Source organism: Pogoniulus pusillus, chromosome 14 (assembly GCF_015220805.1).
Source record: "Pogoniulus pusillus isolate bPogPus1 chromosome 14, bPogPus1.pri, whole genome shotgun sequence".
Lineage (NCBI taxonomy): Eukaryota > Metazoa > Chordata > Aves > Piciformes > Lybiidae > Pogoniulus > Pogoniulus pusillus.
This window is the reverse complement of record NC_087277.1, coordinates 31,523,267-31,593,599: the sequence shown is the minus strand read 5'-3', so window position 1 is coordinate 31,593,599 and position 70,333 is coordinate 31,523,267. Positions and strand designations below refer to the sequence as shown.

Below are 70,333 nucleotides of genomic sequence, written 5' to 3'. Positions count from 1 at the left end.
CAAATGCAGCCCCAAGGAAGTGCTGAGGAACAAGGCAAGCTTCCTTACCTTTATGAGTTCAGTCTGACCTCCAGGTGAAAGGTTCTGTCACATACTCAGAATGTGGTTTCCTTTAGGGTGTAGATTTTGGAAGTCTACCAAGACAAATTTTACTTCCTTGTACAATTCAAACCCTGTTTGCCACACAAACTTTACTTTGTTCAGCTCCTTCCATAAACTCAGCACTGCCACAAAGACTAGACAAAAAGGAAATTACTCTTTCTGATTCACAGGAAAATGTGATATTGATCATTTTCTACATCCTTCCTCACCTGAACAGGATTTTGCCTCCTTTGCGAAACACCAGCATGGTACAGAGTAGAATGATAGAGTCATAAAATGCTTTGGCTTAGACAGGACCTTACAGATCCTGCAGTTCCAAGCCCCTGCCATGGGCAGGGACACCTCCTAGTACATAAGGTTGCTCAAGGCCCTATCCAACCTGCCTTGGAACACTTTCAGGCTTGAAGCGCCCCAGCATCTCTAGGCAACCTGTTCCACCCTTCTGGGGAAGAATGGGCTGCCCAGGGAAGTGGAGGAGTCCCTGTCCCTGGAGGTGTTTAAAAGGAGGCTGGATGAGGCACTTAGTGCCATGGGTTTGTTAATTAGAAGGTGTTAGGTGACAGGCTGGACTCGCTGATCCCAGAGGTCTTTTCCAACCTGGCTAATTCTGTGATTCTGTGAATAAGCCAGAGCACAGGGTGCCTCCTGCCCACCTAACAGGAGCAAGAGGACGCTGAAAGCACTCTAAGCATGTTTGCAAAAGGACAGGAGAAAGAAACATGACAAACTGCAGTGAGATTCAAGGGTTGTCTGAGGAGTGAATCACAGAACCCTCTGGGCTGGAAAAGACCTTTCAAGATGATCAAGCCCAACCATTAACCCAACACTACCAAGTGCACTGCTAAACCGTGTCCCTCACCATCACATCTACATGCCCTTCAAGTCTCTCCAGGGATGGATGATTTCACCAGTAGTGGTCCAGGGCTTGACAACCCTTTCAGTGAAGAAACTGCTCCTCCTGCCTGACTGAAATCTCTCCTGGTGTATTCAGGCCATTTCCTCTTGTCCTGAGTTCGTAAGGACATATAAGTGGTACTGCTTTGGGAAGTTCTAGGGAGCCAAGGAATTCAAGCCACCTGGAACCAAGTATGCCACTGTGAGATGTTTGCCTTCACAGTCTTGGCTTCATGAATACTTCTCCTACACTCCTTCAGAGTTTGCTGAAAAGTAGAAGAAAGTTCTCTTTGATGCCACTTAAGGCAACTTTCTTCATAGATTTATAGATCCACAGAATGGGTTGTGTTGGAAGGGGCCTTAAAGCTCGTCCAGTTCCAACTCCCTGCCATGGGCTGGGACACCTCCCACCAGTCCAGGTAGCTCAAGACCTCATCCAGCCTGGCCCAGAACACCTCCAGGGAGAGAGCATCCACAACCAATCTGTGCCAGTGTCTCCCCACGCTCACTCTCAAGAATGTCTTCCTCATTTGCAGTCTCAGTTTTCCCTCCTCAAGCTTCAATCCATTGTCCCTTGTGCTGTCACTCCCAGCCCTTGTCAAAAGTCCCTCCTCAGCTCTCCTGGAGCCCCTTCAGGTACCCAAAGCCTGCTCTAAGGTCTCCCTGGAGCCTTCTCTTCTCCAGACTAAACAGCCCCAACTCTTCCAGCCTGTCCCCACAGTGGGAGGTTTTCCAGCCTCTGTTCATCTTCACAGCCTTCCCTGGACTTGCTCCAGCACCTCCAGGTTCCTTCATCATGCACCTTCTAAATATTTTAATTTTCTAACCATTTTGATAGTGTTTCTCCTTCTGCCCTTACTAGTGCCAAGATGGTCTCTGTAAGACTGCCACATCTGTAACTTTGGGGGGGGGGAAGCAGTATTTTACCAGTCAAATATTTCACCAAACTAATTAATGTGAACTTCAAAGCTATTAACTTATTGAAAAGCTATTAATGTACCTTCATTACTCTGTCTTGCAAATTAAGTATTATCTAGGAGACTCCAGCATCAGGTCTCTATTCTGAGAGGGAATGTCTCTGCTAAGGAGATTCATTACTTCTTTTTTTTAATTAGTAAAAGAATCACAGAATCACAGAATGTCAGAAGTTGGAAGGGACCTCCATAGATCATCCACCCCAACCTCCCTGCCAAAGCAGGATCACCCAGGGTAGTCTGCACAGGAATGCATCCAGCTGGGTTTGAAAGTCTCCAGAGAAGGAGACTCCACAACCTCTCTGGGCAGCCTGCTCCAGGCCTCCAGCACCTTCACTGTAAAGAAGTTTCTCCTTGTTGAGGTGAAACCTTCTCTGTTCCAATTTTAATCCATTGCTCCTTAGCTTACTGCTGTGCACCACCAAAAAGAGCTTGGCCCCCTCCACTTGACACTCACCCCTCAGATATTGATAGACATTGCTCAGGTCCCCTCTCAGCCTTCTCTTCTCCAGACTAAACAGCCCCAGGGCTGTCAGTCTCTCTGTGCTCAAGTCCGACAGTCATTCTCATGGCTCTCCACTGGACTCTCCCCAGCAGGTCCCTCTCTCTTGAACTGGGCAGCCCCAAAGTGAACACAGTATTGCAGGTGTGGTCTCAGCCAGGCAGAGGTGAGGGGGAGAAGAACCTCCCTAGCCCTCCTGGCCACACTTTTCCTGATGCCCCCCAGGACGCCATTGTCTCTCTTGGGCACAAGGGCACATTGCTGGCCCATGCAGAGCTTGCTGCCCACCAGCACTCCAAGGTCTTTCTCTATGGAGCTGCTTTCCAGTAGGGCAACTCCTAACCTGTACTGGTGCCTGCTGTTATTCCTCTCTAGGTGCAGGGTCCTGCACTTGTATTGCACTTCACCCTGCTCTCGGCCTGTCCAGATCTTGTTGGATGGCAGCACAGCCTGGGAGGGCCTCAGCCATCCCGCCCACCCCCCCCCAGTTCTGCACCATCAGGCAGCTGGACAAGGGTGGGCACATCTCTCTTGCACATCTAAGTGGTGTCAGTTGTACAGTAAGGGTTTGAGGGCAGCAGACTTTGCCCAGTTCTGAAATCTTGCACTGCAGCCCCCAAGGAGACAAATCTGTGACTGAGATCCTTCTTATGCTCAGCCTAGACTGCAGTTCTCATTGCTTTACTAAACCAAGGGAAGAACTACATACATGGATGGCAAGGGAAACATTGCCTCCACGTCAGAAAAGAAGCTCAACAGAAAGAATTTGCCCTTATTAAAAGAAAGGAAACGTTTTGCCTAAAAGCTGAGGTGTATGGGCTGAGCTACCTCCAGACTGGGCTGTCGTGCACCCTGCAGACCTTCTCCCACCTCTGTGAACCTCTGCAGTTCACACTTTGCATACGCTCAGCACAAGGCTCCCTCCCAAAGTGAAAAATAAAAGCCTCCCCAGAGTGTATTCTCAGGCTGCAGCTGAAGGAGCTAATCCAGCCCTTTGTAGTTGCCTCTGTTCCAGGCTGGTACAATGCCAAAGACAAGAACAGACAGCAAGGGAACATTTCCTTCTGTGCCCTTTGTTCTTTGGCTAATTGAGCACCCAGAGTTCACAGATGAGAGAAGCACTGAAGAGGGAAGAAAGGCCAAAGACAATTAGGTAGATTAGACAGACAACTGCTGCTGGAACAACGACACAAAAGGGCAGAGAGGGGAAAAAACCACCAAAACACAGCAGAAGGCAGAGAAACTAAGATGAGCTGGTTTAAGACCCGCATTTGCTCATGAAGGACAAGGAGCAAGGTCAGGAGAGAAAGCAGGGTGAGGCTATGGCTGCCACAGGCTGTGGCCTCTCTCTCAGCCACAGAGATGAGTCCTGCGGAGTCGCAGAGGGCACAAGCAGCCAAACGGTCAGGCCCGGCGGGTGGGCAGGGGAGTTGTGGCTTTCCATTCCTGTAAGGCTTGCATCTCTCCTGCTGCAGAGTCACTTCTGCCCCTTCTTCTCCTCTCCCTTCTCCATTCCTGGCGGCGTGGGGCACTGAGGGTTGGTTTGGCCTTGGAAATGCTGCCAGCTGGGGCCTGGATGTATCCAATGTATCCAACCCTGTGTGCAGTGCTTTTAACTCCATTGGGAAGGGTTCAAGAGCTCAGTCTCGCTCCTTAAACCAAGGCAGTGGGTTAGGCAGTAGGAGGAAAGCAGCCAGGGAAAGAAAAGCTGTGTTCAACAAGAGGCATGCAGCCAGATGTCAGCAGCTGAGAGCAGGCAGAGGACAGTCCTTATCAGCACCAAGCAACCTGCTCAGAATCCAGAACTGAACCCGAGTTTATAGCCCCAGCAGCTTACAGCGGCCAGCAGAGCCTTGGCCCTAAGCACCTGCAGGAGCTCTGCTAGCTCTCTGCCAGCACTCTGCTAGCTCTCTGCTAGCACTCTGCTAGCTGAAGTAGCAGCTGTGTGCACCCACACCATCAACACAGCTCCACAAGCTCTCTGAGTGATAGCTTTCTAACTGGACCATGTTCCTCAAGTTACATTTATCTGTTCCTCCATGGCATAAATCACTGCTAGAGAGGCACCAGTATTGTATCTGCACTGACAAATAGCTGAGCTGGCACCACCAGGAATGGGGTGAAGACTTTTTAAAGATCTTCTGAGTGCTCTGCAGGAATTATCACCAGCACTACCCTAAGCCAATAAGCAATCCTGTGGTGGGATAAAGCAATTAAGAAAATGACTGGGAGGTGCTGGTGGATGAGCAGCTCAACATGAGCCAGCAGTGTGCACTCGCAGCCCAGAGAGCCAACCAGAGCCTGGGCTGCAGCAAGAGCAGTGTGGGCAACAGGGCAAGGGAGGGGATTCTGCCCCTCTGCACCCTCTGGTGAGACCCCACCTGGGGCCCTATGTCTAGTTCTGGCATAGTACAAGAAAGAGCAGGAGGTCCTGGAAGGTGTCCAGAGAAGGGCCACGAGGATGATCAGAGGGCTGGAGCTGCTCTGCTGTGAGGACAGGCTGAGAGAGTTGGGCCTGTTCAGTCTGGAGAGGAGAAGGCTCCAAAGAGACCTTATCATGGCCTTCCAGCATCTGAAGGGGGCTAGAAGATGGGGAGAGACTTTTTAGGGTGTCAGGTAGTGATAGCTCTGGGAGGTATGGATCCAAGCTAGAAGGGGGCAGATTGAGATTAGAGGTTAGGAAGAAGTTCTTCCCCAAGAGGGTGGTGAGAGACTGGCACAGGTTGCCAGGGAGGTGGTGGAAGCCTCACCCCTGGAGGTGTTTAAGGCCAGGCTCGATGTGGCTCTGGGCACCCTGATCTAGTGCGAGGTGTCCCTGCCCCTGGCAAGGGGGTTTGGAACTGGATGATCCCTGAGATCCCTTCCAACTCTGACAGTTCTGTGACTCTGTGAAATACTGAATTTGTCCCTCCAGAGAATAACCCATACTGAGGACACCTGAAGTGCCAAGATCCCTCAGACCATGCACAATGAGGCGAGGTAGTTCCCTTACTAAACAGAAAGTCACTTAAAAAATATCCTGCCCAGCAAGCCAAGTTTTATTAGAAGTAAATCAGTACTGTAAAAGCCATCTCGGCATTTAGCAGGGCTCCCCAGAGCAGACACTCAGATCCACTATGGGCAGACCTGGCTCTCTTGGGTGCAGCCTCATCTTTTTAGTTCAGACGTTTTTAGGTTGTTTTTCACAGCAGCTCCTCCCCCTCAGCTGGACACAATACTAAGCTGAAGTGTCCAAAGAAGGTTAGATTTGAAAGCTGATCTTAGTATTAGCATCAAATATAATCATAGGATGCTTTGGGTAAGGACACTTCATGCTCATCCAGCCCAACCACCCTGTAGGCAGCAGGAACATCTCTGGTTCAGAGCCCCAGACATCACCTGGAATGGCTCCAGGGATGGGGCAGCCCCCACCTCTCTGGGTAACCTGGGTTGGTGTTTCATCACCCTCAAAATAACAACAAAAAAAAAATCTTCTTTATTATACTGCCTAAATCTTCATCTTTGAGCTTAAAACCATCACCCCTTGTCCTGTCACAACAGCCCTGCAAAAAGTCTGGCCACAGATTTCTGATCACCCCTTTAAGCACTGGAAGGCCACCAGAAGGTCTTCCTGGAGCCTTCTCTTCTCCAGGCTGAACAACCCCAACTCTCTCAGCCTGGTCTCACAGCAGAGAGCTTCCAGCCCTCTGATCATTGTTGTGGCTTCCTTTGGCCCCACTCCAACAGGTTCACAGAACCACAGAATGTCAGGGGCTGGAAGGGACCTCCAAACCTCATCCAGTCCAAACCCTCTGCAGAGCAGGATCATCTAGAACAGATCATACAAGAACACATCCAGGCAGGTCTTGCATATTTCCTGAGAGATTCCACAACCCCACCTGTGCAGCCTGCAAGCACACGCTGCCAGCTCACATCCAGATTTTCACCCATCAGCATCCCCAAGCCCTTCCTCCTCCAGCCTGTACTGCTATTGAGGATTTCTCTGACTCAGGTGTAGGACCTTGCACTTGGCCTTGTTGAAGGTTCACACAGTCTCACTCCTCCAGCTAGTTCAAGTCCCTCAGGACAACGTCTTGCCCCTCAGCTTGCCATCATCTGAAAACTTGCTGCAGTGCATTCAAAGTAAATGTAGCATCGAATGCAGTGCAGCCACCCTGTAGTGTCCCTGCTCCTGGGAAAAGCTGCCCAAAGCAGAGACACTTCTACTTTGAGCTTAAGCTAATGCATACAGTGCTGCAAGATCAAAAGGGACACAGGATTCAAAGCACCTGATGTGCAAAGCTTCAACTGAGAAGCACACTCACCCAAAGACGGTCTGCCCAAAAGAAAAGGAGAGACACAAACAAGAATCACACAATACCAGGGATTCTGTCACTCCAAGGGCCTCCAAGGATCACCTGGTCCAACCCTTCTAGCTGATGGTGGAGTTGACACAGCTGGCCCAGCACCCTGGCAAGCTGAGCCTTACATGGGAGAATCCACCACTTCAAATGTCTGACTGTTCTCATGGGGAAACTTTTTCTTCTGAAGTCCAATGGGAATCTCCCCAGCAGTAACCTGCCCCCATCATCCCTTACCTTCTCCACACGACTCCTTGTACAAAGGGAGTCTTCACCCTCTTGGTAGCCACCCTTTCTGGACTAGTCCATGGCAGTCCAAGGTCTGCCCCAAGCCTTCTCTTCTCCAGGCTGCACAAACACAGTTCTCTCAGCCTGTCCTCACATGGCCAAGGGCTGCCAGTTCCCTGCTCATTCTCCTGGCCTTTTTCTGGACACCTTCCAGCCTGTCCCCATCTCTTTTTGTGCAGGGGGGACCAGAGCTGCAGACAGCACTCCAGGTGTGGCTACTGTTCTAAAGAACCTCAGGCCTTACAGCAGAGTAGTGTTGCCTGCCAAGCACAGCAAGCCCACCTGCTGCATTCAGAGGCACTGTGTGAAAGGGCTGATTTTCAGATCAAAACTGCCCTGTACAGTGATGTGGAGAACTGCAAAGCTGAGAAGGGAGATGATGAGACAGGAAGAGGACTCCTCACTTTAAGGAGTGCCCTCCAAGGAGATTTACTTCATCTGCCATTCAGCATGTCAAGAGTTAGGCTGCTCCTGCCCCGGCAGCTAAACACCCCAACACTTTTCAGATTACCATGTGCCACAACAGCAACCCTTGGCACTAGCCTCCATTAGCTGTCAGCACCTTTAAGATAGAAAGGAAACCTTTTATTCTTGCAGTTATTACAGGAAAAGTGCACAGCTGATCTATGTAGAGCAAGTGCAAAAATGTTTTGTGTTGTAACAATAATAATAATTTGGACTATCTGGGCTAGAAAGTGTACTACTGTTAGTGTCAGTCAGGAACACCACATCCATCCATTACAGCCCTCTCTGTCACTCAGATATGTTCTTCTGTACAAATCTAGCATCAATTTCAGTTTTAAATTGGCAGAGGCTGTAAAACATTCTTCTGCTGTGATCTAAGTTGCTGTTGATATCAGAATACAACCCACATTTCTGCTCAGATCTGCTTGTGCATAGCACTGATGGGAGAACATCAAAAGCCACCTGAAGCCCTCCTTTATGACATGCTGATGGTGCTCTAACCCCAGCCAGCAACCCAGCACCACGCAGCTGCTCACTGGCTCCTCATCCCTCTCAGTGGCATGTGGAGGAGAAGCAGAGAACTGCTTTGGTTAGAAAAGCCCTTTAAGGCCATGGAATCCAACTGCTCTCTAACTCTACCAAGCAGACTTGGCATATGCAACAGTTTTGTGGAATGCTTCTGAGGGGGTGACAGGATTCTAAGCTCCACAGGAGCTCTGGAGGTAAGTTTGAATAATTTGCTGCTGAGATCTCAGAATCACAGAATTAATCAGATTGGAAAAGATCTCTGTGATCATCGAGTCCAACCTGTCACCTAACCCTTCTAATGAACTAACCCATGGCACTAAATGCCTCATGCAGCCCCCTCTTAAACACCTTCAGGGATGGAGACTCCACCACCTCCATGGGCAGCACACTTCAATGCCAATCACTCTTGCTGGGAAGAACTTCTTCCTAACATCCATCCTGAATCTGCCCTGGCACAGTTTGAGGCTGTCACCATTTGCCTGGCAGAAGAGACCAACTGGCTACAGCCTCCTTTCAGGGAGCTGCAGACAGCAATGAGGTCTGCCCTGAGCATCCTCTTCTGCAGGCTGCATACCCCCAGCTCCCTCAGCCTCTCCTCACAGGGCTCTGCTCCAGGCCCCTCCCAAGCTTCATCACCCTTCTCTGGACACATTCCAGTACCTCAACATCTCTCTAGAATTGAGAAGCACTCAAAGTATGGCCTGACCTGTGCTGAGCACCCGGACAGAAGGACTGCCCCAGTTGTGCTAGTTTGAAGCTAGCTAGAATGTTTAGGTGAGAAGAATTAGATTACAGGCTGTGGAAGGGAAACAACTGTGATGTCTACTTCGCTCATAGGCTTGCTGAGATGTATAACAAGAGTAAAAACACAGATAAGGCATTTGGGGACAACCTGGGCTTTGAGCTGCATTTTCTTTAACCTCACCTTCTGTCTCTCTGATTAATCCACCTGCTTCCTAACCCCCCTGGCTGACCCTCCATTCTTCCTTGGGCACAAGGCAATGTCTAGGATAACGCAGAGGGGTGGGAGAAGGTGGAAGGGTGGTTGGGAGCCCCTCCTTGGGAGTCAGGTGTCTGGGAGGACTGTTGTGTTTCTGTATTACCTTTTACCTTGCATGTTTCTGTATGTAACTGTACATACTTGACCTGGAGTCCTGTACCCCTAAATTCCTCTCCTGCCTGGACTTCGGGGGCAAAGGGGAAAAGCCGCCTGGTTTCCCCCCACCTTGCCTGCCCTGCAGCCATGAAGGGGGGGAGGACTGCCCCGTGAAGGGGGCGACTGCCCTGTGAGTTCCCGCGCTGGAGCCAGGCTGGGATTGGCCGTGCGCTTTCGCGCCTAAGGTGTGGTAACTCTGCCCTTTGTCTAGCCAAGGTTATAACTATTGGGGGTCTTCCTGCCTTTGGGGGTTCCCGCTTTGGAGTTTGCCTGTGCCTGGACGTATGTCTCTGCCTGAGCTCACACACTCCCCTGTGCCTGGACTGCAGAGACCTTCAGGAATTCGCTTTCCTACTGACACCTTTGTGTGCCTAACGACCCTTAACAACCCTTAACGACTCACCTGCAGCTGCTGGAGGAGGAACACAGACCGCAGGAGCCAGCCTGAGTGAGTTATTTGGCTTAGCTTAATTTAGTAAGAAACCGCTATTAATTAATAGCCGACGCCTTTTCCAACTTCTGACTTCCAATATAGTCAGAGTATTGATGGTATCTGTGTAGGTTAATTCTCATGCAACTGAATCTGCTTATCAAACTAAATTAATCTTTCTATATATAGTTGTGGGGGCGGGTTTTTGGAAAAATAAAAAATATCTATTTTTGATAATTTCTCAACTCAGCCACGAATTAATTCCTGCCCTCCGCAACAATACTGTAACTATCTGCTTGTATGCTGTGCTAGCTGGAAATATAAGATTCATCCAATTTCCAGAGCTGGCTGAGTCTAGTCTGGGCGATTTACAAAGTCGGGGTGGGGGGGCAAGGAACACCCAAACCATCACACTGGTCCTGCTGGCCACACTGTTCTTGATGCAGGCCAGGATGCCATTGGCTCTGCTGCCCACCTGGGCACACTGCTGCCTCATCTTCATCTACTGTCTACCAGCACCCCCAGCTCCCTCTCTGCCTGGATGCTCTCAGCCACTCTGTCCTCAGCCTGTAGCACTGCCTGGGGTTGCTGTGGCCAAAGTGCAGAACCTGACACTTGGCCTTGTTAATACTCCTGGCACTGGACTGTGCCCATCTGTGCAGCCTGTCCAGGTGCCTCTGCAGAGCCCTCCTGCCCTCTAACAGATCCACACTTGCTACTACTTGGTGTTGTCTGCAAACTCACTGATGCTGGACTCATCCAGATCATCAATAAAGATATTAAACAGGACTGGGCCCAGCACTGATCCCTGGGGCACACCACCAGTGCCAGCTGCCAGCTGGATGTGGCACCATTCACCACCACTCTCTGGGACCTGCCATCCAGCCAGTTCTTAACCCAGCACAGAGTGCTCCTGCCCAAGCCAAGGGCTGCCAGCTGTGCCAGGAGTTTGCTGTGGCACAGTGGCAAAGGTCTTGCTGCAGTCCAGGCAGACTACACCCACAGCCTGCCCCACACCCACCAGGCAGTCACCTAGGCATAAAAAGAGATCAGGTTGGTCAGGCAGGACCTGCCCCTCCTAAATTTGTGCTGGCTGGGTCTGATCCCCTGCCCATCCTGTAGGTGCTCTGTGATTGCACTCAGAGTGCTCTGCTCCGTTATCTTGCCTGGCACTGAGGTCAGGCTGACAGGTCTGGAATTTCCTGGGTCCTCCTTCTGACCCTTCTTCTGGATGGGCACCACCCTGGCAGCTTCCAGTCTGCAGGGATCTCTCCAGTGAGCCAGGACTGTTGATAAATGAGGGAGAGTGGCTTGACCCATCTGGTCCCATGGACTTGTGAGGATCCAAGAGGCTCAACAAGTCCTTAACTACTTCCTCCTGGATTAGAGGGAGGCTGCTCTGCTCCCTGACCCCACCTATAGCTCAGGAGGCAGATGGCCTGAGGACAACCTGCCTTGCTACTGGAAATCAAGGCAAAGAAGGTGCTAAGGTCCTCTGCCTTTTCCTCATCTCAACTCACTACATTCCCCTCCTTGTCCAGTAAAGAGTGGAGGTTATCCCTGCCTCTCTTCTGGTTGTGGAGCTATTTATAGAAACACTTCTTGTTCCCATTCCCAGCAGGGGCCAGGCCAAGTTCTAACTGGGCTTTGGCCTCTCTAATTTTCTTCCTACACAACCTAGCATCATCCTTAGTTTTTCCTGAGTTCCCTCCCCCTCTTCCCCAAGGTGATCTGCCCTCTCTTTTCCCTTAATCCCTTCACAAGTCCCTCACCCCCCCCCCAGGCAGGTCTCCTGCCCCGGAGCCTCTGCTTTCGGCACATGGGCACAGCCTGCTCCTCTGCCTCCAACAGCTCTTCCTTGAAGTAGGTCCAACCTGCCTGCACCCTTCGGTTTTTAAGGGCTTCCCCAAGGTACTCCTCAAGTCAGCTCTTTGAATGAGCTGAAGTCTGCCCTGCAGCAGTCCAGTGTGGATGTTTTGTTGATGCCCCTCCCAGCTTCACTGCATACTGAAACTCTATTATTTGGTGGCCACTGCACTCCAGACACCCTCTGAGCACATCTGCCACCAGCCTTTCTCTATTTGTAAACAGCAGGACAAGCATAGCCTCACCAGTGGCAGACTGGCACAGCAGCTGTGTCAGGAAGCTATCCTCCATACTCTCTAAAAACCTTCTAGACTGCCACCTCTCTGCTGTGTTGAGTTCCCAGCAGATATCTGGCAGGTTAAAGTCACCTACAAGAACAAGAGCTGGCAATCTTGAAACATCTTGCAGTTGTTTATAGGCTAACACATGCACCCCTTCTCCCTGCTTGGGTGGCCTGGAACAGACTCCAACCAGTGAGTCAGTCTTATCAGATTGCCCTCTGAGTTTTACCCACAGGCACTCAACCTGCTCATCATTGGTTACAAGCTCCATGTTGCCAAGGGCTTCCCTAACACACAGGTCACCTCTCCACCCCTCTTCCCTCTCCTGTCTTTCCCGAAAAGCCTGTATCTGTTCACTGTAGCATTCCTGTCGTGTGATGCATCCCACCACATTTCTCTGATGGCAACCACATTCTCGCCTTCCTGTTGCACCAAAGCTTCCAGCTCATCCTGCTTGTTGCCCATAGTGCATGCATTAGTGCCCATGCACTTTAGCTGGGCTGCTGATTTTACCCCTGACACTGGCTTACCACCCTCAGCTTCCTTTGTGAAGAGCCTGGGTCCATCCCCTACTGCCCTCAAACCAGGTTTAATGCCCTTTCTGTGAGGACTGCCAACTCATGGACCAGAATTCTTTAGCCCTTTTGTGATAGTTGTGCTCCATCTAAGTTTAGCAGAGCAGGACCAGTAAAGGTTGCTCCATGGTCCAAGAACCCAAACTTTTGCTTCAGGCACCAGCTCTTGAGCCACTTATTGATGATGCTGTGTTCCTGTGCCTTTCAGCATCCATCCCTGCCACAGCGGGAACAGAGCAGAACACCACCTGTGCTCCTACCCTGTCAATCAGTTGACCCAGAGCTTTGAATTCACTTTTAATTACCCTGGTACCCCTTATGTCAATTTCATCCTTGCCAGCCTGGACAACCAGCAGCAGGTAGCAATCAGAGGGATGAATTATCTTGGGCAGCCTCCTTGTGATATCCTGTACCCGGGCCCCAGGGAGACAACAGACCTCCCTGTGGTCTGGACGACATACAGGGCCCTCTGTTCCCTTCCAAAGGGAATCACTGAGTACTACTACTTCATTTCTTTTTAGTACCAGAGGTTGCAGTGCAGGGGGCTCTTGGCCTAGGCTTCGGTGACACCTCTAAGTTGGAAGAGCCATCGCTCTCGTCCCCCTGTACCTGTCATCGTCTCCATTCTCATCCTCCTGGCTGTCAACGCCCAAAGCCCCATACCTATTGTACAATGTCAACTGGGTAGGTGAAGGGGGATGAGGAGGTTCTCACTTTTTCCATTCCTCCTTGTCCCTTATGTCCCCTCCTTTTGTCTGGCGATAGGAGAGGGAGTCCTGTTTGCACAGCCTCTTCCTGCTTCCTTGCCCCAGGGTGTGGTTCCACCAATCTGTCTCGTTTTCACACTCCCTGTTCTCAGCCTCCCTTCCTCCTCAGTTCAGCCCCCTGCCTGCGCAGGTCGTTTCTTTGGTCACACCGTACAAACGCAGTGTCTTTCACTCTTCTGGTTCAAGCGCCAGGCTCAGGCTCTCACTGCAGCCAGGAGCCTGCACAGCTGCACGTTTGTGCGGGAGCATGGTCTGAGTTCCCACACTCTTAGCCTTGTTGTGACCATGATCTTCCCTCTGCCCGCGAAGGAACCAACCCGATTGCTGCCTCCCGCTCGCCCGGCTCCCTCGCTCCGGCTCCCTCGCTCCGGCTCCAGTAAACTGCAACCAGCTGCAGCGCCCCTCGGGGTACAGCCAGTCACCGTCCGGGGTGGAGTAGTGTTTGTAATGCTCCCAGCCCCGGCGCTGCCTCTCCGCACGGTGCTCTGCTGCGGGGCCGGCCCCACGGCTGCGGCAGCGCCGCGCAGGCGCCTGAGGGAGCCCCCCCCGTGCCCTCCCCCCCGTGCCCTCCCCCCGTGCCCTCCCCCCGTGCCCTCCGCCCGCCTGCGCCGCCGCTGCTCCGGCCGGGCCCCGCACCCCCACAGCAGAGCTGCGCATTGCCGCGGCGGGGCCCGCTGCCGCTGACGCCGGTGCCGGAGCTGAGCACGATGCCGGAGCTGGCCCCGGTGCCGGAGCTGGCGCCGGTGCCGAAGCTGGGCCCGGTGTCGGAGCTGGCGCCGGTGCCGCTGCCTCCCCGAAAATGCTGTCACCAATCTCACTGCCGCTCGGGGAATGTTCAGACAAACTGCTATCCGGATGGCATCACCCAGCTCTTTTCCACTGGCACTGCTGCCCTAACACCTACAGTCCCTACACCAGGCAGCTGTTAAGGGGAGCTGCTCTAGAGCTGGCCAAGCTCGCAGCAGAGGCAGGGAAACACCAGGGCAGCTGACAGGGAGCTCCTGGGAGAGCGGCCGCTGAGGCCTGCGGGGCCCCAGCCGCCACGGCCACTGGCACACCTGTGAAACACTGCCAGGGGCAGCGCAGCCAGAGCAGGCAAAACCGAGCATGGGATGGTGTCCTGGGTTCTAATCCAAACTCCCAGAGACTCTAATAGATAGACCCAATAACAATTAATAGAGTGCCCTCCCCTCTTCCCCCGCCTGTCCCAAAGGGAGGGATTAGATACCGGGAGAGAGAGAGCTAAGCACACCGAGTACATCAATCTCACTCGGTCTGGAAGTTAAAAGGAAAAGTTTAACAGTCACTTAGACAGGTGTTGGAGGGAGGGAAGCTTACAAAGGATAGGGAAAGGGAAAGAGCCAAATACAAAAGGTACAAATACAACCCGAGTTGGTGGCTTTGGCTGCCTCGTGTCTGCCCCGGGGCACGGTGGTATGCAGGCAGGGGTGTGCAGAGTGCGGTGTGCGGCGAGAGCCAGGAACGGGGAGCCCCCTCCGGTACAGGTCAGGAGGTGGGGGGAGTGGGCTCACCATCACCTGGGGAGGGGTCAGGACCCCTAGGGTCAGGTTCAGGGCTACTCCCCCTGGAGGGTTAACCTTGTACAGATGGCAAGTTCAACTAGTGGGCAGTGCATAGGTTAGCTGTGGTGTCCACGCAGCAGGAAGCTCACCCCTGTGGCTGTGGCAACCCAGGCGGAGCTCCCACACAAGCACACAGCCGTGCTGGTTCCAGGCTGCAGGCTGTGCCAGAGCTGGGTGGCAGCAGCTGAGCAGTGAGCGGGGTGACCTGGGGAAAATCTGGTCAGCCTGGTAGCAGAGTTGTGAGGGCAAGGAGGAGGATTAAGGAGCATCATGGAGCCTGAGCAAGAGATAGACTGGTGGAGCCAAACTCTGCCCTCCCTGAGCCAGGAAGAGGAGCACCCACCAGAAAGTATTCAAGATCAAGGGTACCCTGCATCCTCCCCCTGCCAGGCTGGAGGCAGCAGCCTAAATGAAAGGAGTGAATGGAGGCAAGTCCATGCTTAAGATGGCAGCCAAATTCCTTCCTTGCTCATCCTGCTCCCTTAAGCTCCTCTGTGCAACAGGTGTGAGGCTCTGAGTGTGGCAGGCCAGTCAGCAAAGGATGTGGACCATGGTCCATCTACACCAGAGGTGCCTCCAAGGTCAGAAAGGCCTCATCCTCCATACCATAATGACCTCCACAAGGAAGAAGGGTTAGAGCTGTAGGTAACTCTCTTCTGAGTGGAGCAGAGCCCAATATGCCAGACAGACCCACTTGCTGGGGAAGTCTGCTGCCTCAACACCTCAGCTTCTCAGTAAGCGAGGTCATATTTCTGCAGCTCAGGTACAACCCCACTACTGTATCTCAGAAAACCTCTTGTAAGGTCTACTTCGTCCTGTTAAAACTAGGAACACAATAAAACAAGGAACTTATAAGGCAATTGAGAGGTTACACAGAAAAATAAACCACAGGTCATTACTGCAATGAATGTTGATAGAATCATAGAACAGCCAGGTTGGAGGAGAGCTCCAAACTCATCCAGTCCAATGCTGCTGTGGCAGGGGGCCTGGCCTGGATAACCTTTCAAGGTCCCTTCCAAGGGCTGACATTCTGGGATTCTGTGATCTTGTCCAACTTCCCCACTCAAAGGAGGCTGTTAAGAGTTGTGTCCAGTTGAGTTGTAACTGTCTCTAGGGATGGAGACTCCATGACAAGTCTGGCCAATGTGCTCCAGTGTTCAACCACTCTTAAAATACAGGGGATAGAACAAATCCCTCCCAGTCAAGCGTTATACTGCCTAGAATAATATAAGCACAGTTGTGAAAAGTGTGTGTGTGTGGAGGAATTGAGTCCCTTGGAAGGTGTTCTGCTTGAGAAACTGGTCTACAAATAATAGAAACAAAACAATAGAACATTTCTCCCTCCCCAGAAGCTTCCTTTCCGAGGGGGCAGTTGCTCCATGCTAAAAACACAGAGGGGCAGCCGCTGTCTCTGAGACTTTACAGCATACTGTGAGCAAAGGCCCTCAAGTACATAGAAGCACACCTAAACCATGGAATGAGAGCTAAACCAGACCTGCTCCTATTTTTATGGGAAAATATACATACAGAAACTGCAATCAGATGAATTCTGGGTTAATTTCAACTGTCCTTAACAATATTCCACACAGCCTCAGCAGGACACTGCTAGGAATGACTGGTTCTGCCTTGAAAGGAAAGAGAAATGGCAAAATAATCACAGATTACTACAAGACCCAAAGAAATTAATGTTTGAAATTAATATCTGGGGGAAAGTTTTGATCAAACTGCACCACTCGTGCTGGACAGGAGTAAAATGAGAGGCAGTGCATATGCAGAGCCATGCGCAAGCTGTCCCAGGTGATTAAAGGCCTGCAGGCATTACCCTCAGGTTCTCGGTGGAAATGATGTGCTTTCTATAGAGACCTTGTCCTTACAAAACAGAGCAATTATATAGAGCAGCAGCAGTGTGGCCAGCAGGACCAGGGCAGGGATTGTCCCCTGTGGGTAGCCACACAGAATTACACAGAGTCACAAAATGTTATAGGGCTGGATGAAACCTCCAGAGATGACTGAGTGCTGTCCCCCTGCCAAAGCAGGGGCAGCCAGGAACATGCCCAGGTGGGGTTTGAATGTCACTGGATTTGGGTTTAGGACCCCCACTCCAAGAAGGACATTGAGGTGCTGGACAGTGTCCAGAGAAGGGCAACAAAGCTGGGAAAGGGTCTGGAGAACAGGGCTGGGGAGAAACAGCTGAGGGAGCTGGGGGTGTTCAGTGTGGAGAACAGGAGGCTGAGGGCAGACCTCATTGCTCTCTACAGCTGCCTGAAAGGAGGCTGTAGGGAGATGCTGATTAGACTCCATAGTAACAAGTGATAGGACAAGAGGAAATGGCCTCATGTTGAACCAGGGGAGGTTTAAGTTGGATCTTGGAAGAAAATTCTTCACTGAATGGGTTCTCAAAGCCTGAACCAGGCTGCCCAGGGAGGTGGTTGAATTCCCATCCTTGAGGTGTTCCAAAGAGGCAGGGATGTGGTGCTGAGGGCCATGGTTTAGCTCCAGGCTTGGTAGAGTTAGAGAACTGTTGGACTGGGTGATCTTGAAGAGCTTTTCTAACCAAAATGATTCTTTGATTCTCTACATACATAAATCCTCCAGTAAAAGAGAACAGATGCAAGATGTTCCTGTGGCTCCACAAACAGCAAAACTGAAGCACAAAACTGAGTTTATAGAACACCTATAACAGCTGCTAAAAGATACAGACTTTAAGTGCAGCTGTTACCACCTAAACCCTCCTTTTCCACTAAGATGTGCCACTTCCCAAGTCTCCAAAGAAGTTGTAAAGGGTTAACCCTCCTGGAGGCGTGGTCTTGACCCTGACCCCAGGTGGTCCTGATCCCTCCCCAGGGGTGGGTGTGAACACTACCAAGTGTGGTGGTTAGCCACTCCCATGTCCTGTCCAGCCCTCCTCCCCCCCCCAATATAAGAAGCAAGCCTCCTGCTTGCCAGCATCACCATCCTGTTCCTGTTCCTCTTTCTGTTACCACGTGGCCATCACCCATGAGGTGGACAATCCATTGCCACTGAATCTGGTTGTATTTACACATTTTGTACCTTGCTTTCCCTTCCCTACACCTCTGTAACTTCCCTACCTCATACACCTGTTATTTATAGTTGAAGTTTTCTTCTTTTAACTTCCAGAGTGAGATTATTTATTTGGGTCTGCACACCTTTTCTTTCTCTCCAGCTAATTCCTTTTCTTTGGGAAAGAAGGAGGAAAAGGGAAAGGCATCCTATGAATGGTTATTGGTTCTATTAACTATGTTTGAGTCGCTGGGAAACTTAAATTAGAACTGAGAAGTCTCCATCTTGGTTGGTTTTCAAGCATCTGGAAATAGTCATGGGATACAGGAGATGAAGTTTTGGTGGTAGTCAAATGATAATCCCATTTTCACCAAATGGCAGGCTGCTGGGAGTTGGAAGGCATCTCTGGAGATTATTTAGTCCAACCCCTTCCTAGAGCAGGGTCCCCCAGAGCAGGCTGCACCCAGGTGGGTTTGGAAAGTCTCCAGAGAAGGAGACTCCAACACCTCTCTGGGCAGCCTGCTCCAGGCTTCCTCCCAGGGAAGATTTCATTCCTTCTGTTCAGGTGGAACCTCCTGGGTTCCAGGTTGTGCCCATTGTCCCTTGTCATGTCATTAGGCACTGCAGAAAAGAGTCTGACCCCATCCTCTTGCCCCCCACCCTTTAGCTATTGACCAGCATTGATTGGATCCCCTCTCAACTACTGTTCCCCAGGCTCAATGGGCCCAGGGCTCTCAGCCTCTCCTTATCAGAGAGATGTTCCAGCTCCCCACACCTCTCCAGCATCTTTGTAACCCTTTATTGCCTTTTCTTGTCACTCATGTGACTGATAAAGATGTCACATCTCTGCATTTGCCAGTTGGACAACCTCTTCCACAACCTCTTTGCCTAATGCAGCAAAAACGACAGCACAGACCCAGTTCTCTCAACAGCTCTGCATCTCCACCCTTTCTTCTGCCTGGATCATAGAATCAGTCAGAGTTGGACAGGTAGGTACCAGGATTTTTTCCCTCCTCCTGTGCTGTCACAAAGCAGTTGGATGTCCCAATCTTAACATTTCAAAGCACAGAAGCCATATTAATTTCTTTCTACAGCAAGCAGGTATTTTACAGGCTGGGAAATCAAAGAAAGGTGAAGTGCTTTGTCTAAAGGCACTTGGAAGAAATGAGTAACAAAGCCATAATTAAAATTCAACATCAAGCTTTGTGTTAATCCTCTCGACCTGCCACTTTCAAAGGGCATGATTTGGAACATCAAAAATACAAATCAGCTGAGTCCTTTGCTCAATGCAGGCTTTAATGATAAAATAAAAAGCTGCCTTCAGCTTCTCTCTCTCTGCTGGCACGAGCAGTCATCTTCCTTGGGAATTAAATTCATCGCATCATCTTGGATTGAAAACAAGTATTAAAAAGGAGGCTGAATCACAGTTAACATTTCAGTTCCACATTTCATTTGGCCTCTTGTCCTGCTTTCTGTTACAATACAACAGGTTTTGTTCAGTGCTGTCCCTTCCCAGCTCAGGCTCTGCTCAGGGCCAGCACTTCCTGCAGCTCAGGGCAGCTTTGCACAGCCAGGGGCTGCTGCAAGCAGGCAGAACTGATGGGGAGAGCTGCTGCCAAGGACACTGCCACATCTTGTGTGCCACCCTGGGCTGCAGAGGAGGTGGCCGCAGCTGTGGTGAGGAGCGGACAGCTCAGGTGAGCCTGAACTGCCCAACAAAGGATCCCAGCCATGGACATTATGCTCAGTGTCCAGCTGGGGGGGTCACCATGTGTCTTGGGTTCTAATGCAAGTTCCCAGAGACTCTAATAAATTTGATAGACCCAATGACAATTTATAGAGTGCACTCCCCTCTTCCCCCTCCTTTCCCAAAAATAAGGATTAGATATAGGGAGAGAGAGAGGTGAGCACACCCAAATAAATCAATCTCACTCGATTCGGAAGTTAAAAGGAAAAGTTTAACAATAACTTAGAAAAGGTATTGGAGGTAGGGGAGTTTACAAAGGATAGGGAAGGGAAAACAGCAAAATACAAAAGGGTATAAATACAGCCCGAGTGGTGTCTCGTGGCTGCCACGTGGTGTGCTGGTATGCAGTGTGGGGGTGTGCCGAGAGGGAGTGAAGCCAGAGAGAAAAACAGGAAGCTTCTCTCTTTTTATAGCACAGGAAGTGGGGGCAGTGGGCTAACCATCACCTGGAGTGTGGCCCACCCCTGGGGAGGGGCCAACACCCCTAGGGTCAGGTTCAGGGTTACTCCCCCTGGAGTGTTAACCCTATACACCATGGTCAAACCTCTTCTTTTCTTCAGTGGCTGCTATCCAAGGATAGCTCTGTCACAGATTCACAGATTGCACTGGGTTGGAAGCGACCCTTAAAGGATATCTTGTCCAACCCCCCTGCAGTCAGCAGGGACACATCCAACTAGAGCAGGCTGCCCAGGACCACATCAAGTCTGATCTTGAATGTCTCCAAGAATGGGGCCTCAACCACACATGCTGCTTTGAGGCTGATTAGATCAAATGAGATCATTTGGTGTAAAAGAATAATAATGCTAAAGTCTGTATCATTCATTGGGTTGCCAAAAGGGATAGAAAGCCAAAGCGTGAACAGTTTGTTCTTCTGATTCAGAGCCCTTGCTCCTTTCACTTCCCCTTTGTCTGCTCTGCTCTACAAGGGATCCCAGCCCATGGATGTCATGTTTGGTGTGAAGCTGAGGGGTCACCAGGGTCAAGCCTCTCCTCCAGTGGCCAATGTCTGAGGAAGACTCTGTCCTTTCTGCCTTCAATCCCAATCCATGAGCTCCTGAATCCAGTTCCTATCTGTCACTGAGTCCAGTCTGGGACTCCTGCCACAGCATCAGTGGTGATGGTGACCAGTGTTACCAGGGGTTGGGCTCAGTACTGGTTTGTGTTTATTTGTGTGTTCTCCATCTGTTTTTATTGAAGCAGTTTTAGTTTCTTTTCCACTCCATCAGTCATTCTCCCTTATGCCCTTTGTCCTCCCTTTGGGAAGAGAGAGGGGTTCATGGAGAGCTTCTGCCAGTCATTCAGTGGCCAGCCCAGCCCTGACCCCTGCCCACTCCCTCAGCATACTGCGGTGAAAACAGACAACACAGGTATGCCAGCAAACAGCTTCCACCAGGCTGACTTAATTAGGCTGCTTTCAATGCAGAGGTGCAGCACCTCAGCAATTAGGAGATCCTTAATACAAGAGAGCAGAGAAGCACCTGCAATATCTGCCTAACCTCTAGGCACAGGCACAGCTCCCATCACAGCTCACAGCAGTCACATGAGTGCACCCAAGGCAGAAAAGACCCATTAAACCCCACACAACCTCCCCACTCATCTCCAGGTCACTCTTGGAGTTAAACATTGCAAAGCTGTTCATGAACAGGACTCACTAGGTATGCACAGCAGCTACCTGCAGCTTAGGATGGACCCCTGAGCAGCTAAGGCCATGGGAAATGTCTGCTTTAAAAGCATCTCCACATTTCAAGTAGTGACACAGAAATTCCAGAGTGCTTTTCTGCAGGCAGGGGGAACGTTTTTCTGTAATCTCCTGGAAGAATTAGAAGGATAGAAATGACAGAGAAGGTTAGCTATGAATGAACACCTTGGACAAAGGTATGCTCCAGCTTTTTGTTTTCCTTCCCTCCCCCACGTTCCCTTCCCGCTTCTGTCCCTTAGCTGTGCTTTGCTGCTTCAGGAAAAATACTGGCTGCAGTGACTGAATTCTTCATCCCTGCAGCCTGCTAGGGAGACACTACAGGTAAGAGTTCGACTGGTTAATCACCAGCAAGCACAACTCCTCAAGCATTGCTGGCAGGAGGAAGGGGTGCTTGGAGTTGCTCAGTGCCAATGGTGCCCTGGGCTCCTTACCCATGCGTGCAGCTCAAACCTTCACTACTGCAGCATACTTTCTAAGCAGCCATGCCCCTTTCCAGCTTAGAAAAATGTTAAGGCTTTAAAATCAATCTGATCAGCAGTGAATTCACTGCCTTCAGCCACACCAAGTCCTGGAGGAGAGAGACATCCCAGCAGCCAGGTGATCTCCATGTGACCAGAGCAAAGGCAAGAGCAAGGGGAAATGCACGTGTCAGATGAGTGCAGAAATTAGGAGAAACCTCAGATATGAACTACTTCAGTTGGTTACTGCTTCTTTCAGGAACTAAAGTGCATGAAGAAAGGTGGCTTCACTAACAGTTATTCATTAAATGGTTTGAGGCTCATCTTGCACAACTTGTGTCAAAGCTCTTCTTCAGCGTCTGGGACTTGCTCAGCACTGCCTGGTTACCCTTCCCTTTACCAGCTCTGCTATTTACCTTCCAGGTATTCTCACACTCACAGAATGGCTTGAGTTGGAAGGCACCTTAAAGATCATCCAGTTCCAACCCCCTTGCCATAGGCAGGGACACCTCCTACTAGAGCAGGTTGCTCAAGGCTCCATCCAACCTGACTCTGAACACTTCCAGGCATGGAGCCTCCACAGCTTCTCTAGAAGACCTGTTTGAGTGCCTCAGCACCCTCCTGGGGAGGAATTTCTGCCTAAGGTCTAATCTCAATTCAGCTGCTTCCAGCTTGAAGCCATAACACATTTGTCCTATCACTCCATGCTTTTCTGGAAAGTCCCTCTCCAGCTTGCCTGCAGCCCCTCTTCAAATATTGGGAGGATGCTTTATGGTGTCCTGGGAGCCTTTCCCTCTCCAAGTTCAATGATCCCAACTCTCCCAGTCTGTCTTCACAAAAGAGCTGCTCCAGCTCTGATCATCTTCATGACCACCTCTGGACCTGCTCTAACAGTTTCATGTTCTTCTTGGGGGTGGAGGGCTCCAAAGATGGCCACAGGACTCCACGTGAAGGTTCATCAGATGAGAGGGGGAGAATCCTCTTCACTGACCTGCTGCCCACACTGCTGGGGATGCAGCCCAGGATTTGGTTGGCTTTCCAGGCTGCAACTTAGTACTGGAAGCTTTTGTTCAGAGACCTCTTGTCATGGTCATCTGCATCTGGAGTGTCAGGTCAAAATCCAGACAAGAGCCTGGAGAACAGCCTCCCACCCAGAAAGCATGGCTCCCAGAGACAGTCACAACATCAGCCCCACCAAGAAAGAGCACAGTGCTTCAGTCTTGGCTTGCAGGTCCTGTGCTGCCTTTCTCTGCTTTTATCACATCACACATGGTCTCACTTCACAGCATTCTAAGATGTTGCAACCCCACTGCCACAGGCTGGGAACACAGCTCTTTAGAGCGCCCTGCACAAAGAAGTTTTCTAAGTCAGTATGCAATGATAAACATGAGATAATAAACAGATTCATTCCATGAGTCAACTAAACAAATTACTCCTCAGCAGAAACGACTGCATGGTTTTGTTTCCAAAACAAAGTCAAAATTGCCCCAAACAGTTTGGCATGGATGTTAGCTCAGCAGTTGGGGCTGAATGTTTTCCTTTTATTAGCAGCTGTAAGCCTCCCACTACACAGAGTAAAAATCACTCCCAATAGCTTGGTGTGGATGTATCCCAATAGTTGGGGCTGATCATTTTCCCTTTATTATAGAATCACAGAATGGTTTAGGTTGGAAGACATCTCAAGCATCATCCAGTTTCAACTCCCTGACATAGGCAGGGACACCTCCCACTAGAACAGGTCTCTCAAGGCCTCATCTAACCTGGTCTGGGAGGGAGCAGCCACAGCCTCCCTGGGCAACCTGTGCCAGTGTCTCACCACCTTCACTGCAGACAACTTCTTCCTAACATTCAGTTTGAATCTTCCCTCTGCCAGTTCAAACCCATTCCTCCTCATCCTGCCATTACCAGACATTGTCAGATGTCCCTCCTCAGCCCTCCTGTAGGCCCCTTCATATACTGGAGGGCCACTCCAGGGTCTCCTCAAATCCTTCCCCTCTTCAGGCTACAGAGCCCCAACTCTTGTAGCCTGTCCTCAGAGCAAAGCTGCTGCAGCCCTCAGAGCATCTTCATGTCCTCCTCTGGACTGGCTCCAACAGTTCCATGTCCTTCTTGTGCTGGGGGCTCCAGAACTGCACACAGGACTGCAGGTGGGGTCTGAGAGAGCAGAGCCAAGGGGCAGAATCCCCTCCCTTGCCCTGTGCACAGGGTTGTGTCTGGGCTGCACTCACACTGCAGGCTCCTGTGGAGCTTTGCATCAGCCCAGACCCCCAGGGCCTGTTCCTCAGGGCTGCTTTCAGCCATTCCCCACCTAGCCTGGATCTGTGCTTGGGATTGCTCCCACCCAGGTGCAGGATCTTACACTTGGCCTTGTTGAACTTCCTGAGGCCTCTCTGGATGGATCCCTGCCCTCTAGCAAGTTGACAAGCCACACAGCTTGGGGCCATCTGCACACTTGATGAGAGCGCACTGATTCCTCTGTCCATGTCTGTCTCAGTTCTAATTTAGCTTCCCAGAGACTCAAATATAGTTGGTAGACCAATAACAACGTACAGGATGCCCTTCCCTCTTCTCCCTTCTTTCCCAAAAGGAGTTAGCTGGAGAGAGGAAAGGTAAGCAGACCTATATAAATAATCTCACTGTGATTTGGAAGTTAAAAAAGTTTAACAATAAATAAAAGTTATATGAGGTAGAGAAGTTACAGAGGTGTAGTGAAAGGAAAACAAGACATAAACCACGTAAATATACAACCAGAGTTGATGGCAATGGGGTTTGTCTGCCTCGTGGTGATGATGGCCACGTGGTGAAACAATAAGCAGCAGGAAACAGGAATGGTGATGCTGGCAGGCAGGGAAGAGTAGAACAGGAGGTCCCCCTGCTTTTATGGATCTTAGGCAGGAAGGGGGAGTGAGCTAACCACCGTCACCTGGTAGTGTTCAGACCCACCCCTGGGGAGGGGTCAAGACCACCTGGAGTCAGGTTCAAGCTCACTCCCCCAGGTGGGCTAACCCTGTGCAAAGTCACTGACAAAGACGTTAAACAGCACTGGTGCCAGCACTGGTCTCCAGGTGGACACTGCGCCCTGGATCACAACTCTGTGCCTGCCATCATGTAGCCAGTTCTTTAACCAGCAGTGCTCCACCCATCAAGTCCATGCTTTTAGTGGTCATAAGCCCTGTCGTTCTGTGAGGCAAAAGATCTGTCCTAGCTCAAAAGTTCTTGCTTAAAATGCAGCTCGCATGTAAAAGTATCTCCCCGGTTTTTGTCAAATGAGCCTCACTCCACTCAAACGATCCCTTCAAAAGAGGCATTCCTCCTTGTAACAAAGGAGAATGCTGTGTCGCTGCAAAAACTGACACGCAACTACTCAGTGAAGCTGTTCTTTCACGATCATCGTTTTCATAAGGGGCTGTATCCTGGTTTGTGACACCAGAAGCAGCCTAGAAAAAAAATCCAATCAAACAAAAAAACCCCAACAAAACAAAACCCCACAACAACAACAAAAAACTGAGCTAGAATCCATCAGTCCTCGCTCATGGAATCCCCCCACAGCCTCCTTAGCACTGAGATCCCAGCAAAGAACGTGAAGAGCTGTGACCATCAGTGCCTCCTGTGACCTGTATTCACGGATGTGCCCAAACTAAAGAGTCTGGAAAGAAATCCATCACTATTCGAGTTTCGAGTAGCTTTTATAACAAACAACACAGATTCCTCTCGCCCTGGTCATACAGTCACATTCCAGCCCGCTCCTTTAATTTGCTTCCTAGAGCTGCAGCAGACAACTTTCTGGCGCAGCGTTCCTCACTAGCTGGGGAACCTTCACATACTCCTTTTGGGATCACCAAAACCACTTTGGAAGAGGTGCAGGAGGGCTTGGCTCTTACTAACTACAGTGACCAACTAATCAACCCCCCGTCGAGCAGGGCTGAATCAAAGCTGCTGCAGAACTGCCTGCCTGCAGTACTCAGGCTGCATTGCCTCCCTTGCCTGCCCAGCTCCTTCTCTCACAGCCCTGTGAACCCTGCCAGTAATGCCACAAAAGCCCCTCACCCCCCACGGGGCGCTGCCTTCCGCTCCCGCGTTGCTCGGCCTTGCCGCCCGGGCACGGCCCCAGGCTGAGCAGGCAGTCGGCTGCCGGCGCCTGCCGAGCGGAGCCTGGCGAAGCGCCGCAGGGCCAGGGGCTCGTCCCCGCCCTGCCTCCCCGGCCGCAGCTCGCTCCGCCCCGCAGCCGCCCCCTCCTCCTGCTGCTTTCCCCATTGGCTCCTCCTCCGCACTGCGAGCCGCTGACTTGCTCTTTGGCCTGTCACTCAAGTGATGCCGCGTGACCCGGTCTTGGCGTACTTCCTGCGGGAGCCGCTCTAGACTGTTCCCTGTCGCGACTCGGGTTGTGGTGCAGCCGCTCTAGGCAGGAGGCGCCGGCTCTATGGCCCGCGGCGTGTGCTGCTAGGCCGGTGCCCCTCGGCGGGGGCGGCAGCTGGGTGACGGCCAGAAGAGTCCTCGGCGTGGCCCAAGGAGGTTCCGTCCGCGCAAGCTCCATCCGCGCAGGCCTTTGCTAGGAAGCGAGAGGCAAGAACTCGTCGCAGCTGCAGGGCTGCAGCGTCCCGGCGGCCTGGGCCCGGCGGCAGCGCAGGTCAGTCGGGGCGCGGGACGGAGTGAGGCGGGGATGCTGCTACCGGAGCCGCTGCTGCTACCGGAGCCGCTGCCGCCGTATGGCCAGGTGGGTCCTGCCGCACGGCAGGCCCGGGGAGGCTGGCCGGGGCGCGGCGGTGAGCCTGTGGGGCTGGCGGGGCAGCCCGGGGCAGCGCTAGGCGCTGTGGGCAGAACCTGCTGTTCCTCCTTGCGCACTCTCCGGGCTCCTCCGTGTGCTCAGTCCCGCTGGCAGTCTGCCTCCTGTTGCGTGCGGAGGCTGCTGGGCTTACAGCTAGCCAAGCGTTAGGTAAGCAGACAGAGCCTGGTAACACACCCTTGAGAGAGAAATTGTAAAATCATAGCATCATTTCGATTGGAAAAGCTCTTTCAGATTATCGAAGCCAACCGGTCTGTGACTCTACCGTAAAGGCTGGGGCTAAACCCTGTCCCTCAGCGCTACATCTCTGCCTCTTCGAAACACCTCCAGGGGTGGGAATTCAGCCACCTCCCTGGGCAGCCTGGCAGAGGGTGTTTGAATCCGAACTGTTACTCTGATGTCAGAAGAGTGAACGGTTTATAGACTTCCCAATGCCTCTCCTTGCCTGCTTGGGTACTGCCTGCTGAAGGTGGCAGTGGCTCCTTTTCTCTTGCTGTTAATAAAGTTCTGTGCGACCTCTAAGCAGCAAACGTTTTGTTTGCCATGAAATTACTGTCGATACAGTCTGGAGGGCCAGCATGTTTTGGCAGAGGGATGAGTTCCACTTATGCTGTAGTCCATACCAAACACACAGCATTTAAAATTGCTTCAAATCCCTAGGTATACTTTTTGTACCACGTTTCATCTTTCACAGGAAGTATTCACCAAGGTCAGAGAAGAAGTATGGCCAGTCTGTCGTCCTAATCTGGGCCCAGCTGTGTGCTTAATTTACTGGAAGTTAGTGAGTTCTTGTCTTAACTTTGGAGCTGTGAATGAACACAGTTAAGCAACAGTTGCTGATGAAGTTTTCATTTTAAGGCTTGTGGCCCAGAAAGCCAAATGTATCTTGGACCAGCAGGTCAGGGGAGAATTTGGCACATCCCTTTGGAGATCAGTTTGCAGTTTGACATAAGGAGAAGGAAGACTAGAAAGAAAAAGATGGGGGAAAGAGAGAGAAGAAAAATGATTGAACATAAAGAATGGTTTGGGCTAAAGGGGATCTTTAAAGGTGATCTAGTCCAATTCCCCAGCAGTCAGTGGGGACATCTGCAACTACAGCAGATTGCTCCGAGCCACAGACAACCTGTCCTAGAATTGTTCCAGGGATGGGGCATCTCCTCCCTTTCTGGGCAAACTGGGACAGTGTTTCATCACACTCAAAGTGAAAAAAGTATTCCTTATGCTTGCATCTAAATCTCCCTCTTTTTAGTTCAGACCATCACTCCTTGTCCTGTCACAACAGGCACTGCTAAAAAGTCTGTCCTCAGATTTCTGATCACCCCTTTAAGCACTGGAAGGCCACCAGAAGGTCTTCCTGGAGCCTTCTCTTCTCCAGGCTGAACAACCCCAAGTCTCTCAGCCTGGTCTCACAGCAGAGAGCTTCCAGCCCTCCAGTCATTGCTGTGGCCTCCTTTGGCCCCCCTCCAACAAATTAATGTTGTTCTTGTGCTGAGGACTCCAGAGCTGCCCCAGCACTGCAGTGGGGGTCTCAGCAGAGCAGAGTAGAGGTGCAGAATTCCCTTCCTGCCTCTGCTGCCCACACCGCTGGGGATCAGCCCAGGTCACAGCTGAGGGTAGTCTGGGAGCACTTGGTGCTGGCTCATGGCCAGCTTTGCACCCACCTGCCCCCCCAAGTCCTTCTCTACAGGGCTGCTCTCCAGCCGTTCATCCCCCAGCCTGGATAGATGCTGAGGACTGTTCTGACACAGGTGCAGGACCTTGCACTTGGCTGTATTGAACCTCAGGAGGTGCACACAGTCCCACTTCTCAGCGTGTCCGGGTCCCTCAGGCTGGTGTCCTGTCCCTCAAGCATGTCAGCTGTACCACTCAGCTTCTTCTGCAAAGACAACTTGTTACATACTCATCTTCTGATTTACTCTAATAAAGGGAAGTTAGGGCCATGTCCCAGAAGTTGTTAGGAGGGTGCTGTTGATAGGCTGTGAGGAATGCAAATGTACTTGGTAATGAGAAGGTTCCAAAGCTCCATCACAGGTGTTCAAAGGTGGTATTTTAAGTATTAGCTATGCAGTAATTAGTCTATCAGATCTAACTGTTGGCATCTAACAATCTGTCTGGTGAGAGTGCTGACTGATCACACATTTTTTCTGAGCTCAGTGGGAGCTCTTAAAATTCAGAGCGTCTTTAACAGTGGCCAATAATCGTCTTGCTTGCTGGCGTCTATCGAGAGAATGTATTGCACTGACATGGGATTTTCAGTTTCCATCAGGTGATGTACAGCTTCAGACAGAGCAGCCCTTTCCTACTGTTCCTCATTACTGGTTTATCAGTTCTGGCTGTTCTGAGCTGGGTTTGATTCTGTAACTTGAAGCCCTAATATTTTGACTCTGGCAGGTTGTTTGTGGAGGATCAATCAAGGAGCTGTCCTTACGTTTTCTTGCCGTCTCCAGGCATTTGGCAGTGGCTGATCTGTATCCTATTTGCATGCAGTCACAGAGTGGGTTGGGTTGGAAGGCACCTGAAAAATCATGTGGTTCCAGCCCCCTGCCATGGGCAGGGACATCTACTAGAGCAGATTGCTCAAGGCCTCATCCAGCCTGCCTCAGCATGTTTGCAGGCTTGGAGCTTCCACAGCTTCTCTGGGCAACCTGTTCCAGTGTCTCACCACCCTCTAGGGAAGAGTTTCCTTCTAATGTCTGGCCTCAATGCAGCTGCCTCTTGAAGCCATAACCCCTCATTCTGTCACTCCCCAGCTCTCCTGTAACCCCCTTTGGGTACTGGAAGTCTGTTAGAAGGTCTTGCTGCATTCTGTAGGTTGAGCAACCCCAGCTCTCTCACCCTGTCCTCGCAAGAGAGGTGCTCTGCTCCTCCGTTACTCTTTGTCCTCCTTTTGACCCACTCCAGCAGTTCCATCTCCTTGTGCTGGGGGGCTCCAGAGCTGGACACAGAACTCCAAAAGGGGTTTCACCAGAGCAGAACAGAGGGAGAAAATCCCCTCCCATGACCTGCTGCCCACACAGCTGGGGATGCAGCCCAGGGTAACACCAATTGGTGTCAGCATTGTGTGATTGCAGGTTGCTGAGGTAAGGCTGGAAAAGCCTTGTGATTGGAGCATATCTTTGTCTTGTTCTTGGTCTTTGGCTGCAGCATTTAGGATTCTAGGATTTGTTACTCAGACTCCTTTAACGAAACTATAACTTGTGTCCCTGGGGTTGGCTTGTTGCTCACTCAGTGTGTCCCCCTGAGCTGCAGCCCTGTCTCCCAGCAGTGTGAGAAAAAGGATACCTGATGTGGCTGCTGCCTGGTACTGATTCTTCACTTAGTGGTTACTGCAGAGGGTTAAAGGTAATTTCTGTTCTCTGCAGAGTGATAGGTGTTCCACTGCAGTGTATAGAAAGGCAGCCAGGAGCACCAACTCCATCTGCTGTGAGGTCAGCTGAGGGAGTGAGAGTGATTTGTTCATTTTTCAGTGACTAAGAGGCAGTGCTGGTGGGAGTCCACCAGCTGACTTTGAGCTGAGGACATTTCTATCTCCGCTTGATAAGCAAGAAAGAGATGAGGATTAGTGGTAAGACATGAAACCTTGAGCAGCTGGGGTCCAAGTTCTGTGCTTTATGATGAGGGTTGGGTAAAGGAAGGTTTTACAGTTACCTGGATATCTATAATTTGATTTGTCATCTTTAAAGTTACTGATTTCAAGTTGACACCTCTGCTGTCAAGAGGAAGTGACCAGGACAGTTACGTGGAATAGATCACGCACACGTGAACTAATCCACAAAGCCAACTTGGAAAGACTCCACCTCACCTTAGAAAGCCAACCAAACCAACACCTCAGCACTCCTGTGGTGGATGGGAAGATTGTTTTCCTTGCTCTGTGAAGCAGAAAAGAGGGATAGCAGACAGGGTATGGCAATTCCCTGTCTTACATAGTGATAACGATATTCCCTTCAGAGGGGGCAGCATTCCTGCTGTGCCAACCATGTACAGCTTTCCCCCTCCTGGGTGCTAGATCTGAATGTTGGGACTTAGCAGAATTTAGGCTTAAAAAGGCTGGAAAATGGTAATCCTTAATGTTTGTCCTGTTATGTCTTTGTGGTGAGATAGTTTACAACAATAAAGCCATTGTTGAATCATAGAATGGTTCGGGTTGGAAGGGACTTCAGAAATCGTCTGCTCCAACCCTCTGCTGAAGCAGTCACCCACAGCAGCTTGCCCAGAATCAGAGTCTTCAGGAGGGGTTTGGAATCTCTCCAGGACTCCAGCACCTTTGCACCTAAGAAGTTTTATCTTGTGTTTAAGTGAAACCAGTGAGTTCCAGTAGGTGCTCGTTGCCCCTAGTCCTGTGACTGGGCACTGCTGGGAAGAGTGGCTCCATCCTTTTGCCTTAAACTGTTGAGCAACCTCACAGGCTGCTCTTCTCTAGGCTAAGCAGTCCCAGGTGTCTCAGCCTCTCCTCGTCAGAGATGCTCCATTCCTGACAACATCTTTGTGGTCTGTGCAACGATGCTAGAGCAGCAGGCAGTGGGGCTGCAGCATCACTGTGGCAGTGGAAACCTCTCAGTTGCCCTCCACAGTGGAACAGCCCTGTGCTCACTTGGGTTTGTGTTTCCTGCAGGCTGAGTTTGCAGAGTTGTGAATTTACAGAGAGCATTTTGGTGGGCAGGGTGCATTGACAAATATGCCTGCTGGTTAATACGTCTCCTCCTGGTAGCCTCTGAGCAGGTCAATAATAATGCTTGTGTTGATAGCAGTGGTGCAGGAGATGTTACTTGGTATTGCAGCTGAAATCCATGTTAGCCCCTTCATCATCATTACATGAATATTGGCAGCCTGTTGACAGTGCCCACGTTGCTATTGAGAGATTTCTGTCAATAAGCTGTTGGCAGATCAAACAGATTCATTCAGAAGGTGCAGGCTGCTGCAGCTTAGCGCCAAGAAGGAATTCCTCCTGCTGTGCTGATCCCCATGAGTGTTTGTGCTGGAGCACACTGTGCTGGGCAGGCAGCACTGCTCCTGGCTCCAGTGCTCACAAAGCTCTAAACTAGAGCTTCTTTAGCGAGTGGCCTCTGCTTGCTTCTGATTGCCTGGGCTTTCTAGGGGGCAGTTTTTTATTGCTCTCTATGCAATACCCAGCAGTGCAGAATCAAGGGAGAACAGAGGAGATTGAGTGCACCCTCGGTTTGCAGATGGCACTAAATTGGCTGGCAGTGTTGTTTGATTGGAGCAGAGGAAGGCTCTGCAAACGAATCTGCCCAGGCCAGATCAGTGGGCTGAGGTTAGGGTGCCAGCTCCTGCACTTGGGTCACAACAGCTCCACAAGGGCTCCAGGCTTGGGACAGAGTGGCTGAAAAGCTGCCTGCTGGAAAATGACCTAGGGGTACTGTTTGACACCTGGCTGAAGATGAACCCGCAGTGTCCCAGGTGGCCAACAAGGCCACCAACATCCTGGCCTGGGTCGGCAGTGGTGTGGCCAGCAGGATCAGAGAAGAGACTGTGCCCACATATTGGGCACTGGTGAGGCCACATCTTGAGTGCTGTGTTCAGTTTTGGGGCCCTCACTCCAAGAAGGACATTAAGAGGCTGGATCAGGTCCAAAGAAGGGCAGCAAAGGGTGAAGAGTCTGGAGAACAGGGCTTGGGAGGACCAGCTAAGGGAACTGGGGGCATTTAGCCTGGAGAAAAGGAGGTGCCAGGGAGACCTCCTGGCTCTCTTCAACTGCCTGAAAGGAGGCTGCAGTGAGGTGGGGGTTGGGCTCTTCTCCCTAGTCTCAGGTGATAGAAGGAGAGGAAATGGCCTGAAATTGTGCCAGGGGAGGGCTAGATTGGAGATAAGGAAAAATATCCTTGCAGCAAGAGTGGTGTGATGGTTTGGGCTCTTACCCGCCCCCACACACTTTTGAATTTGCCCCAGCTAACTCAGACGGCCTCTGGAAATAAAAATGAAGCTATTTATTTTACAGCAGCAAATATACAGGCAGCTATTTACAATATATACATTTGTATACAGAAATATACAAAGGATAAACAATACAGAAGCACAACTCCCCTCCCAGAAACCTGAGTCCCCAGGAGGGGCTCTCAAACCACCCCAACACCTCCCCTTGCCCTCTCAACCTTACCCCAGTTCTCAGGAAGAAGAGAGGTGCAGCCAAGAGGTTAGGGAGCAAGGTTAGTGGGAGCAGGGTTAAGGAGATGTGACTAGGTCTGAAGGCAAAGGCAGAATGAAAGACAAAATGGAGAAAGTTTACTGCTTCTTCCCAGAGTTCTCAGCGTGACTGTGAGAGAAGGAGACACAATTGTTTTTCATTTCACTGCCCATTATCTAGTTCTTTTACCAAAACATTCCAGCTTGCTTCAAACTAGCACAATGGTCAGGAATTGGCATAGACTGCCCAGGAGGTGGTGAAGTCTGCATCCCTGGAGGGGTTCAAGAACTGTGTGCCCATGGCACTTGGGCCATGGTTTAGTTGCCATGATGGTGCTGGGTTGAAGGTTGAACTGCATGATCTTGGAGGGCTTTTACAGCCAAAACGTTACTCTGGCTCTCTGACTCTAACCTTTCAAGTCTTTAGTGTTTTGTCTAAGAGACATTTGTGAGCACGTTCATCACAGAGCTTATTTATGTGTCCTCCCCTCATATAAGCCAAGTCTGTTGGCATCCTTAACTGAGTATTTGGATTCATCATTCTTCAGTCTAAAATTCAGAGTTCCTGAGTTTAGAATGTTTAAAACAGATCAAATAAGGAACTTAAACCAGTTAAGGACATGACAAATATAATGTAATGCAGTGACATGGAGGAAAGAAACCCTTTCCTATGTATTCCTCATAGCTCAGGAAGAAATTCTTCCCTGTGAGGGTGGTGAGGCACTGGAACAGCTTACTCCAAGGACCCGTGGAAGCTACAAGCCTGCAAGTGTTCAAGAGCAGGTTGAATGAGGCCTTGAGCAACCTGGTCTGGTGGCAGGTGTCCCTGCCCATGGCGGGGAGCTGGAACTGGATGATCTTTAACAACACTTCCTACTACACCAGGTTGCTGGAGGCCTCTTCCAACCTGACTTGGAACACTTCCAGGCTTGATGCCTCCTCAGCTTCTCTGGACAACCTTTTCCAGTGCCTCACCACCCTCACAGGGAAGAATTTCTTAGTAATGTCTAATCTCAGTCCAGCTTCTTCCAGTTTGAAGTCATCACTCCTCATCCTGTCACTTTGTCCCTCTGAAACAAATCTTTCTTCGACTCTCCTGTAGCCCTTTTCATGTGCTGGAGGGCTGCTCTAAGGTCTCCATGGAGCCTTCTATTCTCCAGACTAAAGAACCTTGACTCTCCTAGCCTTCAGGGGAAAGGTACTCCATCCCTCTGATCATCTTCATGACCCTCCTTTGGGCCCATTGCAACAGTTCAGTGGTCCAACAGGACTTGTGTAGAGCTGAAATTTGATTCTGCAGGCAGCAGTTCAGGTTAGGAGTTGCCCTACTGGAATGCAACTCCATGGAGAAAAAACTTGGGGTGCTGACAGACAGCAAGTTTTGCATGGGGCAGCAATGTGCCCTTGTGGCCAAGAGAGCCAATGGCATCCTGGGGTGCAGCAAGAAAAGTGTGGCCAGCAGGGCTAGGGAGGTTTTTCTCCCCCTGGTTCTTCTCCCCTCCTTCTCTGCCCTGCTGAGACCACTGTGTCTAGTTTGGGGCTTCCCAGTTCAAGAGAAACAGGGACCTGCTGGAGAGAGTCCAATGGAGAGCTGTGAGGATGGTTGGGGGATTTGAGCATCTCCCCTGTGAAGAGAAACTGCAAGCTCTGGGGCTTTTTAGTCTGGAGAGGAGAAGCTGAGAGGAGATCTGCTCAATGTCTATCAATATCTGAGGGGTGGGTGTCAAGTGGAGGGGGCCAAGCTCTTTTTTGGTGATGCACAGTAAGCAGACAAGGAGCAATGGACACAAAAACTGGAACAGAGAAGGTTTCACCTCAACGAGGAGAAACTTCTTTTCTGTGAAGGTGCTGGAGGCCTGGAGCAGGCTGCCCAGAGATGTTGTGGAATCTCCTTCTCTAGAGACATTCCACACCCAGCTGGATGCATTCCTGTGCAGACTACCCTGGGTGATCCTGCTTTGGCAGGGAGGCTGGGGTGGATGATCTATGGAGGTCCCTTCCAACCTCTGACATTCTGTGATTCTGTAATGTAAACTTTCCTGAGTTTCCTAATGTAAAGTTCCCAAAGTGCCTTCTGGCACTTTGCCAACCTGGCAGTGTGGTGTTCTTCAGAAGCTTTCCTGTTGTTTCCTCCTCGCTGCAGGTGGGTCACACCTTTGTGTCTTTAACAAGGGCAAAGCCAGGAGATGCTCCTTGACAGTAACATCTATTTCTCTTTCTTCCTAGAAAGGGTTTGGCTGAGGAGATGGCCTCCAGCACTGGAAATGAAAGGAGCGTGAACCCTGTGCTCAGAGTAAGCCAACTGGATGCCCTTGAGCTGAACAAAGCCCTGGAGCAACTTGTGTGGACCCAGTTTACCAGCTGCTTTAGTGGCTTCAAACCAGGCGTGCTGGCTCATCTGGAGCCAGAAATAAAAGCTTCCTTGTGGCTGATACTCTGGAGGTTCACTGTGTATTCTAAGAACGCCACAGTGGGCCAGGCCATCCTGAACATCCAGTACAAGAACAGCTTCTCCCAGACGGAGAAGTACCAAGGCCTGAGCAAGCAGCAGAAGCTGTGGTACCTCGCCCTCACCGTTGGTGGCAGGTGGCTGGAAGAGAGGTGTTACGATTTATGCAGTAGCCGCCCGCTGCAGTCTCTCTGCAAAGTCAAGAGCCTGATCAATGTTGGCACTGGGCTGGTTAAGCTCTGTGGCCTCCTCAATTTCCTGGTCTTCCTTCAGCAGGGCAGGTTCGCCACGCTCACGGAGCGTGTCCTGGGCATCCAGGCGGTGTTCAGCAGGCCACAGGGCGTCCGCCAGCTGGGCTTTGACTACATGAACAGGGAGCTCCTCTGGCACGGCTTTGCTGAGTTTCTCATCTACCTGCTGCCCTTTATCAACCTCCAGAAAATCAAGCTGAAGATTTCTTCTTGGTGTGTGCCTGTCGCAGGGCTTCCCAGCAGCGAGCAGGCAGCAGCCGCTCAGTGCAGGGAGTGCTCCCTGTGTGGAGAGTGGCCTTCCCTGCCTCACACCATCGGCTGCTCCCACGTCTTTTGTTACTACTGCATTAAAAGCAACTATCTGCATGATCTGGACTTTACGTGTCCTAAATGTGGCTCAGAGGTGCAGAGCCTGCAGCCGCTCAAGCACAAAATTGAAATGACAGAACTGCATGGCTGAGGCGAGGGCGGTCGGAAAGATGTGGGAAAGCCTCATGTAAGAAAATTCACAAGTTACTGTAAACAGGCAACTTAAAGGTGGTGTTGGAGACTCTGACTGGTGTAATGTCTGTCTTCTCTGGGTCAAGCTTTTTGGTAACTGTGCCAGCTTGCCTCTCTCAAGGGAAGGAAAGACAAGAATTCACTCTCAAGACTTCTTGTTCCCACTTAGGTACCCTGATGTTGTCAAGACATTCCTCCTTGGAGTGTCAGCCTGTCCAGTCCTGCTACGTGCTTCCCTCAAAGATGGAGAAGTAGGACCAGGCCAGTGACTGTTCCCCTGGACTAAGCACTGTGGAGGACACAGATTGAGTCCTGGAATCAGTTTTGGGACCCTCACTGCAAGGACATTGAGGAGCTGGGGCAGGTTCAGAGAAGGGCAGGAAAGCTGGAGAAGAGTCTGGAGAACAGGGCTGGGGAGGAGCAGCTGAGGGAGCTGGAGAAAAGGAGGTACAAGGGAGACCTCATTGCTCTCTACAGCTCCCTGAGAGGTGGTAGGAGCCAGGTGAGGGTTGGTCTCTCCTCCCTAGGAACAAGTGACAGGATAAGAGGATATGGGGTGAGGATTCAACCACCTGTTCCAGCGGTTGAGATACCTTTCAGTCAAGAACTTTCTTCTTGTACTCAAACCTCTCCTGGTGCAAGCTGAGGCCATTTCCTCTTCTCCTGTAGCCTGTGATGAGGGAGGAGAGACCAACCCCCACCTGTCTCCAGGTGCCTTTCAGGGACTTGTAGGGAGCCAGAAGGTCTGCCCTCAGCCTCCTTTTCTCAAGAGAAAACAGACTGTACTGTTAGTTTTAGGATCTGTTCTTGTAGATCAGGAAGATCTCGAAGCAGTGCTTCAAGACTGTAAAGCATCAGGCACCAAATGAGAGAGATTACAGAGCCTTGGAAGAACAAGCTCTGACAACACAAAAACATGGGCCAGGAGAAAAATGCTGCAAGGACAAGGAGAGTGTCATAGATTGGGAACTACAGAGTTAAAATCCTCTAGGGACTAGAGGAGTCCAGGGGGTGTAAAACTGGTATGCAATCCCACAATTGTGCTACCTCCTTAGAAGCTGGCAGCAAGGCCAACTCGTCCTCCAGTCCTCTCCCTGCTGTCTCTAGCAGGGTTGGTCTCTTCAGTTCTGGGCTCCTCAATTCAAGAGAGATGTTGAGGTGCTGGAACATGTCCAGAGAAGGGCGATGAGGCTGGTGAGGGGCCTGGAACACAAACCCTATGAGGCGAGGCTGAGGGAGCTGGGGGTGTGCAGCCTGCAGCAGAGGAGGCTCGGGGCAGAGCTCATTGCTGCCTGCAGCTGCCTGCAGGGAGGCTGTAGCCAGCTGAGGTTGGGCTCTGCTGCCAGACAAGCAGCAACAGAAGGGGACACAGCCTCAAGCTGTGCCAGGGCAGGCTCAGGCTGGATGTTAAGAGGAAATTCTTGCCAGAGAGAGCGATTGGGATTGGAATGGGCTGCCCAAGGAGGTGGTGGAGTCCCTGTCCCTGGAGGTGTTGAAGCCAAGCCTGGCTGGGGCAGTTAGTGCCATGGTCTGGTTGATTGGCCAGGGCTGGGTGCTAGGTTGGACTGGTTGAGCTTGGAGGTGTCTTCCAACCTGGGTAATTCTATGATCTGGTTGTGTCCTCCACAGGCCTTGTTTGAGTCTATGGGTGGCAGAGGCAATGGTGGAGGAGGAGAGGAGCACTGGGGGCTGTAGTTCAGTTTCAGGTTGGGGGGAAATTTAAGGGGCTTGCTATGTATCCTGTATGTGCTCTGTGTTTGCAGATACAATTCTGTGTTTCTTGCCAGCTCGTTTGAGAACCTCTCTGGCTGCTCTTTCAAAAAACCACAACAGGCGTGGAGGAATCATAGAATGGTCCAGGCCAGAAGGGACCTCCAGAGGTCATCCAGTCCAGCCCCCTGCAGTCAGCAGGGACATCCCCACCAGCCTGGTCACCCAGAGCCCTATCAAGCTTCACCTTCAATGTCTCCAAAGAAGGGGCCTCTACTGTCTCCCTGGGCCACCTGTCCCTGTGCTCCACCACCCCCACAGTAAAGAACTTGTTCTAACATCCAATCTAAATCTGCTCAAACTGTGTCTTGATTTGGTGCTGGGATAGAACCTGAGCACCCCACTCCATAGATAGCACCTGCTAGTTCCCAGCAGAAGAAGACTCAGGTGAGAAGGACACTCTTGTTAGCTGTGGGGGGAAAGGAGGCAATTTTGCAAGCACACTTTAGCTTGCTCCTAGAGCGTGCTTGCTGTACCAGGTCACGTGTTCAGGACAGCCTGGAAAATGCTTTACACACCTTTAGTTTTGGTGAGAAAATAGAAAAGATTCTGGGCGTGTTGTGTTTTCAGAGCAGGGGAATGAAAGGCTGCTCCCCTTTTCTTCTGCAGCCTTTCACTCAGGGCTGTTGCATTGGATTAGTTCTTCATGGAAGGGAAGAGTGAAAAAGAGCCTCGAAGACAGAACATGTCCCCATGTGACCATGCCTGGCTTGCAGCATGGCAGCAGGCACTAAGAAGAGCAGGTGAATGCAAGGCTTGAGGTTCCTTCTGCTGGGTCAGTCTCTGTTACTGTCCTCACTACTCCAGAACTAGACCCTTGCAGAACTTCCGTGCAACATCCAAAAGTATATCAGTTAGCAGCTATCCTGGCTGAGTGGGGAGGTCCCAGCTGACTGGAGGTTGGCAAATGTGACACCTGACTACAAGAATGGCCAAGAGGAGGATCTGGGGCGCTAGAGGCTTGCAAGTCTGACCTTTGTGCTGGGGAAGGTCATGGTGCAATTCACCTCAGCAGGGTGAGAGGAAATGGCCTCGAATTGCACCAGGGGAAGTTTAGGTTGGATATGAGAGGAGTTTTTGACTGAAAGAGTTCTCAGATTCTAGAACAAGTGCCCCAGGTTGATGGTTGAATTCCCATCCCTGGAGGTGTTTCCGAGTGGCAAAAATGTGGTGCTGAGGGCCATGGGGTAGCCCCAGCCCTGGCAGAGATGTCCTTAGTGGTCTTTTCCACCCCAAACAATTCTATAGCTGTCTCAGGTTGTGCCTTCTCTGTGTGAGCAGCCGTCATTGCAACTAACACCATCCAGAGTGGATTCTTCCTGCATTATGGTTTCTTCAGGCACCACAGCGTCCTCCTGCCTGCAGACATTTTTCTTGCCAGCAGTAATGTGCTGCATGTAGAAATGAACCTTCGTATGTAGTAGTTCATTAGAAATAGTTAAATCAGAATTACCTGAGTGAGGGCTTGTGTGGTGGTTTGGGTGTAACCCCCCACACTCTTCTGAAATCACCCAGACTAGACTCAGCCAAGCTGGAAATTAAGAAATGAAGCTTTATATTCACAGCTTAGCACAACGTCCAAGCACAATAGTTACAGCTATAGACAGAAATAGACAAGTTAAAGGTAATACACAATCACATCAGCACTCCCAGCAACCAGCGTGCCCAGGAGGGGCTCCCAGCTACCCTTCCACTTCCATTCCACGCCTCTACTTTATCCCAGACTTTGCCTTACGTGCAAGGTAAGGTTGGAGGATTGGCCAGGGGGGTTAGAAAGCAGGCCAGGGAGAAAAGTACAGGCATCAGCTGCAACAGAGACCCACGGTGTTGTCTATGTTTTGTGTTCTTGTTTTCATATGTCTCAGCAAGCCCATGAGTGCAGTCACCATTACCGGTGTTTCCTTTTCACAGCCTATCGGCTAATTTCTCTCACTAAAATGTCCCAGCTAGCCTCAGATTAGCACAGCTTGGCACAAAGAAATGTCCTGATCTATTATGTATCAAGTCAAACCACCATGGCAATGTCTCACACCTTTAGGATGACTCCACATGAGAACTGGTATGATCAGTTTATGCTGAACTCCCCTTGCTTCATCTTAGCTTCCAGAATTAATTAGTAATAAATCAACTCAAGCTGGCCACACCTTGGGCACCAAATAAGGAATGTGGTGGGTGAGGAACTTCCCACACACACTACTGAAGTTGAGCAGAGCAGCTCAGAGGCTTGGCAGTAAGGTGAAGCTCTCTGTAAGCAGCAAAGCTGAATGACAAGCACATGCACAGGGTGCAGCTACAAGTGTTTACAGTGATAGACGATTGAGACCTAACAGAGGTCCAGACTCTCTCCGAGGCCAAGAAGATACTCAGACGGAGCACAGAGCCTCTCTCCCAGCCAAACAACCAGCAGAGCTTACTTGTTCTCCATCCTGTCAGTGGAGGATGTTAGAGCTGAGCACAGGAGAAGTGAAAGGAGCAAGAGCTCTGAATCAGAAGAACAAACTGTTCACACTTTGGCTTTCTATCCCTTTCGGCAAGCCAATGAATGATACAGACTTTAGCATCATTATTATTTTACACCAAATGATCCTATTTCTCTCATTAAAATATCCCAATTATTCTCAAACCAGCACTAGGGGATTTGGGAAGGACCCCTGGATGCCACAGCACAGTGATAAGCTGTAGGTGGAAGCCTGCCTTGGTGCCTCAGCTGTGCTGAGTGCAGTGTCAGATGCTACCGGACATCTTTTCCAGCACTGCAGAAGGAAAAATGCCTCCAGTCCTCTGCCTGCAATTCAGTATCCAAGCCCCAGCCAGCAGGACTGGTTTGTTTAAACACACTCTGACAGTACTGCATGTGGAAATGGCTGAAACATAAGAAGTCTTATTGTCTCTCAGAACATGAACATTTGAGTTGCTCGGTTTTAATCACATTGGCAGGCACTTTTAGATGAGAGAAAACAATTGTGTCGTTGAGGGAGCATGGAGTCCCAGACATTGAGGGCGTATTTAGGGGAAGCACTGAACTGTCAGGGATGGAAAAGGGACCCCAAGGATCATCCAGTTCCAAACCCCCTTGCCATGGGCAGGGACACCTCACACTAGATCAGGTTGCCCAGAGCCACATCCAGTCTGGCCTTAAACACCTCCAGGGGTGAGGCTTCCACCACCTCCCTGGCAACCTGTGCCAGTCTCTCACTATCCTCATGAGGAAGAACTTCCTAACGTCTAATCTCAATCTGCCCTCCTCTAACTTGGATCCATTTCCCCCCAGTCCTGTCACTACCTGACACCCTAAATAGTCCCTCAGCAGCTTTCTTGTAGCCCCCTTCAGATACTGGAAGGCCACAATAAGGTCTCCTTGGAGCCTACTCTTCTCCAGGCTGAACAGCCCCAACTTTCTCAGCCTATCCTCACAGCAGAAGAGCTCCAGCCCTCTCAGCATCCTCGTGGCCCTTCTCTGGACAGTTGCAGCACCTCCAGCTCTTTCCTGTCACAGTGCTCCAGGTGGGGTCTCAGCAGAGTGGAGAGGCAGAATCAGTTTCCCAGAGTCTGTAACTTCTGGGTTTCTAGCCATGACGTATCCCAGGACACTCAGAATTGCAGTTCTTGTTTTGTAAAGCAGATCAAACCGAGGGACCAGTAAATGAGGGAGGACATTGCTCACAGGTGATTAGTGATAGAACAAGAGGGAGTGGCCTCAGGCTGCAGCAGGACAGGTTTAGACTGGACATTATGAAGCATTCTTCCCAGCAAGAGTGGTCAGGCATTGGGACAGGCTGCCCAGAGAGGTGGTGGAGTCACCAACCCTGGGTGTGTTGAAGGGTTGTCTGGATGTGGTGCTTGGGGATATGGTTTAGGGGTAAACTTTGTAGAGTAGGGTCAATGGTTGGACTTGATGATCCCGAGGGCCTTTTCCAACCTGCAGTTCTCTGTTTGCAAATCCCAGATAGACACTCCAAGGCCCTCTGTGGCAACCTCATCTTCTGCCAACATTTAGGCAAGGAAACCAAGGGAAGTGAAACCTTCATTGCACTGCTAAATGCATGACAGCAGTGACGGGGGTGGAGCTGCAAGGCTCTCTTTGAGCCTATCAGGATTACAAATAAATGCTTTATGCAACCAAAACATGAATACAGAAGAACCTGAGTGACTGTAATCCACCTTTTTAAAGCAAACCTGTATCCCATAATTTATTCTCTATGCCACATCTAATCAACAGTGCAACCAAAAGCAGTCCTGCTTGTTCTCTTTGGAGGTGGGTTCCTGGGTTTGCCTTTCGAGTCTGGCCAAATCCTTCTCCAAAACAGAACCCCAAGTATCAGAGATCTTTAGGTTGAACAAATAAAAGACTTCCTCAAATTGAAATCTATTCCAAAAGGATTCTGCAAAGTCCTTCATAGCAGGGGACCCACAGCAAGGCAGAAGGATGCTGTGGTCATTTCTGCAAGTCTTGGCAATCTAATTTCAAATCTTTAATCTAATTTCCTGTGCTTATTTATAGAGCAGTGCGAGCTAAGCCCTTTCCTGAACTGCAGCCATCCTGTGAGTTTATGTTATCAGTTAGCAAAACGGCAGCTGCCCCCATTTCACAAGTCCTTAATTACTCATCTCCTCCCACAGACACCATTAGCAAGTGATACCTGATATGGACCTCTTCAAATGGAAGATGGAAGGCAAAGCAAAGCGGCAGGCGAGGCAGAAGCGGTGCCTGTTCAGGTGACTCAGAACAATGCACAGCACTGCAAGGAGCTGAATAAAGCCGAGAGGAGTTCAGATTCCTTTTTGGTTCCAGTTGGGTCTGCTGGGCTGTCCTGAGCTTTACAATAAGCCCTTCTAGTTTTAACCTTTCAAATGGCAGCTTTAACCCTTTGCCTCATTCAAAGCAGAAGGGTTACAAATATTCATTACTTAGTTAAATGCTACCCACTGCAAACCAAAGAGGTCAGCATAATGCACTTTCCTAACTGCCCACATGGCTACTGAAACCTGTTCTCCACATGACCACAAAAAAGACCAAAACTGTGAAGGTTTGCCTAAATATTTGAACTCAGAATTTCCTCAGAGGAGAGCAACCTGGCAGCAAGGATTTTGAAGGAGTCTGTGCAATTGGTGCAGGCAAACGAACATATTGCGTATCTTTAAGCAAGGGTGATGTGTGATCTGGAGATGGGGAGGAATGGCACAAAATCCAACAAGGACACTGTTTCCTGGACATTGCTTTCACCAGGAGATCACAGAATGGTGTGGGTTGGGGGGGCCCTCTGGAGATCATCCAGTTCAACCCCCTTTCTAAAGCAGCACCACCTAGGTGGTGGGTTTGGAAAGAGAGAGGGAGACTCCATAACCTCTCTGAACAGCCTTTTCCAGGGCTGCAGTATCCTCACAGGGAAAAAGTTTTCCCTTATGTTTAAGTGGAACCTCCTCTGTTCTAGTTTGTGCCCATTGCCCCTTGTCCTGTCACTGGGCACCAGTGAAAAGAGCACAGCCCTATGCCCATGACCTCCATCCTCTGTCTCTTGCTGAGCATGGAGAAGATGCCCTCTGTCTGCTCTTCTCCAAGCTAAACAGCCCCATCTCTTTCAGTCTTTCCTCACAGAAATGCTCCAGGCCTCTCAGCGTCTTTGTGGCCTCTGTTGGACTCTCTCCAGCAGTTCCCTGTCTCTTTTGCACTGGGAAGGCCAGAACTGGATTTGAGTACTATGTAAAGTCTCTTCCATCTGTTTACCAGCAAGATGTATTCACATGGAGCGTGAAGAAGTGAACCTGAAGTACCTGCCTGAAGCAGACAGCAGTTTAGCTGCACTTCTTATATGCAGAGGAGTTCACTTCCCTTGGCCCGTGTGCTAAGCTTACAGTCTTGTGTGCTGGAGAAGTTCTGAGCTGCTCCAGCCTGTCTCTGAGAGAAGTTTGTTCTTCAAAAGTAGCAGACTTTGCTTTGGAGCTGCCTGCAAGGTGTGCAGGCTCAGCTTCCCTTCCCTCAGTCCTGCAACAGCTTGTGAACAAAGTTCCCCTAAAGTCTGATGCAGAGCCCACAGTTCAGCTGCCCTCCAGACTGGCTGAAGCTGATGGTCCCTGCAGCAGTGTTTGCTGTGCAGTGCTCAGACAAAGCTGCTGAACAGAACTGACTGGAAGACATCCAGAGGACTGGAAACGATGGCTCTCATGGAGCTCTTCCTGCCTGGCCACTTGGAGAATGCAGGGACCAGAGACAGACACAGAAGTTTTGGGTGATTAAGTGTGTCAAGCTGCTTTATCAGCTCACTCAGTAGTGAACCTTTGAGTTGATCCACCCACGGACTGCAGGAAAGGTGAGCCGCTGGAATCAGGGAATGACATTTCTCCCAGAAGAAGGGGCAAGCTGAGATGGGCTGCCCCTGCCACCTGCAGCCATGCAGAAGAGGGGAAGCTGCATGTTCAGAGCCACTCACAGGCAGATCAATGGCACCTATATCCTCACCTAAGAGGAGGGAAATACCAAAATCCACCATTACAAAACTCTTCTGGTAGGGCATAAATCCTGCCAGGCCAGTTTAACCCTTGCTCCACTCCTCCTGTTGTGGGTCCAGAAGTGGAGTTAGATGAGCAAGCAATAAGGGTTTGTTTCCAGCAAAGCTTTGAGGGCTAGAAGCTTAGCACTACATGTCAGGTGTCTTGTGCTGCCCCTCACCGTGCCTGTGCGCTCACAGGAGGCACCAAGCTTTTAATTCATTGGCCGGAACAACGTTACTGGTGTCTATTGGCCACTTTCACTTTCAAAATGAAGTGTGTAATGAGGGGTGACTTACAAACCACCTTCCTGCCTTTCTGCCTGTGGCCGTTTGAGCTGATCCTCTAGCTCAGACATAGAGGAGAGATGAACATTCCAGGGATAGGCCACATAAATGGCAAAAATAGATGAATTAATATAATTTCATTGGAGCATCAAGAACTTAATGTCTAGAAGCACAGTTTGTTCTCCCCCTTCTCCCGCTGGCTTCTGCTGCTTCAGCTTTGCCTATCTTCCCCAGCTGCTGTTTTGACTACTGCTCCACTGAGCCACCAACACATCCTCTCTCTTGGGGGAGCTTCCTTTGCCTCAGTGGTAGAATTCTCGCCTGCCATGCAGGAGACCCAGCTTCGATTCCCGGCCAATGCACCTAAGAAAGGGGAGCGAGGTGAGAGAGAGAGCAAAGACCCAGAAGCAGGAAGCAGCAGGAACCAAAACAGCAGCTGCGGAAGATAGGCAAAGCTGAAGCAGCAGAAGCCAGCAGGAGAAGGGGGAGAACAAACTGTGCTTCTAGACATTAAGTTCTTGATGCTCCAATGAAATTATATTAATTTATCTATTGTTGCCGTTTATGTGGCCTATCCCTGGAGTGTTCATCTCTCCTCTATGTCTGAGCTAGAGGATCAGCTCAAACGGCCACACTGCCTTTCCGCATTCGCTGCTCCTTAACTAGGAATCACAGGGCCACATGTATGTGGCTTGCCCTAGCAGCTCAGCAGCAGGAGCTCAGTTCTTCCCTCTGCCTGGAATGTTTTGTATTTTACCCCGGGATCATTATCATGAGTTGTGGAAGTGTCTTTGTACAGGAGACTTACTCAGGGACCAGAGCATTGCAAATACATCTGCTGGAGTTAATGCTGGGGCTCCATAAGCAGAGTTCCTTTCTTCACCTTCCTATTTTCCAAGTACTGCTTGTTTCAACTGTTTAATTCTGTGCAACCACTTCCTGTCAACAGAAAATCCAAAGAAGCCCAGGGAATTATCCCAAATTTTTGACTATTAACAATAAAATCAGTATTCACACAGAAATTAATATTCATCATTCACAGCAGGCTATTAATGGCTGATACAAAGTCTCTCTTGTCTTTCCTCAGCCAGCCTCCCAGCTTCCTTCTGCAGACTGTCCTGGAGTCTGGCATACCCCAAAATCCCTCTCTCTCTGGTTTGAATGGGAGAGGAAAAGGCACGAAAAACCTGTTCCCCCCCTGCCCTGCAGGCGTGGAGGGGGGAGCAAGGGGCTCTTCTGGCACGAGGGGTGCCCGTGCAGTGCCCACGCTGGGATCGGGCTGGGACTGGCTGTGGTCTTCACACCCAGGCAGTGGTAACTCTGCTCTGTGTCTAGGGAGGGTATAAATATTGGGGGACTTCCTGCCTTGGGGTGCCTGCCTGAGAGTTCTCCCCTGCCTGGATAGCTCCTGCAGAAGCAGTCCCCAGGCACTCTGAAGGACAAGCTCCTGAGGGACAGGACCATCCCTGCTTTGGAGGGCTCCCACCATAAGCACCCCCTTGATGCAGCTTGATAGGGCTCAACAAGCCTTGGAGGTCTTTTGAAAGGGAGCAAGGACAAGCCTCTGGGCTGCCCTTTCTCTCACACAGCCTGGCTCACCTGTGAGTAAACTTTTGGCTCAGCCTGATCAGCAGTGGGGAATGCTGTGTTTAGTAGCTTAGCCTTTTCCAGCTCCTGACTGCCCAAATAGTCCAATTTACCTACGGTGTCCTTGTGAGATCTTCTCAACCTAACTGAATCTGCTAACTACAACTCAGGTCATTTCTGGATGCAGTTTTGGGGGTGGGTTTCAGGAAAATAAAGTAACTCTGCTTTTCTGTACATCCCTGACTCGGCCACATTCATTCCCTGCCTCCACAGCACAGACCTTTAGGAAAGAGTTTCTGTGGCAGGCTGCAGCGGTGGACTCTCAGCTTGGCGCAATCTGCTGAGCGCTAACAGTCCCAGCAGCTGAGTGAGAGCGCTGGCTCGGAATGGTTGATTTTAGAGCATGTTGTTGTCAAGATGGATATCGAAACCAAATAATCCTCGGGCTGAAACTTTTTATACTCTGGAGCTTTTTCTCCCATGAATCCATGAGAGATTTGCCTTGATAGCTGCTATTAACACAAGTGGGAATTGCAAGCCAATACCCTATGCATTATTTGAAGAACTTATCTCAAAGCACTGCCCAAAGCAAATTTTTATGATGGTTTGCCCCCCCTGGGAGCAGGGATTTCTAATGGCAACAACTGAAAGAGACCCTAATCTATATTTTAGTTCTGGGAATAAGAGCACTGTTGTATGCCTTCGGTTATTATGCTGCTGAACTTGAACTCCAAATTGTTTCCTGCTTGAAGAAATATTTGAGGTAGTTTTACTGAAATTATTATAATACTTTAAAGTTTCTAAACTATTTAGGTATTGTCTCATATTTCAGCCTCTCTTCCCATTCCTCGGTGGCGCTCTGTGTAACATGCATCTTTAACAGCACTTCACCAGAGCCCCTGGAAGCCACCGCGCAGAGCAGCACTCCTGCAGATAGGCCTTCAAAGTGGTGTTTTTCTAATAGCTGTACATTTGCAAGGTCCTGCACCTGGGTCAGGGCAATCTCAATCACAAACCCAGGCTGGGTGAGGAGTGCCTGAGAGCAGCCTGGAGGAGAAGGCCTTGGGGGTGTCAGTTGGTGCCAAAGTGCCCAGCAGCCAGCACTGGTGGCTGGCAGCCCAGAGGCAGGTGTGTGCTGGCTGCAGCCAGAGCAGGGAGAGCAGCAGCACAGGGAGGGGATTCTGCCCCTCTGCTCTGCTCAGACCTCACCTGCAGCACTGCCTCCAGTCCTGGAGAACCCAGCACAAGAGGCACCTGGAGCTACTGCAGAGGATACAGAGGAGGCCATGAAGATGATCAGAGGGCTGGAGAACCTCCCCTATGGGCACAGGCTGAGGGAGCTGGGGTTGTTCAGCCTGGAGAAGGCTCCAGGGAGATCTTAGAGCAGCCTTCCAGTACCTGAAGGGGCTCCAGGAGAGCTGGGGAGGGACTTTTGACAAGGGCTTGGAGTGCCAGGATGAGAGACAATGGCTTTGAGCTGGGAGAGGAGAGAGTGAGACTGGAGATGAGGGAGAAATTGTTTGCAGTGAGGGTGGTGAGACACTGGCACAGGTTGCCCAGGGAGGTTGTGGCTGCTCCCTCCCTGGAGGTTTTCAAGGCCAGGCTGGATAAGGCCTTGAGCAACCTGGGCTGGTGGGAGGTGTCTCTGCCCATGGCAGGGTCCTGGAAATGTAAAGTCCCTTCCATCCCAACCCATTCTGTGGTTCCATGGCCATGGCAGGGGATTGGCACTGGATGGTATTTAATGCCCTTTCCAACCCAGCCCACCCTAGGATTCTCTGTGGCGCCATTAGTTCTCACTGAGTTGGCAGTCAAACGACTCAGTCGCCTTGTCTGGATGCAGAGCGCCTGCCTCTTGACCCACAGAGGGTCTGCAGCTCCACAGAACCTGCCCCATCTTCTTGTGTGCTCTGGGAGTTGTATTTGCCTGAACCAGGACACTGCCTCAACAGCAGAAAGTCCACTGACCCTGGACAGATTTCATAGAGTCACAGGATGGCTCAGGTTGGAAGGGACTTCAGATCCATTCCAGTCCCCCTGTCATGGGCCTCTCAACTAGCCCAGCCTGTCCGAGGTCTTGTCCTACCTGGCCTTCAACATCCCCAGGGAGGGGACATCCACAGCCTCCCTGGGCAGCCTGTTCCACGGGCTCACCACCCTCACACTGAACAACTTCTTGCTCAGATCTGCCTCAGCTTCAAACCATTCTCACTTGGCCTGTCTCTAGACACCTTCAGGAAAAGTCTTCCTGCAGCCTTCCTGCAGGATCCCTTCTAGCACTGGCAGGCAGCTCCAAGCTCCCCCTGGAGCCTTCTCCTCTCCGGGCTCCCCAGCAACCTCAGCCTGTTCTCCCAGCAGAGCTGCTCCAGCCCTTGGAGCATCTTTGTGGCCTTCTCTGGCCTCACTCCAGCAGCTCTGTGTCCTTCTTGTGCTGGGGACAGCAGAACTGGAGACAGGGTTGGAGGTGAGGTCTGAGCAGAGCAGAGCCCAGGGGCAGAATCCCCTCTCCTGCCCTGCTGCCCACACTGCTCTGGCTGCAGCCAGCACACAGCTGCCTGCTGGGCTGCATGAGGGCTCTGCTGGCTCCTGATGAGCTGCTCAGCACCCAGCAGCCCCAGGTCTCTTTCTTCCACTCTCAACCCACTCTGCACCCAGCCTGTTTCATGACAGGGATATTCTGATGTCATTTCCACTGGCTTCCACCTCGGGAATTTGCTCGCCAAGGCAATAAATTGGGAAAGAAGCCTAGATCACTATGCTGGAAATTGATGTGCATACATCCCATCATTTCTGGCCCTAGAAAACAGGTTGCTGTGTATGCTGAACATCTGCATAACAATGTTGTGTACAGAACAGTCTGCCATGAGTTTCCTGCATTAAAAAGCAATCTCTCTGAACTGTTCTAAGGTTTGCTCCATTATTTCTCACAGCAGCAGAACTCCTCCTGACTTATTAAAACCTGAGGGCCTCTCACATGCTGGGCTCTAATCAATAACCCCTGTGCCAACTGATGTTATTCTGCATGTCAAGTCATATTGCTACAATTCTGGCTCTGGGATGTTACAAAGCTCCAGCTTGTGTTATTTTGGTGTTTTCTGCCTTCTGAGCACTGACTCAGGGATTGTTGCTTACAGCTTGAGCAACAGGGGGAAAAATGACACAGAACACAACACAAATCTTCTTCCTTCCCTTTCTAACAGAAGGCAAAAGCAGACCAACAACGGCAAGAGGAAGGAAAATGCTGCTCTGGTGTTCCTGCCTGGCCTCAGACATGCTACGCAAACTAAACCTTTGGCTGAGGCACTTGCAGCATCACTCAGGCACAGCAGCTTAGTGCCAGACCTGCCCCACTGGCACACACCAGGCCACCCACCCACCACACCTGACGCTGGCAGATGAACTCAGGCACTGCAGCCTTCAGCCAGATTACCTTGGAGATACAGTAAGGAATAACCTCAATGTTATTTAGGGGAATTCTTTCTCTCTGTTGAGGAAGTTAGGGGAGGGCCCTTTTGAAGGCAGGAGATAGAAGAAGGGAATAATCAGGGGTAATGTTATAAGTTTTATGGTAGAGCTCCACAAGGGAGTGGTGAGGTCAGGAGAAGGACTGTCCTCACTCTGCACTACAGAAGCCAACTCCAGTACTCTTCAGGGATCGGCTGTTTAAAGCTGGTTTTGTTAACCTAATGTATTTACATGTATCCAGAGACAGGAAAGGGTCTCTGTTGCCATTTGGGTTTTGACAAGGGGTCTGCTATTTAGTTCTCATACATTCCTTCATTAATGGCTTGGACATTGCAGGAAGAGAAGACAAGACACCAGGAATGTGGTTTAAGTAGGCCGTGACTTCATAAATAACACATCTGGGAACCAGCTGGCAACGGCTCGTCCAGTGCAGGTCACACTTCCCTTAATCCAGAGCACGTGGTGGCAAGCTGCCATCAGCCCCCCACCCTGCTAACGTGGCCTGAGCATCGCCCCTGGGAGCCATGGGCCCCCTTCCCCTGAAGAGGACTGCAAAGGGGAAAAGGAGGCTGCATCCCAACTCAGATGTAGCCCTGATCTTCTCTGCGGTCTCCTCTTCCCTCTGCACTCCTGCCTGGGGCTTAGCAGAAAGTGTTCTCCCCAGCCCATCGTTTTCTGCACTAGAGGTTGGCTGCAGCAAGGCAATGGCTGTGTCAGTAATTGCTTCCATCAGAGCAGCCAGCATCATCTCCCCTCTCTGCTGAGCCCAGAGAGCTGAGCAGAACACAGAGCTCAGCTGAATGCACGCTCCCAGCACACTCATCTGATTTTTCTCTTCAGTTAATTTATAAATCAGCCAAATTGCTTCTGTGATTGCCTCAACTTTCTGGTGTGGTGTCCCAAAACCACACTAAACTTGCTGTAACTTGACCTGGCTCTACTTAAGATCTCTTTTCCTCACCTCAACCCTGCCATTATTTCTCCCCTCCTTGTGTTGGTTGTATCATGATTTGTCTTGGTCTGCACTTGTTGCCTTTTCCCCATCTGAATGAATCAGAGTCCTCTTCTGCCCCACAGCTTTGCCACCTCAGCTGGCCCGAAAGCTAAGGGAGCAGCCTGCAGAACACCAGCTTCCTGACGCATCTCCAAGGCACACTTTGAGCCAGACAGCAGCTTTACAGCCTGACACATCCCTCTGGAAAGCAGCCTCAGCACCGGCACAGCTGAGCCTGCCCCCTTCACATTCACCTGCTGTCTCGGGTAGCAGCAGCCCCAGCCCCAGGCTTTGGGCCCTGTTGCCATGCCTGCCACTTCATCTGGAATGAAGAACCCCATTACAGATCTCTGACTTTAGAATAAAGTCAAATCCCTTTGTGAGCTAAGAGCCTCCCAGGGGAGGTGCCAGGGACACACACCAGCTGGCCTCTGTCCTTGTCACGTCTCCAGAGACGCTCTGGTGCTGGCGCAATGCTGAGAGGTGCTGCAGCACTCATACCTCAGCCCAGTGCCAACACAGCATTGGGTAGGCTGGAGAAGGCCTCCACGCCATCTGGTCCAACCATCAGCCCAACACCACCGTGCCCACTAAAGCAAGTGCCATGGCCACACAGCTCTTGAACACCTCTAGGAGTGGTGACTCCACCTGCAAGCGCAGGGTCCTGCACCTGGGACGCAACAATCCTCACTGTCAGTACAGGCTGGGGGAGGAGGTGTTAGGGAGCAGCCCTGAGGAAAGGACCTGGGGGTGCTGGCGGGTGAGAAGCTGCACATGAGCAGACAGTGGGAGCTTGCAGCTCAGAATGCAAACCACATCCTGGGCTGCATCAAAAGCGGATTCTGCTGCTTCCCTCTGCTCTGCTGAGACCTCACCCTCAGAACTGCATCCAGTTCTGGAGCCCTCAGTACAGGAAGGGCATGGACCTGATGGAGTGGGTACAGAGGAGGAGACAAAAACCATCGGAGGGTTGGAGCAGCTCTGCTACAATGCCAGGCTGAGGGAGCTGGGGGCATTTCGTCTGGAGAGGAGAAGGCTCCAGGGAGACCTTATTGTGGCCTTCCAGTATCTGAAGGGAGCTACAAGAAAAATGGAGAGGGACTTTTTAGGGTGTTGGGTAGTGGCAGAACTGGAATAATGGAGCAAAACTAGAAGTGGGAAGATTCAAATTGCATGTTAGGAAGAAGTTCTTTACCATGAGGGTGGCCAGAGACTGGCACAGGCTGCCCAGGGAGGTGCTGGAAGCCTCATCCCTAGAGGTTTTTGAGGCCAGGCTGGATGTGGCTCTGAGCAACCTGATCTAGTGTGAGGTGTCCCTGCCCATGGCAGAGGGGTTGGAGCTGGATGATCCTTGACATCTCTTCCAACCCTGACAGTTCTGTGATTCTTGAGAAACTCTGCAACTAGGCCCCCCTCAGGCCTACTTCAGGCTAACATCAACTCCTCTGCAGCTCCCAAACCAGCAATGAGCAGTACTGATGCCAAAGGCAATGGCAGGCTGCCCTGGGCTCTCCACAGAAAGATGGACACCTGGCACATTTTATCTCAGATTCTCTTTGGCCACTTGCAGAAGGGCAGTGAAATTGCCCATGCTGCTTACATGGCTCTGGAGCTGGGACAGAACAATGCACCAGTACAGGCTGGGAGGTGATCTGCTGGAGAGCAGCCCTGTGGAGAGGGACCTGGGAGTGCTGGTGGACAGCAAGCTCTGCATGGCACAGCAATGTGCCCTGGTGGCCAAGAAGGGGCATTAAGAAGAATGCCCAGCAGATCCAAGAAGGTTCTTCTCCCCCTCTACTCTGCCCTGATGAGACCTCACCTGGAATACTGCATCCAGTTCTGGGCTCCCTAGTTCAGTAGGGACAGGGATCTACTGGAGACAGTCCATGGGAGGGCTCCAAAGATTATTAAGAAGAGGATGAGAGCCATGGGGCTGTTTGGTTTGGTGAAGAGAAGGCTGAGAGGGGATCTGAGCAATGTCTAACAATAGCTGAGGGCTGGGGTCAAGAAGCAAGGGGCAGGGACAGCCTCTGCTCACTTGTGCCCTGCCATAGGACAAGAGCACTGGATGGAAGCTGCAGCACAGGAGGTTCCACCTCCACACAAGGAGGAACTTCTTGAGTGTGAGGGTCCCAGGGCACTGGCATAGGCTGCCCAGAGAGGCTGTGGAGTCTCCTCTGGAGCCTTTCCTGCCCTGTCTGGATGTGTTCCTGTGTGACCTGTGCTGGATTCTGTGGCCCTGCTCTGGCAGGGGATTAACCTCGATGATCTCCAGGGGTGCCTTCCAACCCCTAACACCCTGTGAGCCTGTCATGACTCTGCTCCTGCTCTTAAAAAAAGTACATAAAATCAAGTGCTCCGTTTAGGAGATTGGGTCATGACCCTAAACAGCAGCTGGGGGAGCATCAAAGGGAATGCTAAGAATATTTTGTGAAGAAAGGTTGGGCCAGATTATCCTTGAGGTCCCTTCCAACCTGGTGTTTATGATTCACAGGATCACAGCATGGCTCAGGTTGGAAGTGACCTCAGAGCTCATCTGCTGCAACCTCCCTGCCATGGGCAGGGACACCTCTCAACTAGACTCCGTTGCTCAAGTCTTCTTCCAGACTGACCTTGAACACCCCCAGGCAGGAAGCAGCCACAGCCTCCCTGGGCAACCTGTGCCAGACTCTCACCACCCTCACAGTGCAGAACTTCTTCCTCAGCTCCAGTCTAACCCTGCTCTGCCTCAGCTTCAAACCAGCCCCCCTGGGCCTGTCTCTAGACACTCTCAGCAAAAGTCTCTCTGCAGCCTTCCTGCAGGATCCCTTCAGCTATTGGCAGACAGCTCTAAGGTCCCCCTGGAGCCTTCTCCTCTCCAGGCTTCACACCCTCAGCTCCCTCAGCCTATCCTCACAGCAGAGCTGCTGCAGCCCTTGGAGCATCTTTGTGGCCTCCTCTGGCCTCACTCCAGCAGCTCTGTGTCCTTCTCATGCTGGGGACAGCAGCACTGGAGGTGAGATCTGAGCAGAGCAGAGCCAAGGGACAGAATCCCCTCTCTTGCCCTGCTGCCCACACAAATGTATCAAGTCTTAGATTTTGGGGGGGGCTGTTTGCTTGTTTTGAATATTGCTGTGGTCCTAATGATTTTCACAATACTAACAGCTTCAGTGAGCAGTTGTTCTAGAATGCAGCTGACCCAACTGGAGCAGCACTGAGCAGAGGCTCATTCACTATTTTCAGTTTGCTGGAAGCATCCCAAACTTAAGTGGCTGAAATAATAAGAAAGCAGCAACGTTTTGTTCCTTGAGGAACTGCTGTGCTGAAGAGAATCACAGAACCACAGAATGTCAGAGGCTGGAAAGGCTCTCCAAAGCTCATCCAGTCCAACCCCCCTGCCACAGCAGGATCACCTAGAGCAGATCACACAGGAACACCGCCAGGAGGGTTTTGAATACCTCCACAGAGACTCCACACCCCACCCCGGGCAGCCTATTCCAGTGCTCTGTCACTGAAAAAATTCCTCCTCATGTTTCCATGGAATTTCCTATGCCTCAGCTTCCACTACTGGGCATCACCCAGCAGAGCCTGGCTCCAGCCTCCTGGCACTCACCTGCACACCTTTATCAACATGAATGAGGTCACCTCTCAGGCTCCTTCTCTCCAGGTCCCAGCTCCTTCAGGCTCTCCTCCTAAGGAAGATGTTCCACTACCTTTATCATCTTTGTGGCTCTGTGCTGGACTTTCTCAAGCAGTTCCCTGAGGTCCTTCTTGGAACTGAAGGGCAGCCCAGAACTGGACAGAGTACTCCAGATGTGGCCTCAGCAGGGCAGGAAAACCTCTATGGATTCACTACCCACAGCCCTTCTAATCCACCCCAGAATGACATTGACCTTCTTGGCCACCAGAGCACATTGCTGTCTCAGGGTTAACCTCCCACCCACCAGGACCCCCAGGTCCTTTTCCCCTTCCCTGCCTTCCACCAGGTCAGTCCCCAACCTATCCTGCTCCCTGGGGTTGTTCTTTCCCAGGTGCCAGTCTCTACCCCTGCTCTTGTTAAATTTGATTCCATTTCTCCCTGCCCAACCTCCCAGCCTTTCTAGTTCACTGTGGTGCCTACTTCCACACAAGCTTAGCCTTTAGCCAGTCCATGTTGTTGATCCACATCACAATGGTCTGTGCTTTTGTAGCCTGCACACATCTGGGGCTGATCTAGCCCAAACCCTGGGCTCCTCACTGAAGGGCAGAATCAGAGATTCTCTTGGGGAGGTTCAGAGCAGATCCGAGTCAGAAACTCTTTCCGATGGGCACAGTGAGACACTGGCCCAGGCTGCCCAGAGAGGTGCAGGTTCTCTTGGTGCAGATGTCTCTGCTGCCTGCAGGGGTTTGGTGCCTCCAAAGGCACCTTGCACCCCAAACCAGGCTGGGATTCTGTGCAGGTGCGCACGCAGAGATGGGTAGAATGCCCTCAGGGGAGAGCACTCAGCGGATGAGCAGGACCCCTGCTTCCCCAGCCAGCAGCAGCACCCTCCCCTGCCTGCTCCACGGACCAGAGGCTGAGCAGCCAAAGGGAAGGTGGGATGCAGAGGCATGAGGTGTCAAGCCCTGTTGGCCCAGGCCTTTGAAGACACAGGAGAGGTTCTCCAAGCAGACAGTGCACGGGATGGCTGTTCAAATGCAACCTTACCAAAATCAATCTTCAGTGGTTTGATTCAGAAGCTTTCTCTTTTTCTTAGAGCTTCGTTAATTGATGCTGAGAGAGAGTGCTTTGCGTTGCACACTGATGAGAAGAGCAATAATTAAGAGGGTATATTGAGTACATCTGCCTAGAGCAAAAGTGATTTGTAATCCTGAGTTAATGTATTCTGTGTCTATCAGTAGTATTTGGTGCCACATTTGCTTCTGTCCTTGTTTTGGGCATATTTATTTATTCTGACTGATTCTGTCTCCCCTGAGTCTGTTATTTCCCAAAACTCCTTTTTTTTTAATCCTATCACCCAGCCCTGGCCAAGCAACCAGACCATGGCACTAAGTGCCTCAGCCAGGCTTGGCTTCAACACCTCCAGCCATGGCCACTCCACCACCTCCCTGGGCAGCCCATTCCAATGCCAATCACTCTCTCTGCCAGCAACTTCCTCCTCACATCCAGCCTAGACCTGCCCTGGCACAGCTTGAGACTGTGTCCCCTTCTTCTATTGCTGCTTGCCTGGCAGCAGAGCCCAACCCCACCTGGCTACAGCCTCCCTGCAGGTAGCTGCAGACAGCAATGAGCTCTGCCCTGAGCCTCCTCTGCTGCAGGCTGCACACCCCCAGCTGCCTCAGCCTCTCCTCACAAGGCTGTGCTCCAGGCCCCTCCCCAGCCTTGATGCCCTTCTCTCAACACCTTCCAGCACCTCAATGTCTCTCTTGAACTGTGGAACCCAGAACTGGGCACAGCACTCAAGGGGTGCCTGAGCAGTGCTGAGCACAGGGGCACAAGAACCTCCCTTGTCCTGCTGCCCACACTGCTCCTGAGCCAGCCCAGGATGCCATTGGCTCTGCTGCCCACCTGGGCACACTGCTGCCTCCTCTTCAGCTCCTCTCTGCCAGCACCCCCAGCTCCCTCTCTGCCTGGCTGCTCTCAGCCACTCTGGCCCCAGTCCGTAGTGCTGCTTGGGGTTGTTGTGGTCATGAAATCCAAAGGGTTCTTGTCTAAATTCAGATTTATCAGGCACTCCTAAGAGTCACCTTCTTTTGGACAGAGCCAACTGTTCTGAGGTGGAAATGAGGTTTTTAGTAATTCTACTCTAAAAGCATCCTCTGCCTCCCAGTGGTCTCTCTTTCAGGCTTCTGTCTCACTGTTGTTGCACTAATCTTTCCATGATGCAGCTGTTATGAGGTCAATTGAATTTGCCCAAGCACAATTCCTGAAGAGCTTCCCTCACAGATCAGCAAAGGTTCAGTATGCAACTGGATGTTAAGTAGAGGTGGGGTTGTTCAGCCTGGAGAAGAAGAGGCTCCAGGGAAAGCCTAGAGCAACCTTCCACTATTTAAAGGGGACTACAGGATTGCTGGGGAGGGACCCTTATTTACAAAGGCTTGCAGCCAGAGCATGAGGGCCAGTGGCTTTGAGCCAGAAGAAGCTGAACTGAGAGTAGATAGGAGGTGGAAATTCTTCCCCGGAAGGGTGATGAGGCTTTGGAACAGCTTGCCCTGAGAACTTGTGGAGGCTCCAAGCCTAGGAACACTCAAGGCTGGGTTGGATGGGGCCTTGAGCAACCTGGTGTGGTAGGGAGGTGCCTCTGTCCATGGCAGGGAGTTGGAGCCAGATGATCTTGAAGGTCCCTTCCAGCCCAAACCATTGTAGAAATCTACTTATGAGACCTGTGTCCTTCAGCTCTAACTGCTTGTGTTGCTTGGCTTCCAACCCAACCATTCTGTGATCCCACAAGTTTCTGACTTCAGTGCTGAAATACAGGACACTGCACTGAGTACTGTGTCCAGTTCTGGGCCCCTCAATTCAAGAAGGATGTTGAGGTGCTGGAGCATGTCCAGAGAAGGGCAACAAAGCTGGTGAGGGGCCTGGAGCACAAACCCTATGAGGAGAGGCTGAGGGAGCTGGGGTTGTTTAGCCTGGAGAAGAGGAGGCTCAGGGGTGATCTTATTACTGTCTACAACTACCTTAAGGGGCATTGTAGCCAGGTGGGGGTTGGCCTCTTCTCCCAGGCAACCAGCAATAGAACAAGGGGACACAGTCTCAAGTTGTGCCCGGGTAGGTATAGGCTGGATGTTAGGAAGAAGTTCTTCACAGAGAGAGTGATTGGCATTGGAATGGGCTGCCCAGGGAGGTGGTGGAGGCACCGTCCCTGGAGGTGTTGAAGCAAAGCCTGGATGAGGCACTTAGTGCCATGGTCTGGTTGACTGGTTAGGGCTGGGTGCTAGGTTGGACTGGATGATCTTGGAGGTCTCTTCTAACCTGGTTGATTCTATGATTCTATGATTCTATGATTCTATGATTCTATCCTACCTCCATCCCCCATTTCCCACTGGGAGAAAGGACACTGATGGGTTATTAGCAGCTGACTCAGAGCAGCTAAAAGTGAGTGGAGAGCCTTAGCTTTAAGCTAAGGATGCATTCGAATCACCCACCCCATGGTCCTGCAAGGGCCCGGGTGTGAATTTAGACTGCAACATGCTGCATCCTTCTGCTCTGGGGTCACACTTGGGAGCCTCCCTGAATGAGGCAGCTACACCAAATCAGTCCTCTCCTGACAAATGCCATCGGCAGGGAGCTCTTGGGTCCATTTGGGGCCAGCTGCCTGGTGGTGAAAGCATTCAGCTGCTTTACATAGAAGGCTGCAGGTGATCTATGCTGAGCTGTGTCTCTCTATGCCCCACTCAGGCATACCCCTGCCTGCTGGCACAGTGCCCTGGACAGCAGGGTAGAGGATATTTGGGGGTAAAATTCCTGGCTGCTTTTGAATCCTATTTGTATGAACTACTTAGATATTCACTTGGAGCAGGGAGCTGGATCTCCCTGGTGAGTGATTTAACCACCAGGCATTCTAACTCCCTCTCTCTGGCCTAATGAATATTTCATCTTTTATTCTGTGGAACAACACATTATGCAATCATTCAATTAAGCTCTGTCTCATAATGCATATGCACAAGGTGTTAGTCATGGCTAACACCACTGCCGCCGGGAGCCTTGTGCTGCGAAACACAAAATGCTTCTCCTCACTCTCTAGCACCACATCTTCACCTGCTCTGCTGAAAGCACAGCCTGCCTTTGGAAGCAAGATCTGGCCCAGCCTGGAAGCAGGATCTCACCCAGCCATCAGTGGGAACGTCACTAAACCCTGCTCCACTCCCAAGCCTGGACAGAGAGGCTTGGAGAAAGAGCCCTGTGGTCTGTCTCCATCACTTGAGGCATAGAATCACAGAATCAACCAGGTTGGAAGAGACCTCAAGCTCAGCCAGCCAACCTAGCACCCAGCCCTATCCAACCAACCAGACCATGGCACTAAGTGCCTCATTAAGGCTTGGCTTCAACACCTCCAGCCACGGCCACTCCACCACCTCCCTGGGCAGCCCATTCCAATGCCAATCACTCTCTCTGCCAGGAACTTCCTCCTCACATCCAGCCTAGAACACCTGCCCTGGCACAGCTTCAGCCTGTGTCCCCTTGTTCTGTTGCTGCTTGCCTGGCAGCAGAGCCCAACCCCACCTGGCTACAGCCTCCCTTCAGGTAGCTGCAGACAGCAATGAGCTCTGCCCTGAGCCTCCTCTGCTGCAGGCTGCACACCCCCAGCTCCCTCAGCCTCTCCTCACAGGGCTGTGCTCCAGGCCCCTCCCCAGCCTTGATGCCCTTCTCTGGGCACCTTCCAGCACCTCAACATCTCTCTTCAATTGAGGGGCCCAGAACTGGGCACAGCACTCAAGGGGTGGCCTGAGCAGTGCTGAGCACAGGGGCACAAGAACCTCCCTTGTCCTGCTGGCCACACTGCTCCTGAGCCAGCCCAGGATGCCATTGGCTCTGCTGCCCACCTGGGCACACTGCTGCCTCCTCTTCAGCTCCTCTCTGCCAGCACCCCCAGCTCCCTCTCTGCCTGGCTGCTCTCAGCCACTCTGGCCCCAGCCTGTAGTGCTGCTTGGGGTTGTTGTGGCCAAAGTGCAGAATCCTACACTTGGCCTTGGTCAATCTCATCCCATTGGCCTCTGCCCCCCATGCAGCCTGGCCAGGTCCCTCTGCAGGGCTCTCCTACCCTCCAACAGCTCCACAGCTGCTCCTAGCTTGGTGTCACCTGCAAACTTATTGCTGTTGGACTCAATGTCCTGGTCCAGATCATCAATAAAGATGTTGAACAGGACTGTGCCCAGCACTGATCCCTGGGGCACACCACCAATGCCAGCTGCCAGCTGGATGTGGCACCATTCACCACCACTCTTTGGGCCCTTTGGCCTTCTGGGCATATTTGTCTCCATTTAAAGATCTACTCAGCTTCCAGGGGAGGCAACAGGAGAATAATGCATAGAGCAGAAATGCCAATTATTTGGGTACAGAAATAAGCATCTTGTGAACGGAAGAGGAAGGAATTATCAAAACCAGACAGAGAGAGGAAACAGAGAACAATGTACAGGCTGGGAGGTGATCTGCTGGAGAGCAGCCCCAAGGAGAAGGACCTAGGGGTCCTGGTGGCTAACAAGTTCCCCATGGCACAGCAATGTGCCCTGATGGCCAGGAAGGCCAATGGGATCCTGGGGGTGTATTAGGAGGAGTGTGTCCAGCAGATCCCCTCTACTCTGCCCTGCTGAGACCTCATCTTGAATTCTGTGTTCAGTTTTGGGCTCCCCAGTTGCAGAGGGACAGGGATCTGCTGGAGAGGGCCCAGCAGAGGGCTATGAGGATGATGAGGGGACTGGAGGGCATGGCTGGTGAGGAGAGGCTGAGGGCCCTGGGGCTGCTTAGTCTGGAGAAGAGAAGACTGAGAGGGGATTTGATCAATGTTTATAAGTATCTGAGGGCTGCCAAAAGGGGGGACAGGCTCTGCTCACTGCTGCCTGGGATCGGACAAGCAGCAATGGATGGAAGCTGCAGTGCAGGAGGTTGCAGCTCAACACAAGGGGGAACTTCTTGCCTGGAAGAGTCCCAGAGCCCTGGCACAGGCTGCCCAGAGAGGTTGTGGAGTCTCCTTCTCTGGAGCCTCTCAAGGCCTGTCTGGATGTGTTCCTTTGTGATCTGTGCTAGATTGTGTGGTCCTGCTCCGGCAGGGGGTTGGACTGGATGATCTCCTTGGGTCCCTTCCAGCCCCTAACATCCTGTGAGCCTATGAACAAAGAACCACCCAAATTTCAGGCCCGAGAGACCAATGCTTGAATTTTTTTCCTTTCTTTCCCTGTACACTGAGCAATTATGATTGAGAGGTCGATGGCTCTACCTCACCTGCAGGAAAAGAGCCAAAGGAAGGCAAGAAGAGGAAGATGGAGAAGACAGCTCAGCTGACAGCTGCTTGCTGGCTTTCAGGATCTCAGCCTGCTCCCCTTCCGAAGGCTACAGGTGACACCTAGAGAGGCCTAGGAAGATGAGACTGGTTGTAAATTTGCCTTCACAAGTATCAGAAGCAGGTAATTTTGAAAGCCTGGATTAAATCACCATATTAGAAAGATGTCTACATTGAGCCTGTGTCTGAGGTTAAACTCCAGCAGGTGCTCCATTGCCTCATGACCCTCCCCAGCAGGGAAGAACCAGGACAAGGAGCCACAGGCTGGAATGAAAATGGATTTAGTAAACAAACTTTGTAACACCACAAATAGGAAGCATAAAAAGCTGTAGTCACCCCAGCAAAGGTCACCTCAAACAGGAAGAGGGGCAGGGTCAAGAAGAACCCACGCAGGAAGCTCCTCTCTTCTCAGCAACCTTCTCCGTTTGCACTGCGGTGACGCTGGTGGGACACACCTGTGGCTCAGAGCTCTTAGGCAAAGCTGCTGGAGTTTTCCTTCAGACACCTTTAGTGGCTCTGAAATGAGTTGTGTCTGCCACAGGTGGGCATGCTGGAACGGCAAGAGCTGGGTGGAGATGCCAGCTGAACCTCACAGGCATCCTCAGTGCTCACAGAGCTTCCTCAAGGCCCCAGGTGGCCATGGGCAGGTGGAAAGCTGCCTGCATGGGCGGTGTGTGGGTGGCACTCTGCTGGGAGGCTGCCATATGGCAGGTTTGGCTGGTGCTCAGGAGCCATTTCTGAGCTTGGTTTGCAGCTCAGGGAGAGACATGGGGACAGGGTAAGGTAGCCTGAGGACATGCAAATATTGCCAGTGACAAGGCTGTGACAGGGCCGGAGCCCTGATTCAGGAGCTCCTGTGCTTCAAGAGTGGGAACTGAGCGTTCAGCAGCTTAAGGAAGAGCCACGCTTAGGTGGTTTCCATAACTCTTTTGCTTAGGAGGCAATTAAGGCTTTAAACTTTCCAATAAAGAGGAATGCTAACATCCACTTTTGAGCCTGTAGGAAGTACAGAGACAGGGCGAGCAGCAGCAGTCAGCTGCAGCCATGGGCGCCCTTCACTCCGCTGCACCATGAGCAGATGAAGCAGCAGGGCAGGGCAGCACTTAGAAGCTCAGCTGCAGTTGAGGAGCTGCAGAAGTACCACTTTAGAGTCAGTTTTCTCTGTCGTTCAGCTGGGTTGTGCTGCTGAATGCTGGCAGGAAATCAAGATCCCTGCTCTTTGCGGTCCCCTCCTCGTACTGCCCGCTTTAGGTCACACTAATTTGCTTTTCCAAGTTTTAAAGTATTCTAACCTTTTGTTGTCCTCTTCCAAAAATAGTCTGCTGCAAAGAGTCCATATTGATCCCCTGCATTAATCCTTGATGAGAGCTCTGACGCTGGAGCTGGTTTGACCAAATTTCCTTTCCAAATGAAGTTACCCAAGGTCAGAGCTGCTACTGTTCGAGCCATTCTCTCACACACAAAGCTCAGCTCTCAGGGCTTGTGAACTCGAAGTGCTGCAAGCTGACAAGCACCCAGAGCTCTGTGTTCAGTTTTCACACAGCAACAGAGAACTGAAACCCCCACAGCTTTATAGCGAGAGCTCAAACCCCACAGCCTCCTGAACACCAGCCCTCTTTCCTGGAAGTTTCCGAGCATACATCAGCTCTTCAGACAAGATTTCTCTCTGCAGATCTACACATTCACAGAACCACAGAATGGCAGGACTTGGAAGGGACCTCGAACCCCCTGCCAGAGCAGGATCAGCCAGAGCAGACCACACAGGAACGCATCCAGGAGGGTTTTTAACATCTCCAGAGAGGGAGACTCCAGAACCCCCTGGGCAGCCTGTGCCAGGGTTCCACAACCCTCACACTGAGAACATTTTCCCTCATGTTTGCATGGAACTTCCTTCCAGTATCTGAAGGGGGCTACAGGAATGCTGGGGAGGGACCTTTTAGGGTGTCAAGTAGTGACGGACTGGGGGGAATGGAGCAAAACTAGAAGTGGGGAGATTCAGACTGGATGTTAGGAAGAAGTTCCTCCCCACGAGGGTGGTGAGAGACTGGCACAGATTGCTCAGGGAGGTGGTGGAAGCCTCATCCCTGGATGTTCTTGAGGCCAGGCTGGATGTGGCTCTGGACAGCCAGATTTAGCGTGAGGTGTCCCTGCCCATGGCTGAGTGGTTGGAGCTGGATGACCCTTGAGGTCCCTTCCAATCCTGACAATTCTGTGATTCTATGCCTCCACTTCCACCATTGCCCCTTGTGCTGTGGCTGGGTATCACTGCACAGAGCCTGGCTCCAGCCTCTTGGCACTCAGCCTTTCACATTTATAACCTGCATGAGGTCACCCCTCAGGCTCCTCTAGAAACTCAAGAGCCCAGCTCCCAGGGTCTGACAGGGAATCCACAGCACTTCACAGATCCTCCTCAGTAACAGGTTTTGCTGGACACACCACAAGGTGTGCTACTTATGGGCTTCACAAACTGACCACAGAGAGAATCACAGAACCACTTCAGCTGGCAAAGGCCTGTAAGATCAGCCAGCCCAACTGCCAGTCCAACGCCAGCATGGCCACTCAGCCACGGCTCACACATTTCTTGACCACCCCCAGGGATGGTGACACCACCCCCAGGGATGGTGACTCCACCACCTCCCAGGGCAGCCTGTTCAGAAGAATTTTTTCCTATTATCCAACCTAAACCTTCCCTGGTGCAACTTCAGGCAATTTCCTCTCATCCTGTCATTTCCTACCTGGGAGAAGAGACTGAGCCCCACTTGGCTCCAGCCTCCTCTCAGGGAGAGCAATGAGGTCTCCCCTTGGCCTCCTCCAGGCTAAACCACTCCAGCTCCCTCAGCTGCTCCTCCCCAGCTCTGTCCTCCAGACCCTTCCCCAGCTTTGTTGCCCATCTCTGGACTTGCTCCAGCCCTTCAACGTCCTTCCTGCAGTGAGAAGCAGCAAACAGCCCACTCAGTGCCTGGGATCATTTTGGGTACGTTTATAGCTGTGATTGTAGCACCGTCCAGGGGCGAGATTCAGAGCCAAGTTTCTTGGGCCAAAGGAAGTCATCTTCTCCCTGCACTGCTCAGGATCTTTTAGCCAGTGCCTGAGCTTCACATCATTCTGTGCTGTGCTTCTGGCTGGCAGCACTATTTGCTGGACGTTGCTCTCTTCAGGAGATCACAGGATGGGAGGGACCTCTGGAGACCATCTAGTTCAACCTCCCTGCTAATGCAGCATTACCTAGGAACATGTTCTGGTGTGTTTGGAAAGACAGAAGGAAATGACACAAGAGAGCCAGTGGTATCTTGGGGTGCATCAAGAGAAGAATGGCCAGCAGGGCTAGGGAGGTTCTTCTCCTCCTCTACTCTGCCCTGCTGAGACCACACCTGCAATACTGAGTCCAGTTTGGGGCTCCCCAGTTCAAGAGAGACAGGGACCTGCTGGAGAGAGTCCAGTGGAGGGTGATTGGGAGACTTGAGCATCTCCCCTGTGGAGAGAGACTGAGACCCCTGGGGCTGTTTAGTCTGGAGAAGCCTGAGAGGGGATCTGATCAATGTCCATAAATATCACTGGTCAGTTCCCCTCTGGGGCTGGTCTTCTGAATCATAGAATCATAGAATCATAGAATCAACCAGGTTGGAAGAGACCTCCAAGCTCATCCAGTCCAACCTAGCACCCAGCCCTAGCCAGTCAACCAGACCATGGCACTGAGTGCCTCATCCAGGCTTTGCTTGAACACCCCCAGGGAGGTGCCTCCACCACCTTCCCTGGGCAGCCCATTCCAATGCCAATCACTCTCTCTGTGAAGAACTTCCTCCTAACATCCAGCCTAGACCTGCCCTGGCACAACTTGAGACTGTGTCCCCTTGTTCTATTGCTGGTTGCCTGGGAGAAGAGGCCAGCCCCCACCTGGCTACAATGCCCCTTAAGGTAGTTGTAGACAGCAATGAGCTCTGCCCTGAGCCTCCTCTGCTGCAGGCTGCACACCCCCAGCTCCTTCAGCCTCTCATAGGTTTTATGTTCCAGGCTCCTCACCAGCTTTGTTGCCCTTCTCTGGACATGTTCCAGCACCTCAACATCTCTCTTGAATTGAGGGGCCCAGAACTGGGCACAGCACTCAAGGTGTGGCCTGACCAGTGCTGAGTACAGGGCAAGAATAACCTCCCTTGTCCTACTGGCCACACTGCTCCTGATGCAGGCCAGGATGCCATTGGCTCTGCTGCCCACCTGGGCACACTGCTGCCTCCTCTTCAGCCTACTCTCTATCAGTACCCCCAGGTCCCTTTCCTCCTGGCTGCTTTCCAGCCACTCAGTCCCCAGCCTATAGTGCTGCTTGGGGTTGTTGTGGCCAAAGTGCAGAACCCTGCACTTGGCCTTGTTCAATCTCATCCCATTGGCCTCTGCCCACCCATCCAGCCTGGCCAGGTCCCTCTGCAGGGCTCTCCTACCTTCCAACAGCTCCACAGCTGCTCCTAGCTTGGTGTCATCTGCAAACTTACTGATGCTGGACTCAATCCCCTCGTCCAGGTCATCAATAAAGATATTGAACAGGACTGGGCCCAGCACTGATCCCTGGGGCACACCATCAGTGCCAACTGCCAACTGGATGTGGCACCATTCACCACCACTCTCTGGGCTCTGCCATCCAGCCAGTTCTTGATCCAGCACAGAGTGAATCTGTCCAAACCATGAGCTGCCAGCTTGGCTAGGAGCTTCTTGTGGCAGACAGTGTCAAAGGCTTTGCTGAAGTCCAAGTAGACTACACCCACAGCCTGCCCCACATTCACCAGGCAGGAACCTGATCATAAAAGGAGATCAGGTTGGTGAGGCAGGACCTGCCCTTCCTAAACCCCTGCTGGCTGAGCCTGATCCCTTGGCTATCCTGTAGGTGCTTTGTGATGGCACCCAAGATGACCTGTTCCATGCCCTTGCCTGGCACTGAGGTCAGGCTCACAGCTCTGTAGTTTTCTGGCTCCTCCTTACGACCCTTCTTGTGGATGGGATCACATTGGCAGCTTCCAGTCTCTGGGGACCTCTCCAGTGAGCCAGGACTGCTGATAAATGATGGAGAGTGGCTTGGCCAGCTCAGCTGCCAGCTCTCTCAGCACCCTAGGGTGGATCCCATCTGGTCCCATGGACTTGTGAGGATCCAAATGTCTCAGCAGATCCCTTACGGCTTCCTCATGGATTAGAGGGGGACTGTACTGGTCCCTGACTCCATCCACCACTTCAGGAGTCCAGCTGTCCTGGAGACAACCTGTCCCACTAGTGAAGACTGAGGCAAAGAAGGTGTTAAGCACATCTGCCTTTTCCTCATCCTTTGTCACTATGTTCCCCTCTCTATCTAACAAGGACTGGAGGTTGTCCTTGGCCCTTCTCTGCCATTCAGATATTTAAAGAAACACTTTTTATTTTCCTTGGCAGCCGTGGCAGCCTGAGATCCAAGTGGGCTTTTGCCTCTCTAATTTTTCCTCTACAAGACCTAGCAACTTCCTTGAACGTTTCCTGGGACACCTCCCCTCTTTTCCAAAGGTGATACACTCTCTTTTTGATCTTTAATCCCTTCAGCAGCTCCCTGCCCATCCAGCCTGGCTGCCTCCCTCCTCGGCTCCTCTGCTGGCTCAATGGCACAGCTGCTCCTGTGCCTGCAGGAGTTCTGCAGGCTCTCAGCCCCAGGGCTCTCAGCCTTTGCTTCTCACAGAGCTGCTTCATGGGCCCCAGCACTGCTGTAGACCTCTCTAGACTCTTTCCAGCAGCTCCCTGTCCCTCTCACACTGGGGAACACAGAAGCTGTTCACATTCATTGTGTAAAGACAGCATGCACCTGAGTGAGGCTGGAAAGTCCACCAGCTGAGTGAGCAACAAGCAGCTTGGCATTAACATCATAGAATCGACCAGGTTGGAAGAGACTTCTAAGCTCAGCCAGTCCAACCTAGCACCCAGCCCTGGCCAAGCAACCAGACCATGGCACTAAGTGCCCCAGCCAGGCTTGGCTGCAACACCTCCAGGGATGGTGACTCCACCACCTCCCTGGGCAGCCCATTCCATAGAGGATGGAGTAGCCCATAGAGAGAACTCTGATTTAAGAATGTGGGTTTACAGTAATTACTTTTAAGCTGAATTAAGGCCCTTAAAACTGGCACAGGTTGAGGCCTCTGCTTCACCATCATCTTCTTCAAAGTGATTGTGTTTGTAAGGATACAACCCCCCAGATCAGACACTGAGGAAGGTCACTGTCTCCTTTCAGCACATGTACTTAAAAGCATCAATGCTCATTCTTTTCTCTTCCGAAAACCGAGTTAATTTGCAATTAATAATTCACTGCTCAGCCTTACTGTGTGTTTAATTGTAAATATTTTATACCCTCTTCCTAATGGAAATCCTGAGCTTCTTTCAGGCTGGTTTTGGTCCTCTGTAATGAGATGGACAAATTCAGCAGTTTGGGCTGTTCCTTTGTTCACTTTTGCAGCAGAAGTGTTGAGTTATTGTTATTGCAGTTTTGAAGCACACTAAAACTGATGTTTTTCTTTCCTGTCCCCATCCAGAATTTTAGGTACATTTTGCTTCCAAATATCTCGGCAATCCTAGGAATGTTTAATCTTCCTTGCTTTGCTAGAAGGGGAAGCCCTCCTCTCTCTGTATCTCCTCCTGTCAGCACCACTGCTGGAGGTTAACATATTGTCTGTCTACTTTTAATGGAAACATTCCTCATGTCTCCTCTCACATCGTGTACGTCTGAGCTGTGCACACCGAGCTGCGGTCCCGGCCAGGCTGTGCGGTGACACTGACAAACGATGTCACTGGAACCCTTGGCTCGAATTACAATCTTAATTATGTACACCTGGCTGCTTATTATTCCTTAGCTTCTTTCTGCCACAGCACTGTCTTCTCCTCTTCTCACTCCGATGCTAATTTGCGTTATCACCCGCCCAGGCACTGCAGCTTGGCCAAGCCTGGCCCTAGTCTCTAAAGGCCTGGAAACTCCTTTCTTCTCATTGCTGCCTTAGAGAGGGAGTGGAGCAGTAAACAACAAACAGCTGTCAACACAAAGCTCCTTGCTGCTTTCATGCAGTGTTGGAGGGTTGTCCCTGCCTCGCTCGGACCTCTCTTACTTGAGACTGCCCAACATTTCTGTCTGCTTCCAGAGGTTTCCTGCCTGGAGGAAAGGAGAGCAAACAGGACTGTCCGCTCATTTATTGCTGGGGGCAGAATCCCTGCGTGGCTGGGGTGGAGAGCACCACCCACGGCCAGCCTCAGGGTGGGAAATGCCAGTTTCTTCCAGTTCTCATTCTCTTGCTTGGTTGTATTTTCCTTCCCTGTATTCACCTTCTGAACCCAACCCAGCTTACTTTTGTCACAGGAAATAAAAACGACTCTGCTTTGGCCAGTGGAATCCCTTTAACAATGGTGGGTCAGCCTGTGGCTTGCTTTACTCTGGAAGCCTGTGAAGAGACAAGCTTGCAGCAAAGGTGATTAAAGGCTCCCAAATCCATTTTATCCCACTCACATCTAAAAAGCTTCAACTCCTAGGATACAACTTTCATCTGTTCTTTCTGTTTATTTAACTTGAAGAAGTGTAGGTCCTGCCTTGTACAGCACTTGCCAGAAGTTCACAGCTAGGACAGCAGTCCTCAACTTGGCCTTTAGTCAGGCACATGTGTCAAGGAGCTGTGTCAGACCTGAAAAAAACTGTTGGAAGATTTGCTTCTTGTAACCATTTATTCCTCTGCCTTGTCCTTCTAAGCTTTGTCTGACTTCTGTCCATTGACCAGATCTGAATTGCCTCCCCTAGGAAACCTAAACAGATCACAATAGGTACATTGCTGCTTCCTTTGTGATCAGCCTGACCATGGCTGAGTGTTCAGGATGAGACGAAATGGCCTCAAGCTGCACAAGGGATGGGTTAACTTGGACACTAGGAGAAGTGTCTTTGCTGCAAGAGTGGTCAGGGATTGGAACAGGCTGCTCAGGGAGGTGCTGAAGTCCCCATCCCTAGAGCTGTTCAAGAAACCTGTGACCATAGCACTTGGGGCCGTGGTTTGATGGCCATGGTGGTGTTGGGTTGGAGGTTGGACTGGATGATCTTAGAAGGCTTCTCCAACCTTAGTGATTCTATGATTCTGTGATCAACACTTCTCCTCTGCACCTGTTCTCGCTGCACCAGCAGAGCCCAAAGCCTGGAGCAGCAGGAAGCTAAATGCTCTGGATTTGGGAGCATTCAGTACTGGACTGCCAGAAGAAAAACTCAGACATCAAAGGGAGTGTGGAGAGAAACCTGCACAACCCTCTGATCATTCTTGTGCCAAAGGTGTTTGAAGCAAGTATTTAGCTCCCTGGTGGTTCAGCCAAGCAGGCCAGCACGTTCCTGGTCACTCTCCGGTGGGGATGAGCAGCCAGACAGGCTCAAGCCCACGCCACAGAAATGACTCAGTCTTGGCACAGCTCTCCGCCACTGAACATTTGTGCTGATAGTGTTTCTCTTGCCAGCTGCTACATTCATCTCTCCAGGCTCGGTTCTTTCTCAAGAGATGCAAGGGCTCGGGTGAGCCTTTGATCCTTTCCCACGGTTTCTGGCTCTCTGCCGGTCCCAGCCATGTATGGACACATTCCTGCAGAAACTCATCACTCCTTCTTCCACTTCCTGCACTGACTGTAACTTTACACTGTCCCACAGCCTCCATGATGCTGATTAGACTGAGCAGCCCATAGGCTGTAACCCTGAACCTTGGATGTTCCTCAGCCTCTGTCACTAATGGTGCCCTTCTGGAAACTGCATGGTCACAGCACAGTCACAGCTATGGAGAGCTGAGGGGCTCAAAGCCCAGCCCTGTCATCTGAGAGGAAATCCAAGCCTGCCTTTCCTAATCCTTTCAACACTTGGGTCAGTTTGCAATGATTATAGAATCACAGAACGGTCTGGGCTGGAAGGGACCTCCAAAGCTCATCTACTCCAACTGCTCTGCAGTCAGCAGGGACATCCTCAACTAGATCAGGTTGCCCAGAGCAACCTTGAATATCTCCAGGGGTGGGGCCTCAACCACCTCCCTGGGCACCCTGTTCCAGTGTTCCACCACCCTCATGGTGCAGAACTTGTTCCTCACATCCAATCTAAACTCGCTCTGCTCTACTTTGAAATCATTTCACACTTCAAAGATGTTTAGAAGAATCTGCTTCTTAGAAGGCTTCAGCATCCAAAGCTTGCCTTAAATTCAGGCTCTGAGCTGTACATTCCTGGTTGTAAAGACAGCAGAATGCACCAGTTCCCACTGTGGTACCCCTTACAGTGCAGAGAATGTGCAACAGGCCTTTACTGCTTGTTTTTTGTTTGGGTTTTCTCAGCAGCAGAAGACCAAAGAGGCCTTTTTCACTCCATTGCTGATACAGACTTGTGCACATGCATGAAACAGGTGCAGATGCTTCCTGCAAACAGCCTTTCTCTCCTGCCTTTCCAAGGCCTGAGGCACACAGGATGCTGCCTAAAACTTGGAGCCCACTCTGAAGAAGGGGAACCAAATAAATGTCCAGATGAAGCACAGATACTGTTCTAAACTGTCAGAGAGCTGTGAAAAAGGTGAGCTGTCTCTAGTCTGCTGGTTTTACTGGGATGCTCCTGTGGTCCTCAGTTAAAACTGAGAAACTAGGGGGAAAGGAATTGCTTGAAACTTAGCATCCATGGCTTGCTAGGCAGAGCTTAATCCACCTAAGGCTCCTGACAAAGCAGTGTGCCAATAAACCTAAGCAAAGTACCTGGATGTGCTAGAATGTTTTGGTGAGAAGAACTAGGTGACAGGCTGTGAAGAGAAATAATGCTGATGTCTGCTTCACTCATAGGCCTGCTGAGAGGTATAAGAACAAGACTGTAACTATAGATAAGACATTCAGTCACTGCCTGGGCTTTGAGCTGCATTTCTCTCTCTAACTTAACCTGCCATCTCTCTGATTAACCCACCTGCTTCCTAACCCCCCCCCCGGCCAACCCTCCTTTCTTCCTTGGGCACA

At 51.3% G+C, this 70,333-nt stretch overlaps 1 protein-coding gene across 3 annotated transcripts; it reads left to right on the top strand.

Annotated features, from left to right (window-relative positions):
- Nucleotides 1-26,120: 26,120 nt before the first annotated feature.
- On the top strand, nt 26,121-35,856 carry PEX2 (peroxisomal biogenesis factor 2). 3 transcript variants are annotated; one of them, XM_064154766.1, is made up of 3 exons: nt 26,121-26,303; nt 27,154-27,236; nt 34,827-35,856. In XM_064154766.1, exon 3 carries the CDS (start codon nt 34,846-34,848, stop codon nt 35,758-35,760), a length of 915 nt encoding a protein of 304 aa, XP_064010836.1. In that variant the 5' UTR covers nt 26,121-26,303; nt 27,154-27,236; nt 34,827-34,845; the 3' UTR covers nt 35,761-35,856. The 3 variants fall into 3 exon arrangements, with proteins under 3 accessions (XP_064010836.1, XP_064010834.1, XP_064010835.1); XM_064154764.1 differs by lacking the exon at nt 27,154-27,236 and having other exon boundaries at nt 26,213-26,303; XM_064154765.1 differs by lacking the exon at nt 27,154-27,236 and having other exon boundaries at nt 26,222-26,303; nt 34,831-35,856.
- Nucleotides 35,857-70,333: the final 34,477 nt, after the last annotated feature.

What these genes read in the sequence shown, in the direction of transcription:
- PEX2 (XM_064154766.1), top strand. Translation starts at nt 34,846, where the DNA reads ATGGCCTCCAGCACTGGAAATGAAAGGAGCGTGAACCCTGTGCTCAGA.